This window comes from Coptis chinensis, chromosome 2, assembly GCF_015680905.1.
Source record: "Coptis chinensis isolate HL-2020 chromosome 2, ASM1568090v1, whole genome shotgun sequence".
Taxonomy (NCBI): Eukaryota; Viridiplantae; Streptophyta; class Magnoliopsida; order Ranunculales; family Ranunculaceae; genus Coptis; species Coptis chinensis.
In genome coordinates, this window is record NC_141457.1 from 31,214,436 (window position 1) to 31,285,688 (window position 71,253).

The 71,253-nt window shown below is 38.8% G+C and overlaps 2 protein-coding genes, 6 long non-coding RNA genes and 3 pseudogenes across 14 annotated transcripts; 6 read left to right on the forward strand and 5 right to left on the reverse strand.

Annotated features, from left to right (window-relative positions):
* Window positions 1-7,266: 7,266 nt before the first annotated feature.
* Window positions 7,267-8,007, forward strand: LOC147515767 (uncharacterized). Its single transcript, XR_015213504.1, has 3 exons — window positions 7,267-7,697; window positions 7,787-7,857; window positions 7,941-8,007. It is a non-coding gene; the product is annotated as an uncharacterized LOC147515767 (long non-coding RNA).
* Window positions 8,008-8,112: 105 nt separating this feature from the next.
* LOC147515768 (uncharacterized) lies at window positions 8,113-9,682 on the forward strand. Its single transcript, XR_015213505.1, has 4 exons — window positions 8,113-8,184; window positions 8,312-8,371; window positions 8,454-8,525; window positions 9,288-9,682. It is a non-coding gene; the product is annotated as an uncharacterized LOC147515768 (long non-coding RNA).
* A 7,464-nt stretch (window positions 9,683-17,146) lies between these two features.
* LOC147515769 (uncharacterized) lies at window positions 17,147-21,305 on the forward strand. The gene is made up of 3 exons (XR_015210803.1): window positions 17,147-17,610; window positions 17,844-17,908; window positions 20,853-21,305. It is a non-coding gene; the product is annotated as an uncharacterized LOC147515769 (long non-coding RNA).
* A 1,495-nt stretch (window positions 21,306-22,800) lies between these two features.
* On the forward strand, window positions 22,801-27,893 carry LOC147515770 (uncharacterized; annotated as a pseudogene). Its single transcript, XR_015210802.1, has 9 exons — window positions 22,801-22,941; window positions 23,122-23,203; window positions 23,306-23,405; window positions 23,783-23,923; window positions 24,372-24,430; window positions 25,176-25,243; window positions 25,341-25,392; window positions 26,549-27,109; window positions 27,547-27,893. The product of XR_015210802.1 is annotated as an uncharacterized LOC147515770 (transcript).
* A 5,357-nt stretch (window positions 27,894-33,250) lies between these two features.
* On the reverse strand, window positions 33,251-47,470 carry LOC147515771 (uncharacterized). The gene is made up of 3 exons (XR_015210804.1): window positions 47,283-47,470; window positions 46,900-46,952; window positions 33,251-33,483 (listed from the first exon to the last, which is right to left on the reverse strand). It is a non-coding gene; the product is annotated as an uncharacterized LOC147515771 (long non-coding RNA).
* A 1,172-nt stretch (window positions 47,471-48,642) lies between these two features.
* LOC147515772 (uncharacterized) lies at window positions 48,643-51,012 on the reverse strand. 2 transcript variants are annotated; one of them, XR_015213507.1, is made up of 4 exons: window positions 50,945-51,012; window positions 49,293-49,402; window positions 48,890-48,979; window positions 48,643-48,770 (listed from the first exon to the last, which is right to left on the reverse strand). It is a non-coding gene; the product is annotated as an uncharacterized LOC147515772 (long non-coding RNA). The 2 variants fall into 2 exon arrangements; XR_015213506.1 differs by having other exon boundaries at window positions 50,748-51,006.
* Window positions 51,013-52,829: 1,817 nt separating this feature from the next.
* On the reverse strand, window positions 52,830-53,970 carry LOC147515773 (T-complex protein 1 subunit epsilon pseudogene; annotated as a pseudogene). The gene is made up of 3 exons (XR_015212986.1): window positions 53,657-53,970; window positions 53,264-53,582; window positions 52,830-53,174 (listed from the first exon to the last, which is right to left on the reverse strand). The product of XR_015212986.1 is annotated as a T-complex protein 1 subunit epsilon pseudogene (transcript).
* A 16-nt stretch (window positions 53,971-53,986) lies between these two features.
* Window positions 53,987-57,444, forward strand: LOC147515774 (uncharacterized). Its single transcript, XM_086593045.1, has 7 exons — window positions 53,987-54,037; window positions 54,184-54,312; window positions 54,408-54,532; window positions 54,618-54,698; window positions 56,380-56,522; window positions 57,193-57,265; window positions 57,426-57,444. The coding sequence occupies exons 1-7, from the start codon at window positions 53,987-53,989 to the stop codon at window positions 57,442-57,444; spliced, it is 621 nt and encodes a 206-aa protein (XP_086449171.1).
* Window positions 57,445-64,065: 6,621 nt separating this feature from the next.
* Window positions 64,066-64,683, reverse strand: LOC147515775 (uncharacterized). The gene has a single exon (XM_086593046.1). It carries the CDS (start codon window positions 64,681-64,683, stop codon window positions 64,066-64,068), a length of 618 nt encoding a protein of 205 aa, XP_086449172.1.
* A 1,481-nt stretch (window positions 64,684-66,164) lies between these two features.
* On the forward strand, window positions 66,165-67,364 carry LOC147515776 (uncharacterized; annotated as a pseudogene). 2 transcript variants are annotated; one of them, XR_015210806.1, is made up of 3 exons: window positions 66,166-66,305; window positions 66,394-66,453; window positions 66,787-67,364. The product of XR_015210806.1 is annotated as an uncharacterized LOC147515776, transcript variant X2 (transcript). The 2 variants fall into 2 exon arrangements; XR_015210805.1 differs by lacking the exon at window positions 66,394-66,453 and having other exon boundaries at window positions 66,165-66,305.
* Window positions 67,365-68,000: 636 nt separating this feature from the next.
* Window positions 68,001-69,557, reverse strand: LOC147515777 (uncharacterized). 2 transcript variants are annotated; one of them, XR_015213509.1, is made up of 6 exons: window positions 69,446-69,540; window positions 69,137-69,361; window positions 68,957-69,012; window positions 68,729-68,815; window positions 68,559-68,628; window positions 68,001-68,461 (listed from the first exon to the last, which is right to left on the reverse strand). It is a non-coding gene; the product is annotated as an uncharacterized LOC147515777 (long non-coding RNA). The 2 variants fall into 2 exon arrangements; XR_015213508.1 differs by having other exon boundaries at window positions 69,137-69,557.
* Window positions 69,558-71,253: the final 1,696 nt, after the last annotated feature.

Here is a 71,253-nt window from a genome sequence, read left to right on the forward strand (position 1 = left end):
CGGAGTGGTTCATTATGTAAGGGGAGGCATGTGGATGTACATGTTCGGCGTTGGGTAGCGATTGTGGTAGCCAAGGAAACTAGGTAAGACATAGATACGACGTGATTTTAGGGACACACAAATAAAGCTTTAATTAATATAATTATGGTAATATGTTGGTAAATGATATATCTCTAGATAGATGATATAATATGCTTTGTTGGTTTTGTTTAGTTAGAACCTAAAACCTCGATGGAACTACTACCCTTTTATTTATTATCGCGTATAGGTTGTTGTGTGGTTAGTGGGAAGTTAAAGGCCTCGATTGGAGGAACTACCTGCCTAGATTATTGTACTTAAGGATCTTGTATTAGTTGTTGAAAGTTACGGCCTTCGGTGGAGGAACTAACTGCCGATGGATTATGTATATATTTGTATAAGTATATGCTGTTTTAGAGCTACTCACACACATTTTATAATAATGTCAACCCGATTTGCATGTTTGCTTATCGGTGTGTTCATTCAATGAACATAGTTGATAAGTTTTGACAGGTTTAGTGTTGAAGAAGGTTGGTCACGCTTGTGGTTTTGCGCGTTATCGTTGCATCTCGTGATTTGTTTTGTTTTCCCTTGAGGTGATATAGAATTTCGGTCCTAGACAATGTTTTGTATTTTCATTTGTAAATTTTATTAAAGAGTTATTGAAAGGAGAGTTGTAACCTAATCTTATTTGTGAATCTTTGTCATGAAGAAGACTTTTGTTTAAGTTAAAATTTTTATTGGTTTTTATTATCCGCATATTTAAACTGTTTATGGGTTTTTGGGAGTTGAGAGTGCGTCACGCCTCGAAGATCGAAGAGTCGGGAACAAAAAAATGTTTTTCCGAATTCTGTCGAAATTCGGGGTGTGACATATATCTCCTTTTGCCGCTAGCCATGGGCAGTGGTCCTACGATATCCATCACCCACATAGAAAAAGCCCACGGACTTGAGACATTATGCAGAGGTTCTGCGGGAACGAATATCAGCTGTGAAAATCTCTGGCACTTGTCACACTTCTTAGCGAATTCCACTGCATTCATTTTCATGTGGGGCCAAAAGTAACCCTGTGTCAATAGTCGGTGTGCCGTAGTTCTCCCGGCGGAATGGCTCCCACAGTCTCCTTCATGCAATTCTGCTAGCACCTCTAAGGCTAACCTCGGCCCTAGACATTTCAACAATGGCCCATTAAAGTTCTTTCGGTACAGTTCACCTTCCAACAAAACATATCTCTGAGAAGCCTGTTCCAACCTTCTTCTTTCTTTCTTATCGGTCACCTCCTTTCCCTCCACGAAATGCTTAATGGGATCCATCCATCCCCTTTCTTCTTCTGCAATCTGACACACCTCTATCACCTCCTCTGTGCATGGCTTCTCCAGTCTTCCTACCTGTATCGTTCTTTCCTCGGACCCAGGTATGGATGCAGCCACGTATGTCAGGGCGTCCACATGCCTATTTTCACCGTGTCCCAAGTGTACAAATCTGAGCTTCACAAACTTGCTGGACCTTTCGTGCACCACCTTTAAATGCTTAGCCATTCGTGGACATCGAGCAGCGAACCCACCATTAGCCTGACGCACCACTAGATTTGAGTCGGAATACACGGTCAGTTCCTTTACTCCCAAGTCCTCAACCATTCTTAACCCCGCTATCATTGCCTCATACTCTGCTTCGTTACTTGATGTCGCGAACCCTAGTTTCATGGTATGTTCTATTTTATTATTATCAGGCGTGACCAACACAACTCCTATGCCACTGCATGTGTCAGTGGCAGATCCATCTGCAAATACTCTCCACCCATTCCTCTTATCCTAAGGGTCTAGTAGGTCGGGCTCCCCATCCCTCTCCGGTTCTATGACCATCTATTCTCCCCAAGTGGGATATTCTACGGGGAACTCATCCAGAAACTCCACTACCACCTGCGCCTTCTCCACGGTTCTAATATGATATTGTATCTCGTACGAACTAAGCATCACTGCCCATTTCAACATTCTGCCTGACTTCTCTGTCCTTAATGCTTGTTTGAGAGGCAGGTTAGTCACCACCACCACCAAGTGTGACTCGAAGTATGGTTTCAGCTTTAGAGTTTAGAAGATTAACGCCAGGGCATACCTCTCAATTCTACTATACCACGTCTCTGCATCCAACAATGTTTTGCTTTGAAAATACGCCGTCTTCTCCATTCTGTCGACTAGACAGACAAGAACTGAACTAACTGCATACTCGGTAGCCCCCAAATACAAGTATAACTTCTCCCCCTGCTATGGCCGAGATAGCAAGGGAGCCTTACCCAAATACCTCATCAGCTCTTAAAACGCCTCCTCACATTCTGATGTCCACAAGAAATCTGGGAAACCGATACAGTGATCTACATTTGTCAGATGACTTGGAAATGAACCTATTCAAAGTCGCAACCCTACCTGCCAACCGCTGCACTTCCTTAACATTCTACGATGATGGCATCTCCACCAAAACTCTTATCTGTTCAGGATTAGCCTCTATTCCCCGCTGAGTAACAATGTAGCCCAAGAACTTTCCTGTGGTCACTCCGAATGTACATTTCTCTGGATTCAGCTTCAAATTGTACTTCCGCCGTATCCCGAATGTCTCCCTTAATCCCTCTAAATGCTCCTCCTTAGACATACTTTTCTCCACCATGTCATCTATGTATATTTCAATCCCCTTCTGAATCTTACTTTCTAACATTTTCTCACCCAACCGCTGGAAAGTGGCTCCAGCATTCTTCAATCCAAATGGCATCCTGGTATAGCAATACATGCCGCCTTCTACGATAAATGTTGTCTACTCCTGATCCGGTCTGTACATCGGGACCTGGTTATATCCCATAGATGCTTCTATGAATGAAAATATTTTGAATCCTGTTGTCCTATCCACTAATTCATCCACCCGCGACATGGGATAGCTATCTTTCGAACACTCTACATTTACATCTGTAAAATTGACGCACATACGAACCTTGGTATTCTTTTTTGGTACCGCGACCACATTGGACAACCAATCTGTGAATTCCACTTCTTGTATTATTCCAGCTCTTTTTAATCGCGCAACCTCTTCGCGAATGCCCTCTTCATACTTTGGTCTGATGCTCCGCATCCTTTGCCTCACTGGCTTGGCACCCTTTTTCATGTGTAGCTGATGACAAGTGAATTCCGGGTCTAACCCCGTAACATCCTCAATTACCCATACAAACACGTCCTTGTTTTCTGACAAGAATTGTATTAACTTACTTTTCCACTCCTCAGGCAAACTGGACCCTACCGCGGTGAACCTCTCTTCCTCCCCATCCCCAATATTCACTACTTCAATCTCGTCGAGTGTCTTCAGATCCACCGTTGAGTCCTCTTCCCCCTCCACAGAGGCACACTGTAATTGTTATGCCTGGCTCTTCCTAGGGTTTGAGTTCTCTTCTTCTGGTCCGCGAATCAACCATTTCACTGTACCTCTGTGGCTGTTCTTGGCCGTCACCTAATCTCCACGCACTTCATACATGCCCGTCGGGGTGGGAAACTGTATCACTTAATAGTAGGTTGACGGGACAGCCTTCATCTCGTGAATCCACCGCCTCCCTAAGATCGCGTTGTATTGAGAAGCGAAATCTACCACCATAAACCGTGCGAAGACTGTCACTGGACCTGTGGTTACAAGCAATAAAAGTTCTTCCATAGGCTTCGTCATACTCCCATTGAACTCGTATAAATTAGTCTGTGGAGGCCTCAATTGCCTAGGATCAATCCCCATTTCATCCAAAACTCCTTTAAACAACAAATCCACTGCACTACCACAATCGATCAACACCCTCTTCAACATGTAATTGCTCATTGCTACTGTGATGACCAACGTATCTTCATGGGGAGAATCCACTGCTCGTAGATCCACACTGCTAAAGATGATCCTGTCTCTGTCCTCCGCTGTCCCTACTCTTGGTCGCGGTCTGTCTGTCTCATCATTAATCTGCTAGATGTTCGTGGTTCTCCTCACCCAATCTCTATGAGTATTATGACTTAGTACCTCTCCACTAAAAATCACATTAATAGTTCCTAGTATCCGGTCCTGGCGTGGCATGCGCTCCTCATTCTGTGCTCCCCTTACAAACTCCCACATCCTCCTTTTTTCCACCAATCGTTGAACCAACCACTTTAGTGCATAACAGTCGTCGGTCTCATGATTTCGTATCTGTTGATAGGTACAGAAAGGTTTATCAGGTAGTTCTATTGGGGTGTTCCGCGACCCTTCATATCCCTACAGGTTCTTAATCAACGGCAACATTTCGCTCAGGGGTCTATTCAGCGGCGTCACTTCTATCTCGCGATATGGCCTCCTTTCTCTGTTTTCCCTTCGAATCCCCTCCCGACTTCTTTCTGCCCTTGGCGGGTACCCGCAATACCCACCGCTTTCCTTCTTGGACGTCGTCGCCCTTCGGTGTTCCCTGTCTTTCTCCAACGATAGCACTGCTTTCCCTGATCTCTTAGACTCTTTCTGTATAGTGTCCTCATACCTGATTTATTTTCCCACTCGTGGATATAGCTCATACAAGGTTGCAATCTCGTTCTTCGCCACAAACTGGTGTACTCCTATTCCTAGCCGCAACCCTCTTTCAAATGTGATCACTGCGGTTCTCTCATCCAGATTTTCGACCTTCAATGTCTCTGCCTTGAATTGATACAGATACTCCTTCACTGACTCCGCGGATCTTTGTCGAACATTGAATAATGCTGCGATATCCACCACTTGCTTTTTATGGTGTATGAAGTGATCTATAAACGCCTGTTCCAACTCTTGAAAGTTCTTTATGCTTCCCGCTGGCAACCGGTAATACCAGTCTGACGCCCCTCCTTTCAGACTAGCTGGGAACATTATACACCGTAGTCCATCATACTGAGCCTCTTGCCAGAGAGGCATCTGTTGTCGGAAATGATGGATGTGGTCAGCCGGGTCTCCTTTGCCATTGTATCTTTCGAACCTAGGTTGGTTGAATTGCTTCGGCACCTTTGATGCCCAGATGTCATCCGCTAATGGGTTGTGATTCAGTCTGGCTACCATTTGGCTTGCTGCTCCCCCACAGCCCTTTACCTGCTGCCGATTCACCTCCCTGTCGTTATCTATCATCTCCTAAACTTATTCCATGGTCAAGCCCACCACCGGGTTTTCGACGAGTTCCGGCCCGCCCTCGTCATCGTCAGACTCCTCACCCGCTTCTTCCCCTTCTTCCTCCTCCGCTCTTTCTTTTTCTCTCCTCAGTTTGTCGTTCTCTTCTCTCAATCTCCCGATCTCCTCTCCTATAAGATGGGTCTCTTCTGTTTCATGCTCCACTTCTTGACCTCCCTCCTCATCAATCACCGCCTCCGGTGTTGGATCTTGCACCACTGCGGCACCTTTGAGGCCCAGATGTCATCCGCTAATGGGTTGCGATTCAGTCTGGCTACCATTTGGCTTGCTGCTCCCCCCGACCCTTTTTACCGGCGATTCGATTAAGCCTCTCTCAATCGTTTTTCTATCATCTCCTAAACTTATTCCATGGTCAAGCCCACCATCAGGTTTTCGACGAGTTCCGGCCCGCCCTCGTCATCGTCAGACTCCTCACCTGCTTCGTCCTCCGCTCTTTCTTTTTTTCTCCTCAGTTCGTCGTTCTCTTCTCTCAGTCTCCTGATCTCCTCTCGCATAAGCCGGGTCTCTTCTGTTTCATGCTCCACTTCTTGACCTCCCTCCTCATCAATCACCGCCTCCGGTGTTGGATCTTGCACCACTGCCCTCTTTGGTCTGCTTACCCCTTTCTTCACTTTCGGTGCCATTTCTACCTTCTACAATCTGTTTGATCCCCACAGATGGCGCCAAATGTATGAACCAAGAAACTACAAGCAAATGTATGAACCTCCAACCTACAAATAAGCACCAAAGAGCTCAAAAACTCAACCTAGACCTAGTCTCCTCACTTTCTCTTTTTCTTTCTCTCCCATCTTCTCACTGTGCGGCCTCCCTTTCTTCTCCCCCTTTTCTTCTTTTTATACCCCTTCTCCACTTCATTTGGTTCGTCCACCTATCTTTCCATCTCTCAATCCCTCTTTCCGCCGTACCTATGCCACGTCTGCGGTTTAAGGTTCCGCGGTCACGATTCCATACTCCTCGACTTCCCCTATTATATTACATCTCATTCCTTATCTTGTTGACCTAGTCCACCTCTCATTATTGGGCCACTACATATGGTTCATTCCATTTACCGAAAAAAAATAAACTAGGTTCATTCCATTTACCGAAAAAAAATAAACTTATGGTCCATGCCATCTGCAAAAACCAGAACCAGCCACATATCGACTGCAACTTACAAAAAGCTAGCTATGTGTCAAACATTATTAAGTCCACCTACATGCTGTACCAGATTGGAGCGGAATAATGAACGTCACAGAACTGAATCGAGAAATGGAATTAGGGATCCCATGGAATTATTATATGAGGGAGGGCGTGCATGCAATTTAAGGTGATAAGGTCCCTAATTTTCATATCTCATTATCCAAAGAAGACCTTTTTTTGAAAAGGCTCACCTGCTACTTATGATTGTGCGAGGGATCTATCATTGCCTCATTGGTTCCATGATCATTGCAGATGGTGCTTAATGCACTCACCAAAAGTCTAAAGCTGAATCCAGATACTTTTATATGATTGGGGGACCTTTGATTTGGAATTTGGATGCAATATATTATATATCAGTATATCACAGCATGCATGCAAAAGCTAGTGTCTAGCAGAAATTGATTATCAACAACAAAAAAAGTGTCAGAATTTGAACTTAATTTATGTGTTAGCCTGTTAGGATAATAAAACTACAATAAGCGGAAACCATGATTTTATCAATTGGTAAGGGCATGCATATTAATTTCGCATGCCATGGTCAGAATGTCAGAAGTATCAACTTCCGTGATGGTCCCATGATGGTCCTAATCAATCAGTATGATTGAAATAATATGAAAACATTTCTTTGATCATGAAAATTAACATATTAATACTCATTTCCATCTGTTATCTTTTAGATTAATGAAACGAAGAATTTATCCAAAACACCCCACTGAACAGCATTGTTCAAAAACTAAAAAATCGGTATAATTCGAAATTTCATTGAGTCGAGTTGGACCAAAAACTCGAGAGTTCACTCGGTGAGTTAGATTATCCATATATATATATATATGGGGTGGGATAGAGGCACAGTCACTGTAGCCACATTCTAGACATAGTGACTGCAATCCACCGATCTTTTCCAATCCTACGGATATGGGTAGTCTCAATTAGCCAAATATAAAATACAAAATTTCAAAACAAAAAAACGAAAAATCTCCAAAACAAAAAAAAACAAAAGATCAATCTATTTCTCTATTTCTCTTTTAAACCTTCTTCTCCAAAATTAGATCAATCTTCTCTAGTAAAACACTCTTCTCTTCTTCGCTCCAAACTTTGAAGGTAAGTTTGAATCCACCTGTTTGTGTTATTTTTATACATTGCATTCAATTTAGCTAATATATGGTTTTAATTGTTTGCAGTGCAAGGTTTGGTGAACATAAAAGAATCTCTGGTAGATCCTAGAAATGTTCTTGGAAAATGGGATAGAGACTCAGTTGATCCATGTAGTTGGGCTATGGTTACTTGTTCACCTGAGAATCTAGTAATTGGATTGTAAGTTCGAAGTGCATAAGAATAGCTATTCTTCTAATGGTTTCTTTCAAACTCTCAGATTGAAATTGCTTTAATGTTCTACTTTGTAGAACAACTCCAAGCCAGAACTTCTCTGGAACTCTTTCTCCAGCATTGGCAACTTGACAAATCTCCAAATTTTGTAAGCATTAAAAATTAGCTGACCATGAGTTTTTAAGTATATGGTTACTTTCCTTACTTGGTTTTGATGATTTTTTTTTCCAGGTTATTACAGAACAATAACATTATAGGACCAATTCCAAAAGAGATCGGAAGGCTTGCAAGTATGAATGCATAGAAAAACTAATGTTATCTTATCTGAAGTTTTAATGTTCTGGTTTTTAGTTTGGATTATTACTTAACGTACTGTTTTTCATGTTTTTTTAATTGGAAACAGGAGGCTTAACAATAATAGTATGTCCGGGCCAGTCCATTTGTCCTTAGTAAACATGTCACAGCTTGCTTTTTTGTAAGTGTTATGACCAATTGACCTCCACTGTGGTTTCAGGACCAGTTGCTTTTCTGTAATTGTTATTTCTCTTATAGAAATTTGAATATATGTGAGGTTTGATTTGGTTATGTTATTTTTGTTTCAGGGACTTCTCTTACAATAATTTAAGTAGCCCTATACCAAGATTTTCTGCCATAACATTTAAGTGAGTTACACTTGAGAACGATTTTTCTGTTTTTTAAGCAAAATGCATTGAACATTTATCATTTTGTTTCTCTGTTGTTTAGCTACTGGGAAGGAGCAAGAGTGCTCTGGAACAACACCACTGCCACTTTCCTTCAACTTGAGTAGTTCACAAAGTATGGAATTTAATATTTTTATTTACTTATGTTTATTTTTTTTTCTCTAGAACTGTTTTCTATATGAATTGTGTGATCATAGTCCCTTGCCTTTGAAAACGTTATATAAGATTCGATGGTTTAGATTTTAGACCAAGTTGTAAGCTTAAAACTTGATATTAGTTGCCTTAGTGTTTGGAATGACATTTATGAGTAAGCATTGTACCACTCAAAGTGTTTGCTTGGTCAGTATGCCTAGTGAGGCATCTGATTCTTTTGGAAGGTTGCGAGATGAATCCTGTTGAAGGTACCTCCAAATGATAGATGTAAAAAACGACCAGCAATGGTGGTTTGTCGGACTGATTTGATTCTAGGAATTTTAAAGAGCCATGAGTTGGACATCTCAACTCTTGCCTCTGTCATCGTTGGAGGTTATGAGTGAGAATGATACAAGGCTAGCTGGATGTGTCAACGAAGTTGCGAGTTACAGAAAAATTGAGAAGAAGATGACTTCAGATGAAGACATTTCTACTTATCTTCACCTCACGGAGAGAGATGAAGAAAATTAAAATTGTTCGTATTGTTCATTCACAAGCTTGAAGAGGGATTGAGAGTTAGTAAATGCCAACTTCTGGGAATTTTTTTCTAAAAAATGTGGCATGTACTCTGACATTTTGATTCTATTTTTGGTGTTTATCTATGCATGTACTCTGACATTTTGATGTTGTTTTTGGTGTTTATCTGTGCATGTACTCTGACATTTTCCCCTCTGCCCTGTTTCAGGAACTTGACTATCTTGTTGGAGCTGTGTCCAATCCGAAAAGGCTGTTTGCTGCTATTGTAGGAGGCTCAAAAGTCTCATCCAAGATTGGTGTGATAGAATCATTGTTAGAGAAAGTTGATATTCTGCTGTTGGGTGGAGGAATGATCTTCACATTTTACAAGGCACAAGGAAACAAAGTTGGATCCTCCCTTAAAGGATTGGTTGGAAAGTGAAAGTTCGGTTTTAGTTTTCTTCCATGCCTTGTAACTAAATCTTCTTTAGAATGAAGAGTTATTTGTTTATGTTTCTTGAAGTTGTAGTTGTTGAACTGTACCATCTATTAATTTTTTTGAAGTTGGAGCAAAACTTGTTGGAACTATTGTAGGAAATTGAAGAAATGCTGAGCCTTTCTCAATGTTTGTTTTTATTTAGCTTAGTTCTCTGCCAAGTTTTATTTAGCTTAGCTCTCCTGACAGCTTTTATTTAGCTTAGTTCTCTACAAAAGTGGAAACTTTTGGACTGGTAGATAAATCATATCCTTAACAATCCTAAACTTGAACACAACTCTTATAAAAGAGTACCACACCTACATTCAGAACAATTAGTCCATACTCCATAATGCACCAATCAAAAGCTTGACCAAGAGCCAAAAAAAATCGACCATGTCATTCCTAGTAAGTTCCACACCTAAACTAGGCAATTAATGATGTTTCGAGCTTCAATGAGTTCCCCGCCCTTCTACATAAATGCTTCCTCTCTAATTCATCCGATGTTACTTTCATATCAGCTAACGAGCCCTTAGACATTTGCAAAGAATCCTCGTGACTCGTCGAAAACAATCTCCTACTACTTCCGATCAAAAGGGTCCCTCCTTTGTCTTTCAAAAGCAAATTGTCCATTTTCCCTCTCCACCTCTTACAAAAGAATGAAGCACGATTACAGTACTACTCTTCCAAGTACCTGTCTCTACTACCAGACTTCTGAATGTAGCCATCCTGGCGTATAAAATAAATCAGGATCACCTACAAATTATTAGATTCACTTCACCATGAAAAAAAATGCTACCTCCTTGAAATTTATGTCTTTCTAAAAGGTTGGTAGGATAAGGAAAAAGTTTAATTTCAGTTTTCACCCAAATGTTTAAACTCAACTGTTTAAGGTTAACCTAAATCCTCATAATTGGTTCCAACTGGATAGACAACTCTTGTTAACTCTAAGGTCGTCTGATGCTGCAGCAACAAGGTCATAAACCATTTGTCTTCCCTTGGTACACATTGAAAAGCTCAGGAACTTTGCCTTCAAATTTGGTGACATACTTCCTCAAAAAGTTCTTCTCAGAAATACCTAACAAAGTAGCCAATTTGTAATCTTCCACAACAATAGCATTTGAGATTAAAACTCGTACTACTGATAACCTCGGAATAGTCCTCTTCTCCAAACATATAATAGAACCACAAGGGTCTTAGAAACTGTATAACTGGAGAAGAAGGTTTAAGAGAGAAATAGAGAAATCTTTTGTTTTTTTGTTTTAGAGATTTTTCCTTTTTTTTGTTTCGAAATTTTGTTTTTCCCGAAATTTTGTATTTCATATTTGGCTAATTGAGACTACCCAATATCCGTAGGATTGGAAAACATCGGTGGATTGGAGTCACTGTGCCTAGAATGTGGCTACAGTGACTGTGCCTCTATCCCACCCCTATATATATATATATATTAATTTTATGTTATATTTTCTCAACAAAAATTAATTTTAAGTTATGGTTTTAAAGGTTTATTGATAAATCTATAAAATTTCAAATCAACAATTGATACTGGTGTCAGTGTCTCAACCACTTCCATTTTTTTTTTTTTGGGTAAAATATTTGGTTCTGACTAGCGAGTGACGTGGGTTTTCTCACTAACATGGTGAGTCATACTAAACGAGTGTGTGTAGTCTCATCAAAATTCAATCGAGTCGAGTTGACCCAGGCGAGTTCCGAGTCAACTCGATGAGTTTTCAAACACGGCTAAGTAGTCATCCCATACACTACAACAAATATGGCCTTTTGTAATATGTTTTTTGCAACATTTTGTGCGGAACTTTACGGAGAACAAAATCTTTTCCACAAAATGTTACTAATTATAAGATATCGGTCATATTGTTTTGTATCATTTTATTAGTTAATATTATAAATTTTAGCTGATTTGCAACATTTGTCCGTAAAATGTTACCAAATTTTGTTGGGTTGTATTGTTGTAACACTTTTAAGTGAAATATTACGAAAATTTTGTTAGCTTTGCAACATTTCCATTTTAGAAGCTACAAATCACACCAAGGCACATTGTTTGTGACACATTTTCAAGAAATGTTGCAAAGGCGAAAATTTGAAAATGCCCAAATACTCACCAAGTACGATACGGGTTTAAAACGGTGTACTTGAAAAAAATTTAGTTCGTGTTTTAAACAGAACGTCTCGAGAAAAAAACGGAAAAAAAAAAAAAAAAGTAAAAAAACGTGGGGCATAAAAAACGGGTTTAAAACGTATAATACGTAAAAGAAACGGTAAAAATCGATTATAAAGAATATAATAGATAATGAATTTGATTTTTTATAAGAGTGGAAAAAAGAATAGACATATAAAATAAAAATAATAATAATACAAATTAAAGAAAATTCAAATACATGAAAGTATCAAATTATCATTACTCATCCAAATACTATAAGTTTTAGATTCAGTACCAAAACACGACTCTAAATAAGATACTATTAATTACCAACCATAATGACATAATCAAGTATTACAAATAAGTTAATAACTTTAAAATTTCCAATTATTAATAGTCAAAAGCAAAATAAAATTGTCTTAATAAGTTAATCTAACGCGTTTTCTTTTAGATTATTATTTAAAAAAAACAAAAAAAAATGTTTTAATAAAGTTTTAAACGGGAGATTTTCAAAATCTCAGGTTTTAAACTTTTTTTAAGTTTAAAACGCGTTTAAAACGCGTTTTTTTTAAAAACCCGGGTTTTAAACTAGAACAAGACGCCTTGCCAATATCTCGGGTTTTAAACGCGTCTTTTTAAAAAATAACGCTGAATTTGGTGACAATGATACAAAGTGGTGTGCCCAGGTGTTCTTTATGAAAAATACTGCTTTTTTGAAATATTTCATCATTTATCGAAAATATGAAACATTTCATCCAAAAAGTACGAGAAGAAAATTAAAGCCCTAAATATGTTCCCCAAAAAATCATAAAAACCCTAGCACCTCAATTCATTTCTGAATCAATCCTCAAACTATTTTACTTGTTGATATAACTCAATTTCGGGAACAAATTATTTTGTATTTGATTTTTGTATTCGAGGTTTTTAGCTACTTAGTCAACAATTTATGAACATTGTACATGTGAACAGTGTCTAATTTGTTTCTAGAGACAAGTTATTTGTTACTGGTTCAGCAGACAAGGTAACTCATACTTGTATTTGTAAATTTCTATTGCTTAACGTTAATCTATTGCTGGTACCTCTTGCGACTATTTCTTTCATAAGTTTCTTGTTTTACGTATTCACAGTGTCTTAAAAAGCACATCGGCCCTTTGAGGCTCTCTAAATTTAGAAAAATGAGAAATAGAATGCCATACTTGGACATGTTTTGCTTATTTCTTAATCAAAGTTTGTACGTAGCGTCGTTGACGAACCCTTTTTCTTTTTCCTAATCAATCTTTGCAACAACTTCTTTGGAATTTATTTAATTATATAAGAATTTTTTGTTTGTATGTTTGTTGTGAAGGTTAGTTTGATAGGATCTAGATCCTATATAGAACAATTGATCGCTTGATTGGTCGATCCACCACCTTTGATCTTTTGATTAGAAGATCTAACTACCAAACCTTAAGGCTTAAAAGAGATATATTTATTATCCTTCGTATTACAACCTAAAGCAACCTTATATAATGGTTGAGATATGCTAAATAAGGAATCCTACTATATTAGGAATCTAATAATAAGAAACTACTAAAATAAATATATGCCTATAGAACACGGTTTGCATGCATAGACCTAGTGGTCATGGTGCGTGTCGCACTGGCTGAGTTAGGGTTCCCAACATAGTTTTACAATTACCGATGATGGGAAGCATGAATTGCGTGAAGTATATAAAGGGTTATACTTGCATTAATGGTGTCATGAAGGCCGGATGATGAAGACGAGCATGTTCAAAGTCCTTGTTCTTATTGTAGAGTCAAACATAACTTGTGTTTTCCTTGTTACAATTGAATGACTTGGTTTTTCCCCTTAAATAAGAAGTTTTTTCTTTCTTTCTTTTGCCTTTTATTTTGTTATGTTTACTTTGTATTTGTACTTGGAATTCTATCTTTTGATAATTGTACAATGAAGAATTTGTTGAAAGTTTTATAGATGATTGGTACGTGGTTGTGCAATTAGAAAGAATGTGTAGATTTTTGTTGATGGCAGGTGAAATGACCCAAGAATTAAAATATCAATATTTTATTTTAAAGGAAAAATAACTCTGCCACGGTCTATAACTGTAGCAAAAAGAGTTATAAGCAAAAACATCTCCCATGGCCCTAACTGTAGGAAAATTTGACCTTTGCCCATGGACCAAAACCGTAGGGAAAACTGGTCTTTTGCCACATTATCCAACGGTTTTTGCCATAGCAATACCGACGGCAACAACTGACGCAAAGATCGTCGCTATTGGTAGGCTTTACCAACAATCATGACTGTGGGCAGACCATTTCTGACACACAAAAAGCCCACGGTCCTATGACGGTCCAAAACCGTGGGAAAACCGATGGCATAAAACCAATTCTTTGGGAACATATTGTACACTGAAGTGTATGCAAACTCAGTGGAAACTCAACGATGGTTAATGATTAGTTCAATTTTTTTCTTTTAACGTTTCTATAATTTTATTATTATGGAAATGTTGCAAGTCTTTGTAACAGGGGCTCACTACTAAAAAAAGACATTATGATGCTTGTTTTTTATTTATCGTGACGGCCGTCAAACTAGGTGTCTTATTGATATTTTTATGATGGTGTCTTGTATGATGATTGTTGCACCTACTCAACATTGGAGATGCTCTAAATAAGAAAAAAACAATAAGGTCTGAAACCTAAGTTGGAGTTTGGATCTCATTTTTTCAAAAAATTAGTTTTTCTCAAAAAATATTTTTCTGGAAAAATATTTATTCTAAAATCAATTTTTAAATAAACATGTTTGGTTGAGATTTTTTCTTAAAGACTATTTTATCAAACTAGTAAATTTCATGATATTTATTGAAATATCTTAACATATCTCGGCATTTTTCAGTAATGGGCAATCGATATGCCTTTGGAGCTAAATAAGAAAGTGAGATGAAAAAATTGTTTATTAACTTGAAAAACAAGTTTTTGCTATTTATCATAAAACATGTTTTTTTTACCAATAAATATTTTTTTTTTGGTGAAAAACTCCTTTTAATAAAAATAGAGACCAAACATAATTCTTTGGATTAATGAGGTCACTTCCAATAGGTTTACACTACTGAAAAAAAGACATATTATGACATTTGTTTTTTATCTATTTTGACAGCTTTGTTGAAAACCATCAAGATAGGTGTCTTAGTGATATTTTTATGACGGCTATTGTAGCATTAATTATGTCTTGTATGCCACAAGCGTCAAGAAAATACAATGATTTTATGACGGTTGTTGCAACATTATGTTGTGTATGACTTAGGCATCAAGAAAATATGATAATTTTAAGGGTCTTTTAGGTTTTGGTCCTATTAAATGATGGGTATTTGAGGTTTGGTCCTCACTAATTGACTAATTGACAAAATCTTGAACAGGGCTCACATAAAGAACGAAGTTACTAAAGGCGCTAAAGCCTCGGGCATGATAGTTTCAAGGTACATGTTTAACTATGTAGAAGACTTAGAAAGTGCTTCACTCACTCAACATCAGGGGTACAACACGAAATAAAAGCATACAAGAAGTCAGATGGATCCCACTTGAAGCTGGTGTAGTAAAAGCCAATACTGATGGTTCTTCCGTAGAAAATCCAGGGATTGGAGGTGTTGGGGTCATCATATCTTTAGGACCACTTGGCCTAGGTTATTGGTGCCAAGGCCTATGGACTTGGGATCACCACAAACTTTGAAGCATAATGCTACGCCATCGTTTTGGCAGTGGAACTAGCTGTGTTAAATGGATGGTATCATCTATGGATTGAAAGTGACTTACTAGCTGCTACCATATATAGCTCTAAGTAGGGACAATGCTCCTTGGGTGCTCAAAGAAAGATGGCTTCGAGCAACACAAAAACTCACCAGCTGGAGCCTGTCACATCCTACCGAGAAGCAAATTTTGGTGCTAATGGACTTGCCAAGATGGGATCAATTCTAAACCAAGGTGAGGGGCGGTGGAGCTCTACCAAACCAAGTTATGTCACTAGCTTAGAAAGGGACTTACTACCGGTTTAACTAAACTTGGAAGTATTATTTTCTCCTTATTTTGGATGTAAGCTCTATACTCTCGATATAACATTCTTTATTAGATTATTAATAAAATATACCTACTTGCGTGCAAAAAAAAAAAAAAAAAAATATTAGGGGTTATTCTTCCTAAATTAACTTGACTAACAGTGGTTGACTGTTTGTAGATTGTTAGTCAAAATGATTTAGGAGGACCAAAACCTAATAAGTCGATTAGTGTGGACGAAACCCCAAATACCCATTATTTAGGATGACCAAAACCTAAAAAATGATGAATTATATTTGAAAGTTGTTTTTTTTCTTAACTTATTTTCGACTAGATTACAAGAGAAGGGGTGCATATAAGAAAACGTCTCTTACTCAGTGCAGCAGTGAGTTCATACATTACTTACCTTAGTGATCATGGTGAATGTTGAACGCCTATCACTTTTAAGATGGCATGCAACTAAAAGCCAGCCTCATCCTGATTCCACTTGCTTGTGAGTAACTCCATATCTGTTCCATAACTTATTTGTCATATTTATGTCCCTCAATTGATTTTTTCAGTTGTAGCAGTTATATATGTAAATTGTATTAGGGAGAGTTTATTGATATGATTGGCTAGTCTACCTACTTAAATATTTATTGAAGGCATTACATGTCTACTTGTAGTGGGATGATTATCTGATGATTAATGATTCAATCCAAAGATATTAATGAAAAAAGGATTTTTCCAGAATTACTGAAACAACTTTACTAATAAGATCAGGGTTTGTACTTTGTACTAGCTACAATAGATAACACACATTCAGTTCTTATAAATGATAAACAATTTCACCGTGAATCGTGGTTATTAACTTACTTATAATTCACAGTACAAAATATCACGAAATATCGCAATAAATATTGATATTTCAGCAAAAGATATATAAATATTGCAATAAGTTTAGAGATATATACAACTGCAAATATCAGTAATATTTCGATGATATTTTTGATATTTTAGGATATATTACGATATATTACGATATTTGATGATATTTTGTTTAGATAACAATTTTATTTAATATTTACTATTATATTTCAAACAAATATAAATGATATATCAATAAATATCAAGAAATATCTACAATATCCACAATATTTGTTGATATTTTAGATATATCAACAATATTTGCATATCTCTACACTATATGATAGCTGGGTTTTCAGAAACCCGCTCTCCACTATCGAGTAGGCAAATTGAAATCTCTCTATTTGCTCAATTTATAAACACCTCCCTCATAAAAATTAGAACCCCCCCTTTATTAATAATTTAGAAAACCCACCCCCTAATATCACTTAAATTATTTAATTATTCTCCATTTCCCTCCCTGAATTAGAACAAGTCCTCTTTAATTAAGAATTTAGAAAAAAACTTCTAATATCATTTGGGAAAAAAAAAAACCTCGGTGTGTAACACGGTTTGCATACTTGTATCCACAAAGAGGAGCGAGGGATATCCACGATACATATCAAATCAAGAAAGAAATTGAGTATCGATAACACCCGTATCCTATATTGATATTTTGTTGATATTTTAAATAGCTTTGTTGTTTGTTGACTGTTACTTAACATCGGAGATGCTGTAAATCAGAAAAACAAGAACGTATGAAACCTAAACTTTCAACTGAAAATGCAAACCGGCCCCTTCTCTCCCCGTGGCCCCTCCAACCCCCGACTCCAGCAACAACAAAACCACTAAGATTGATTTCCTTCATATGCCTCTTGAAATCGTCTCTCTCTCTCTCTCTCTCTCTATAAACCACACTTGCCTTGAAACGATTGAGAAGAAGGGGGATTTTGAGAGAAGAACGACTCGGTTTTTTCCTAATTTTCGCAAAGTAGTGAGTATTTTTTTTTTTCTATTGTCCCCGTTTATTAGCGTTTTGATGTAAAATGTGGTTATCCCTAATTTGAAAGTTTAATTTTGATTGAATTGTTGGTTTTGTTGAAATTTAGTTTCACAAAAGTAGGTTGTTGCGTTAATGCTTATTTAAAATGGTTATATCACTCTCAAGTTGTTGATTCTATGTAGTTGATTGAAATTATTTTGATACGTGGGGGTTCTGTTTTGTAGGAAGTAGACGTTTGATAAAATGCTTAGCTGGGGCTTTCAATTTATATCAGTTACTAGGTGACTAGGTGAGTCAGTCTGTTGCACAGTTATCACTCCTACAATTTTGTTAAACCTTTTAGTTTGATGTGCGTTCCTCCTTTAGTCATGGCTTACTGTTGAAGTATTTATTTCTAGGATGCCTTACTAAGTTGTTAGTTCGATTCTTCCCAAAGTTGAGACTATTGACAATTTTTGTGGCAATTTTTTTAACATGGGTGTTCGCATTACCTGATAGCGTCAGTGTAAACACGAGTCGTGGACTTTCTTGGCAGACCATTTAGAAGTACGTCTGGATTCAAAATATTGTCGTAGTTACTTTGTTTTTTGGTTACCATTTCTGGTCTTACGCTTTGAATTGCTATACTGAAGTGCTTTAAGTTGTCTCCATTATAATCTGTTGAAGTACTTTTTGGTTATATGACATTGGTATTTATGCTTGACTAATTGCAGTGCCTATACAAATAGCAGGTCTGATTTTGATTTTATTTAATTCTTGGGTTACTGTTGAAGTATTTATTTCTAGGAGGCCTTACTAATTTGCTAGTCCGATTCTTCCGAAATTTGAGACTATTGACAACAATTTTTGTGGTAATTTTTTTAACATGGGTGTTCGCATTACCTGATCGCGTCAGTGTAAACAAGAGTCGTGGACTTTCTTGGCAGACCATTTAGAAGTACGTCTGGATTCAAAATATTGTCGTAGTTACTTTGTTTTTTGGTTACCATTTCTGGTCTTACGCTTTGAATTGCTATGCTGAAGTGCTTTAAGTTGTCTCCATTATAATCTGTTAAAATACTTTTTGGTTATATGACATTGGTATTTATGCTTGACTAATTGCAGTGCCTATATAAATAGCAGGTCTGATTTTGATTTTATTTAATTCTTGGGTTACTGTTGAAGTATTTATTTCTAGGAGGCCTTACTAAGTTGCTAGTCCGAGTCTTCCTAAATTTGAGACTATTGACAGTTTTTGTGGCAATTTTTTTAACATGGGTGTTCGCATTACCTGATCGCGTCAGTGTAAACAAGAGTCGTGGACTTTCTTAGCAGACCATTTAGAAGTACGTCTGGATTCAAAATATTGTTGCAGTTACTTTGTTTTTTGGTTACCATTTCTGGTCTTACGCTTTGAATTGCTATGCTGAAGTGCTTTAAGTTGTCTCCATTCTAATCTGTTGAAGTACTTTTTGGTTCTATGACATTGGTATTTATGCTTGACTAATTGCAGTGCCTATACAAATAGCAGGTATGATTTTGATTTTATTTAATTTTTGGGTTACTGTTGAAGTATTTATTTATAGGATGCCTTACTAAGTTGCTAGTCCGATTCTTCCCAAATTTGAGACTATTGACAATTTTTGTGGCAATTTTTTTAACATGGGTGTTCGCATTACCTGATCGCGTTAGTGTAAACAAGAGTTGTGGACTTTCTTGGCAGACCATTTAGAAGTACGTCTGGATTCAAAATATTGTTGCAGTTACTTTGTTTTTTGGTTACCATTTATGGTGTTACGTTTTGAATTGCTATGCTGAAGTGCTTTAAGTTGTCTCCATTATAATCTGTTGAAGTACTTTTTGGTTCTATGACATTGGTATTTATGCTTGACTAATTGCAGGGCCTATACAAATAGCTGGTCTGATTTTGATTTTATTTAATTCTCGGGTTGTAATTCTTTGGTGTTTATGCAGTGAACATAAGTGGTGAAGATGTTTGCTCAGGATATGATATCTAAGAGAGCGACTTGCTAGTTAGCATGCAATCCACAAGAGCACCTTTGTGACATTTTTAAAATGTTGTGCTTGCTTGATTTCGTAACACTTTTAAAATGCTCACATTTTGTGACATTTTCAAGATGTTATATAGCATATGTTCATAACATTTCATAAATGTTACAACTTTTGTAACAGGGGCTCACTACTAAAAAAAGGACTTTCTATGACGCTTATATTTTGTTTTTCTTGGCGGTTCCTGTAGAAGCCGTAAAGAATTGTAACTGGACATTCTTTTTATGACGCTTGATGTCCAATGTTGACGGTTATAACTTATAAGGGACCCGTCACATATTTTCTCGGCGGCTCTGGTGTAGTTGTCAAGATTTCTAACTTAACATTCTTTTTATGACACACAGGGGAGCCGTCATGCATTTTCTTGACTTCTTTTTTTAAAGGCGTCAAGTTGTTTGTCTATTTTTCCAAGCGCAAGTTTGTTTACCACTTTTTTTACCACTCTCGTAGAAGTGTGTTTCTGATTTGTGAGTGAACCGTCATTAGGAGTTCAGGACCCGACATCTATTATTTTGGGTCCAGTCGACCAACACCCAAAAGGCTTAAACCCCATAAGCAAGGTTCAGCCCATAAATTTATAAGACCTAATACATATGAAGAAGAAAATTAAGAATGGAACTCGCCCTCACTTCTAAATTTTGGTATTTTAGGGATGATCTTTAGTCGTACATTGAACTGAAATCGAAGATTGATTGCCACGTGCAAACGAGTTTGATATTAATCGATTACAACATTGAAATGTTTTTGGATTGAACGAGAAAAGTTTTTCAATTTTAAACTTTGTTTTCTGCTTGAATTGTGAATACCAATACCATGCTATTGTTGCATCTTCATGGGGTATTTGTTTGTTTATTAAAATTTGATGTTTGCAAGGTGTTACGCTCAATTTTCCATTAAATTGAACTTCCACTTGGTGTTTTTGGTTTTTTTTTTATCTATTTGTTCTTTGTGTTAAGAGTTTGTTTGGTTGTTTTCTGAATTGGGTTTGTTGTAGATTTTAAGGTTTTAAAGGATTTAACTCTGTTATGATGTTTGGGAATTGGGAGTTCTGAAATATTGCTCGAGATACCGCGCATGGTGTGATAATCAACACCAATTTTAATTAGTTGCCAGCTTGTTGTCAATTTTTTGCTTTGCTTGTTAATCACTAATTATTGATAGTTGTGGTGTTTTGATCAGTGTAGCCAAGGCGCAAAAAGGCGCGCGACTAAGGCGCGAGGCGCGGAAAGGCGCACGTTATTGCCTTGCCTCAACCAATGTGCGGGTGCACACATAAGGCGCGTGCTTTTTGTTAAAGTGCAAGGCGCGCGCCTTATCATCATTTGCAGTTTTTCTTGTTCTTTGTACACTTTTGGCTATATGTGACACATCTACACTTAATCCAATAGTTGTATGGTACAAGAAATCAAACAATTTTTATAAGTTTTTTATTAGGGTACACTATAAACCTGTATTTTTACAAGTTTTTGTTAATATGAATGGATTGAGAGAGAGACAGAAAGATGAATTAAATAAAGTTTTATGAGTTTCCAAAATTTGAATCATGTGTTCTATTTTGTGAAGTCCCTTTGACTCAGTTCAATTTGTTTGCTCCTTTAGTTTATTGAAGTTGAGCTAGATTGTTTTGAGAGATAAAATTTTCATTTTGCTATTTAATTGTTGTTTACATTTTTTTTTCTTTAAGTGATCGATTACTACCTAAATGATTGGTGAATTTTACGGGTGTTGCTCAATAGTTGACAAGTTTACAATCCTATAGAATGGACTTTATTGTTTAGCCATGCAAATCAATGATAATTCATGTCATATTTTATTTTATTTATTTCTGTTTTCATTTATTTATTTTTTTTAATTACTGTGCGCCTCACTTCAATAAGGCGCGCGCCGCGCCTTGCGCTTAAGGCACAGAGAGAGTGATGTGCCTTACCTTAATGCCTTGATCACTACACTGGTTCCGATAAATGACAGTTAGTTGTTATTTGGTAAATATGAAAAAAAAAACATCAACAACCTTGGTTTTTAGTTCACCATGTATGATTGAATATCATGTACGTTTTGAGTCCTTTTTATACCTGGTTTTCTTCATCTGGTTTCCTTTGGGGTTTTTTTTTTGGTTTTTTTCTTTTTGTTTATGTTTTTATGTTTTTTTTTTGCCGCTAATCGTCTGGGTTTTCTTTATTTGTGGATTAAGTGGTTGGTAACTAAATTTTTGTTCTAATAGTCTAATAAAATATACGTAAAACATATATTATACTGAATTCTTGGTTTTTGTAGCCAACCAAGGGAGTTAGCTGGCCAAGGTAGGACCTATTCAACCGCTAAGCTTCCAGAATCGTTTGGAATTTATCAAATTCATTGAGAAATTTATCTTGCCATAGCTAGGTATGTGCATTACAGACAATTGAAATTTAATTTAGGTTGCTATGTTGTATCTTTCTTATGATACAAGAGAGATAAATTTTGAATGCTATTATTATATGTATTTGGGCTGGTGTTTGTGTCCTCTCTTTCCTTTGTTACTGGATATCATTTGCTTGATTGAGGTTCTTTTGGGAGTGCTCAAAAGTATATATGGGAGGGATGCCTTGAGTTTAGATTTCTGCTATGATCCCGACATTTGTACAACCACTCTTACTATTCTGTAATGAGTTGACAAAGTCTCAATCTCCACTTACATAAACTTTTAGTAGACTGATAGGTTTGCACTTTGCTGCTACTTTCTATTAAACTTGGATAAAAAATTTGGTTATGAATTACTGGTCAGCCATATCCTTCTTTTTTCGTATCTACGATAGAGTTGAAGTAGCTAATGAGAATGAGCTCTTTCTTTAGGCCTTGGTGTTAATCAAGTGAGCGGAGCGAACAATCAAGAAGCGAAAGGGGTTATCTTGGACAAAAACTAAGTTGGTTGGTTTCGCCCATGCATCCCTCACCTATCCCCCTCTCTCTCCTTCCTTCCCTCTCCCTCTCCCTCTCAATCAAACTCTACTCTCTCTCTCTCCCCACCCACAAACCCATCTCTCCCTCTCTCTTCTCCACCCTCCGCTCATTCCCCCACTGCTTAGCAGTTATCTAGGAATAAATCAAATTATTAACTTGTCATATGTATCAATTCAAAACTTATCGACGGTGAACAAGGCGCGGGGCACTATCGTCCTTTTGTACATTTGGGTTTCTATTCTACGCTAGTCTAATAAGAAAGCCTGCACTCGATTCACAAACATAGCACCAGCTCAGATTCTTAGATTCTTGACCAACGCCCAAAATGAACAGGTACGATTTTATGTACAAGAAATTAGAATCTCCGAAATGCATTAAAATGAGAACCATTTTATGTCATTATTACTACTCAAAATCTCATTCCCAACCAAAATCTCGTCATAGGATTGTATTTGTTTTTTTGAGTTGTGAATGCATAGTTTTATGGCCATTACATTGTTCTTTATTTGACAGGATTGTCGCGAGAAGAGTTATTGCCACGATACACGCTTTCAAGGTTCCAACAAGGGGTTTAACTAGTGCACAACAGAATTCTGTAATCAATTTACATTTGTTTGTCTTTTTTACTTTCTTTCAGTTAGCAAGAATGATTTTTTTTTATTGCATAAACTAATTGGTTTTTCAATGAACATCGTAGGAGAACAAGGAGAAGCTTGGCTCAATAAATGGTAATGACCAATATGACATTGCAATTGTTGGAGGCGGCATGGTTGGCATGGCCCTTGCTTGTGCCCTGTGTAAGTTTCTTACCCCTTTGGTTCTTACTCCCTGATGTAATATATAAAAATGGTGTTCTGACATATATTACTTAATGGTTTACATAGATTTAAGTAATTTAATGGTTATAAGTTTTATACATGTGTATAGAGTTAGTATTACATTGTATTTATTTCCATGTGTAGTATAACACTTTCAAACTTTTGGGACTCACATATACCTAGGCCAATGTGTATTATATCTTAACCAGTTGGTTTTGAGTTGGATGTCTAGATTTAATAATATTATCATTGCTTATTGAACTTAAAAGAAAAAGAGAAAAAGAAGAAAAGCAATATTGTTGAATCTTTCATTCCGTTTATACTTTGTACTTACTTTTTGTTTACTATGTGTGCAGCAAGCTCTCCATTGAAGAAATTGAGTGTTGCTATTATTGATAGTAACCCGGCATTAGGAAAGGAAGTTAACATCAAGAAAGATGACCTCCCTGACCCAAGGGTCAGTACTGTCACTCCTGCTTCTATTTCCTTTTTCAAAGGTATAATTGTGATATCTTCTATATACCCTAATTGTTGTGTGCATATACTATCTCCAAGTATTTGTTATTTTCTTCTCGTAATTCATTCTCTTAATTGAGCATCACATCATTTATTTCTTTAACGAACAATTTGGAACCTTGTAGCTTATATTTGATAAGAAAGATGAGAAAATTGCGTACATAATGATGTTACTATACATAGATACTGTAATTTGCTTGCATCATATTCTCTTTTGCATAGCTTGTCATTTTCTCCTTTTCACATGTTCTTTTTTTCAAAATTTAGGTTTATCCCATATTCCTCAGTATCCATATAAATGAATATGGAGGAATAAAGGATATCTTAGGAGCAACTATCACAGACTAAACTATTATTGCTTCATTTCACTAGTAGCCTAGTTAATCCTCTTTAGTTGTTATGTCAATGTACAAGTTGTTATGCTTGCATATATTGGTGCTTGACAATATGTAATGCAGCATCGACATGCATATTTTGATGCAATGCAGGTAATTGTTCACTTCCATTGTACAATTATGATATTTCAGATTCACATTCAAATTTTAATTTGTAGAAGATAGTAAGAACTAAGAAGCCTCCTTTGGTTAGCATCTAAACACATGGATTTAAATATAATGTGGCACTGTCCATTCGGCTGTTTGTCATAATAATGCCTAGGGCGACCATTTCAAAATTCAAATTGCACAACCAATCTAAAAATCTTGTCATTTATACATTTGTGACATTTAACTCTCTAGAAATGGTTATTAAAGATACGATCTTAAGGTTTACCACACACACATCTAATTATTAGTTACACAACTAAATGCTATGATTTTAATGTGTATGGTCATCAATTGGATACCCGCACATTATATGTTCACTCTTCTAAAATGTGTGCCATGTGCATTAAAAGCCAGGGTGGCAAAGGGGAGGGGGGGGGGGGGATTCTGAGTGCTTTGTTGTCATATCTTTGAATTCACCTTAGTTATCACTCAGTATATGTTTACTCTTTTTTGCAACATCATCACCCTGTAAATCTGAGGATATTGTTGCCTAGTTGCAGATGTTTTACGTGGTCGTTGTTGATACCTTAATGTCAACTATAATAATCAGATACATGTAATAGCATGTTTTTTGTTTCCCTCCTTATTTTGTACATATATTGAAAATTTGAAACAGTTATAATACATTACATCTTCAAGAAACCTTATAGTATATATCTCTTGTATCTTTTCATATTTCTCCTTGCAGGTTTGGGATTACACTGGCTTGGGATACGCTAGGTACACCGCAAACGATGTAGATGCAGATGTACTAGGGTAGGATTTGCATATCAAGAAATTAGAATTATTTTGCTGCTTTAAAGGTATTGAAGTAGCCAAGACGGTAACTATGGTGCATCTGGTTGTGATACAGGTGTGTAGTAGAGAACAAGGGGCTTCATAGCTCTCTCTTGTCATGTTTGCAGGTATTCTCTACATTTTCGTTTATTTATTTTTTCATTACAAATCTATATTGTTCCTTCCAAATGGTGATGAATATTGTGTTTTCAATAGAAATTGCGAGTAGTTTGTAATATAGTTGTCATGTAAAGTGTGATTATTGAGCTTTACCTCTGAAATCATTCAATATTAGTAGTTTGGTTTGTTTGAAGTGTGATATTAAGCTTTGTCTCGATTGCTATTCTTGTTGTTTTGGTTCTTCAGTCTGTTCAGCTACTGAGTATTGATCTTCGTTCATTCAAAGTCATGTAAAAACTTATTTTTCATTTCTTTGACACTTCTGAAACTTAATGTATTAGAAATAGCAGAACACATATTTCCAGAAGACAATCTATCCTTCCAGATTGATGACAATGGTTGTACAGCCAAATACACCAACTAAAGGGATAGATTCATCATGTTCACGAATGGCAAAGCTGGAACTTAGGCTGCGTTTGGTTCACGGAAAATGGGAGAAAAGAAAATGTTTTCCTGGATTCTAAATTCTATTAGGTGTTTGGTAGACCACGGAAAATGATAAACAGAGAAAACATTTTCCATTCAGGGCCACTATTGGGGAAAACAACATCCTTTTTAAAACGAGAGAAGTTGCTTTCCTTTTGTCTGTCGGCCGAGATTTGCTGAAGTTATTCCATCTTCGTCGCTCGAGAGGAACTAGAAAATCACTCGTGTATAGAGTTATCAGGTTATCAGGTTTTAGGTGGGGTTTGATCCAGTGGACCAGTTTTTAAAATTGTGAACCAAACAACTAGAAAACACATTCCTCAAAAATGGATTCTGGCAAATTAGTTTCTGGATTTTCTCTTTCTTTGAGAATCAAAATTCGTTGAACCAAACACAGCCTTAGTGATGGACAAAGCTTATTTGCAAAGCTGGTGGTAATGTTTTTTTCTTTTTCTTTTTGGTTTTGTAAGAGTTTTGATGTCACATGCTATTATTGTACGCACTGGTCAGGCATGTGCCAACAATTTATTTTAGTAATTTTCTACTTGCAAGTTTCATAGGATTGGTGTTCAACAAATGTTGTCTTTTCCAGATGTTGGCATTGACCACATTTGTGTCATTGTCAATGTCAAATAGGTTATGCTTTGTCCTACTCATTTGTCATTGATCTTTTTGCAGGTTGGAGCTGATGAGGGAAAATCACATGTTAGGGAATTGGCGAGAATCAAAACAACTGGATGGAATTATTCACAGAATGCAATCATCTGTACTGTTAAGCATACTGTTGAAAATCATTGTGCTTGGCAGAGATTTCTGCCTTCTGGTCCAATTGCACTTTTACCCATAGGGGACGAGTTTAGTAATATTGTTTGGACTATGATTCCAAAGGAAGCAACAAAGTGTAAATCGATGAGTGGGGATGATTTTGTTAAACCAGTAAACCATGCTCTTCATGATGGATATGGTCCCAATCCTTAGTCGAACTCCCTGGGGTACTCTGGAGATTATTCCTGGGAAGTGCCTCCCAAAGTAGTCAAATTGGCCTCAGAGAGAATGGTGTTTCCTTTGTCACTAAAGCACACCAATGAATACGCAATCAATCGTGTGGTTCTTATTGGTGATGCAACACACACTGTTCATCCTTTGGCTGGCCAAGGTGTTAATTTGGGATTCGGAGATGCCTGTGCTCTTTCAAAGATCATAGCTGATGGCATTGGAGTAGGTGCTGACCTTGGGGAGGTATTAGTTTCTTATTTCACAAACATGTCAGTTTGATCTTTGAACATCAACAAGTAACATCAGATAATTCACGTGTGCACTTGAGAAGAAGAAGACCTATTTTTTAAAGAATGCTAGCTCTGTTGACATTGAAATTTGTCGTATGAATGTCAAATTGAAGTGAAACAGTATGTCGTTCCTAGACCAAAGGAATTATTTGCTATTTAATTTGGCTTGTTAGGTCGTAAGGCAAACGTCTTAGGAGCAAGGACAAAATCAACAGTTCATTTCCTCTTATGGTAGTAGAAATCGCAATGACTCCTAGGGGCAGCACGTTATTATAAAAACTAACAAATGCAAATTTTGATATATAGTCTTTGGTAAAAGCTCATCTAAATATGATATGTTATTATTGTTCGTGTTTAGTTTGTCTTTGATGGTCTGTTTTTTTAATGCAGCTCTCATTATTAAAGAAATATGAAGCAGAAAGGAAGCCAACAAATATTATGATGACCGCAATTTCAGATGGCTTTCAGAAGGCATACTCTGTTGATCTGGGTCCTTTCAATGTTTTACGAGCAGCAACATTTCAAGCAGTGCAATATATCTCTCCGCTAAAAAGGAATATAATCTTATATGCAACAGAGTCAACAAAAATGACCACTTTTCTTTTAAGATCATTCAGAATAACCCTGAATCCGAAATGTCAGACATGTTGTTCATTACTTTGTAAATATGAAATAGTGCAGTAACGTCCCTTCACCATTATACGTAGAAGTGAGAAATAAAAAATATTAATCCGCCCCGTCTTTTATTATTGGAGCCTGTGTTGGACCAGTTTGGTTATATTGATTGATTACCCTAAATATCTATAGTGGGCATGCCAGTGCTCGTAATATAGATTCTGTGACACCCTTTTTGAACCATTTAGAAGATTTCACGAAAGGCCATTGTTGAATTTCTATTTTCAGGTTGCAGTTTGCTTATACAAATTGTGAAGCCTGACTAAGGAACTTTAAATGTCTCTCACTTGGTCCTTTGACAAACTTGTGGAACATGGTTCCTTCAAGAGAAGTACTTCACATGGCAGGTTAACTACTGGTGGGTCATCTACTTTGGAATTCAAGCCGGTAGAGCTTCAGTATGCCCAGGTTGGGCCTGTGCTCTAGATCAGCTTTAAAATCAGCCCAGGCTCTGGCTGATATTGTGAGAAGAGCATGCTTGTGTATTAAGAATCACTTTTTTAGTTTTTAGTGGTATAATTGTTTCACATTTCTAGAGAAGTAGTGAAGTGCCAACTCTCTATAAGTACTCAAACAAAAGGGAAGAAATCTAACGTCAAAGAGTCGCTCTAGCTATACAATTTGCAAGGACAATTTCGAAGTGCCCAAAGAAGCAAAATTATGAAAATAGAAAAAAAAATCCTGAAAGACACTTGATATATGGCAATGCACAATTGCACACTACATCTAAGGACTAAACCCGTCACTGGATAAAATTGTTAAAGTTCCCATGTTCGTTATTGAATACGTACTTTTCATCAAAAGAGTGATACTCCAGCTCCCTGTCCATATTCATGTCTGCTTTGGTATTAGTCCATCATGATTTACATTGGAGAGTATTTAAGTTATTTGGCCTTCAAACTCGATCAGAAGAGTTGGAAAAAGTTCTGCTGATTGGAAAATTTATATGATATATAATCATCCGAAAGTTTTGTGATATATCAGCAATACACCCGCTACGGAATCCCGTAGGTCCGATATATCTAAAATATATTTTAATAATGGCGCCCCTCATCGATCTACAGTCGGGCAATATTATTTTAATGTTTTTTTTATGTATCTCTCCTATCTCTGTCACTTTTTTATAACGTTTTTGTCCATATTAAAAATGTTAAATTTCAACCAGCACATGTTAATCAAGTGAGCGGAGCGAACGTTTTTGGGAGGGGTGGGGGTACGTGGGACAAAAGATAGTTTGGTAGGTTTCTGTCTGTCTGTCCTCACCTATCCCTCTCTCTCTCCCTCCTTCTTTCCCTCTCCCTCTCCCTCTCAACCAAACCCTAACTCGCTCTCTCTCCCCACCCACAAACCCATCTCTCCCTCTCTCTTCTCCACCCTCCGCTCACGCCCCCACTGCTTAGCAGTTATCCAGTGAAAAATCACTGATTTCCTGCTGCCACCACCAGTGTGTATGCTATACTGCCACATTCCTCTTAGGCTTGCCTGCTATGGTCTCCCTAGCTATTTTCTTCGTTTGAAGTCTATAGGATGTGTTCAGTTTGTACATCCATTGTGAGAGTGTTGTCCATCCCTTGTAAGGGTGGTTGTCCAAATTATATATGTAGTTTGGTTACTTTAGTATAGCACAGGAATTCCAATGCTACTTGTGTGGTACTTCCCAGATGAAGAATCTAGCATCTATATATAGAACTTGTAGCCGCACATGCATTAAGCTTCATTTAATTTCATCCAAGATGTTATTTCTTTCGTTCGCATGGGACTTATTCAAGTACTTTAGTTTGGTCCTTACTTTTGCTTTGGCTCAAGCTTGTCTTGCCATTCTCTTTGTTCCAGTTCTTGATTTGATGTGCACACTGTATGAACCTAAAATCTCTCCCCTAAACAATCTCCTCTTTTTCTCCACTTCCTCACTGTTCACTCCTCTTTTTCTCTAAAGCGGCCTCCCCTTTCTCTCTCCATCCTCTTCTTTTTATATCTCTCCCCCCCCCACCCCCCTATCTGGACCGTCCATCTGTCTTGTCATCCCATGGCTCTCCTTCTTACTGTACGTATGCCACATCCGTGGTCTAGGGTTCCACGGTCACGATTCCATACTCCTCCCTTTCCTTCGTTATGTTGCATCCTATCCTCTATACCGCTGACTTAGTCCAACTTCCAACATCATGCTACTACAAATGCCCCTTCTCGACTCTGCGGTCCTGTTAATGGATCCGGGGTCGAGAACTCTCATTGTTATTCTCTTTCCACCGCCTACGCTCTCTTTCTTCGGTTTGCGTGTGAGGTGGACTGCACTCATCACGCGCGTTTTCAGCCGCCCCTCGTACCTCGCGCTTCCACGTGTCTCACTCTGGTTGGATTGTTTGCCCGACTCCTCGAGTTCCTCAACTCCCTGTAATTACCTTTTTAACCTTCCCCTATTTAAACTCCTCTCCTTCTCCCTCTTTATCATTTTATTTTCCCCCTCTCCCTTTGCTCTCCACTGCTTTACCATTTTTCCCCTTTCCGATAAGTTTCCGGTTTGCATGCGCTTCCTCAGTCTTCCGGCGGTTCCTTCATCTTTCTGGTACTCTACTCAGGCATAACCACTTTCTCTTTGCTTTAGTCGGTACGTTTTCTAGGCTTTACTTATTTTTGTTTGAGCTGAATATTTGGGTCTATTCATATCTCGTGTCTGTTCCTCTACTTTTCCGATGTCGGGCTCTGAATCCGGCGACTCCTACTCTTCTCAGTCCCATAGAATAGCGTCTCCGTCTCCTATTGCCCCTACTGCGGTCCCATCAACCTCAGGGCGCCAAGTCCCTTTGCTGCCACCACCTTCTTGGTGCCGCCACCCTAATTTGGACGCAATTAGGGCTGCTTATGGCATTCCATCCAATATAGCCTTAGAACACGTGCCGGGGTACCTTGTAATCATTGTGGGTCAAATTGCCATCGGTCTACGGCTGCCCCTTACTCTCCTTGACATCGAGGTGTGTAATCATTTCAACATTCCCCCCTGTCAAGGCATAGGGGAATTTTTGGAGAATCATGTATGCCGCGAACTCGTACAATAAGACCGGCGAACCTAAGATTACGAGCCACGATATCTTCTCTCACTATTTCATTAAGAAAAGTACCAAAGATGTCGGTGTCGGGTACATGTCTTTTTGCGTACGCCCTCAGAAGCCATCACTCTTGCTCCGTGTCACAACCTCAGATAAAGTGTGGCATCATTATCCTTTATATGTATCAGGGCAATTTCTGTCTACGGACATCCCTTCAGATTTAACTCTTAGCCATCTCGCCTTCATAACCCGTGGCAAGTATCTTTGTTCTTCCCTTCTCTCTAGATGTGCTATTTCCGTTATACTCTAACCCGCTGTTCTTCTCTGTTTTGCAGGTTGGCGGCCGGACTCCAAGTCCCAACTCTACTCCGGCATCACTTGTCCTATTTTCCAAAGGCTCTGCGAACTCGACCCTGCTCAAGCTGACTGCCTGGGCATCAACCCCACTACCGCTACTCCACTGTTGCAAATCCCTGATCTACACAATTTCAGTGGCTTCTCAGCTCCCTTTTATCGTCTTCCCCCTCCCAAGGAGCGGAAACCCAGAGCATCTCCACCTACAAGAAAAAGGCCTTGCACCCCTACCTCCCGCTGCCGTCATCCCCGAACCTCCTTTCATTCCCTCGAATCTCGCGATCTTCCCACCTCCTCTGCTCCCGAAGACATCCCTTCTTACCGCTCCATCTCTAATTGGGACGATCAGTACACATATCCCCACTCCCCATCCGACGATATGGATGTCCGCAAACAAAAACTATTCGACAGCGATATGATTGATGATGACGATGTGAGGGAGGTTCCCTCCACAGAAGTGAGGGCGCCTGCTGAAACGCCCCCAACCAAGAGGCAGCAGACCTCAGCATCTGAAGAATCTGTCCCTATCACTCAGCGGACCTCCACTTCTAAAGAACCTGCCCCCGTCACCTCACCACTTCAACCCGCAGTCTCTTCCCCCCACACGCCGGCTTGGCAAAGAACCAATTCCACCTGTAGCTCCGGTCTCTGAGTCGACCCGTGTAGAGGACTTCTGTCTTATTTTCAATGTGCGCAACCGCAGGGTGAACACTGCGGACTCCGCTCTGGATAATGCTGCTGTAGCTACATCTTTATTCTACAACACACTACACCATTTGGGCTATTTTGCAACCATTGGGATTTTTCATTACCAACACATATACATCCGTTAGTTAATGGACCAACATTTATTAACCGTTAGCAATACAAGTATCTGTTGGTAAATACTATGTAACGTTTCTTGTATATTTTCAAACGCTTCTATATACGTTACAGAGGATAAACAAAAAGGGAAAATGATTAAATTGTCAAAAACAAAAATCACTTTGTCTTAAAAATATAACGAAAACTTAAGCGGGATTTTTTTTTTCTCTAGCCGCTCATCTAAATCCCGATGCCCTAAAAGGGATAAATCAATAACAAGTGAATGAAAAGGAAAACAACAGGAAAAAAAGAGAAAACAGTGGAGTGGTGTTGCCACGCCGGCCAAGGTTTCGATTCCTTACTAGGTAAGTCATCCTCTCTTCCTCTCTCTTCTATCCTCCCCTTTCAATAATTGATTTGGGGTTCTAATTAAAAATTTATCTATGTTCTCAGTGTATCTCATAGATTAAACAAGTTGTCGTTGCTTTTGTCATTCGATCTTCTCAAGGTAACTAATTTACTCATCAATTGTTTTTAAAAAAGTGGGGTTCTTGCTTATGTGTTTTCTCCAACTTTTGATTATGAGATAAAAGACACATCTCATGTGTTGTGACTTGATTTACTTAGTGTTAGATCGATGTTTTGATATTTTGTCTTGTTTTACAATTTGGTTTGTTCATTTGAAGTTATACCAATTAGTTTCACTTAATGTTTAAAATGTTTAAAATTTTAACTGTTAAGTATTACAGGAAAAAAAGATGAGTGTACATAGTATGGTAGTTGACATCACATATGCACTACTAAAAAAAGGGATTAATATCTCGGCTAAAAGACGAGATAATAGAGTTTTTATATCATTTTTTTTTGTTGCACAAAAACCGAGATAACATCCACTGAGATAATAGAGTTCCCATAACTGAGATAATAGGTTGACAAATTATCTCAGTTCAAAAAGAACTCTGATATAATATGTAAGTTAGTTATCTCAGTTTTGCAAATGAAAGTCGAAATAAAGAATGAAAACGAAGATAATTTGTGATTGAAACCGAGATAATATTAAACAAAACCGTGGTGAAATGTTTTCAAAACTGTGATCATATGTACCAATCTTTAATCTCTGTTTTGCAATTTCGTTTTTCTTTGCGAGTCTCATTAACCCTATAGTTTAGATTTAACTATGACAGCCTGCAAATGAATATCTCTCCCAATAAATCACATTCACCATCATATTCATAAGAACTCATACCAATTAACAAAACTTACCAAAGTGGTTCAACATAATTTCTTAATATAAAAAGTGATAATTACATCAAGTAAAAACTAGCTTAAATGTTGTTTAATTATCCTTTAAAAAACTATTACAATCTCCAAATCCTTAGAAAGCTAATAGATTCTCCAGAATATTCATCTTGATCTTGGGTCCATTGAAGTAAGCTTCCACAGTTGAATCCTAAAATGACTAAGGAGAGGAAAAATAGAATTTTATGATGAGCTTCTCAAATTTGGAAAGAAACCATTCCAAATTCCACAATGTACTGGAATAAAAGAAACGAGAAAGAACATGAAATCTGTAAATTAAATGTGGTTGCGTCAGCCTTTCAAAATTATACTCATAACAAAAAGCATACCTAGGTCACACCAGAACTCATAAACTAAAAGACCTTGCCTTCCCTGTTTGGTCTTAAAAAATGGTCATGTGGTGTTTCCCAAGTGTTTGCCAACACTTGAGAATCAAAGAAAGGACCATAAACAAACAAACGCCATAAGCAGCTAGGTTGCTCCATATCAACATACCAAGGCATTCTTAATATACTAATTAATTTAGTGCACATGAGCTCCATATTGATACACCTCAAATGCACGCAGATTCACATAAGAAAATAGTATATAGCAGTATCAATCTACATTACTTGAGACTCTAGAAAGTAGTGGTAACATATGAAGCATTAAGAATGGTATATGCATATATAAGAAAATGCTTTAGCGCAAGATGTGCTTCAGACACACCTTTCTCTGTCAATAAGAAATCAACATCCTAGCTTACACTCATAAACAAGTACTAAAGAGAAATGGAAAAATCCCTCATCACAACCAATATTGTGTATACTAATGCTTTGCAAGGCCCAGGTGGGATGGAGGGAGGAATAAACAACCAAGTGGTGCCCCCCGGGTGATCCAATCCATTGATTGAGAGCTCTGAACAACCTTAATCTCCCAGGCCCAGAGAAAAGAAGAATGAGTGAACCTATTGCTTCCAATGCTTCGAACCCTCTTTCCTCTTATCCCTCTCTAACTTGTGAGCTAACAGCTGTTAATGAGCCGCCTCCAGGTATCGAACCTCGAAGGGCGAGGTAAGCGCCAACTTATTCTCTTTCCTGTTCCCTGATCCAATGAATGAGGGAAATGACCACATAGCACCGGCACTAGAACCGTCGTTCGAACTCCATAAGGTAAGGTGCATTTCAACCCTCTCCTCGTTCCGTTGTTCCAGTTGCCTTTCACCCGCCGGAGGAGCGGAACCAAATGATCTCATTCCAACTGCTAGCTTTCTTTTTCAAGTGCCTCTGCTGGCCGACTCGCCTCTCCTCGCTCTCCATTTGTTGATCAATTCAAAAGCTCTCTCTTTCTCCCCGTCTCCAGGTCTCGATGCCTTGGCAGCTCAAGCTAGCCCGCATTCCTTTTATATTCCCCATTTTCAGGACCAAAGCCATCTGTTCCCTGGTGGCACCCCAAAACCAGCCGGTCCCCAAGCAGCCAAACCAAGGAGCTGATAAAAGGATCCACCGGTATCAACGCCTGCAGCTCATAAGCGGCATAAGAACCGCAGAACTATTCACTTTTGTCTCCCTACCTCTTCTTCTCAATTGAGTGGATCTAGGCCCCTCCATCCTCTGACAATTCATATTTTGTATGCATCCGAAGAAGGCGAATCCAAGTGATCTCAATCAAGTCCTTGTTCCCCACCTGTCCCTGCTAAGCTACCAAACGACCTTAGCTATCCTGCTTCTGATCCCTATTCCTCTCAATCGAGTGACTCGACTAACAGAAATCAAGCAAATGAACATCCTCTTCTAACCACAGATTCCTCGTTCCTAAAAGAAAGATGGTATACAATAGTAGTAGGTAGCTGAGATTGTGATGGGAAGAACAGAAAGGTAGCTCCATTACAAAAGTTGAATCAGAAGTAGCCTAATTCTCAGGACAAGACAGCTGCGAGCAATTCATAATAAGATAATGGGTTTCAGGGATCTCTCCCAGCAGCCATCAACCGATCTTTAAGACTTTACCGGCTAACCAAGAGTGGGACATGCATGCATCACCTGGTTCTTCGAAGCTAGATCTACAGCTGGCGCGGAAACATCTTGGGCAAGGGAAGCAGAATAAAAAAAGGTGTTTTAGGAAAGGATTTGGTGGAATTAACGAAAATGACTAGACCGAGTGGGTGCCTTTAGGTGATAGTAATCAGAAGAACTTGACTATGTCTGTTCCAATGCCTCCTCCATAAAATGCTTGGCAACTGTGTCCGTGAAATCAATAGAATCACTTATCGTCAGGTGCCAATCCGTGTTATTTAGTGGTCAAAGGTTGTTTAGTCATTACCAACCACTTCCAGTTCAGAGAAGGAATCCCTTGGATCTGAAACAACCAGGCTCGCACTGGTTAAAAAAGAAATAAGATCACCGAGCAGCAACAACGCGATTCGAGCTCTCTTCTCTATTTGCTAGCACTTCTCGGTCTGGTGGAGATCCTTCCACCGGTATCGATGCAGAAGATGCCTAAGCAAGGTGTAGAGAAAATTTCTGTTTCTCCGCGATCGAGCCTCGCCCAGAGCTCCAGAGGCGCGACTTCAGCTCATGACTCCGATGATTTAAGCGACCCCCCGCTGCTCAAAGAAGCGCGACCAGCTCATGGCTTTAACACATAATACGCCCGCCACCGGGCTTTCTCCGTGGGCTTCGCTTATAGTAACCGCTGAACTTTTGGTTTTGGTATAAAAACAAAATCGATCTTTTGGAAAACTTAACTTTTCCAAAACCAAGAAAAGTGATTCTGAAGAAACAATTCTTTTGTGAGTTGAGTGTTCATTCTTTGTGAGTGAATTGAGAGAGACTTGTAATCGCCACTCTCGGACATCTAGTAAAGCTTGGAACTTCGCGGTGTGGGCGTAGGCAAATTGCCGACCAACCATATATATCTCGTCTTGTGGTTTGTTCTTCTTTTACATTGATTGTTTTATTTCATATGCTTGTTATTTGATATTGAAAGTGTTGGGATATTGCTTGGAGGGTGTTGAAGTCTTGTCTATTGAGAAAGATCAATCTTTGTGTAGGATTGATCCGTTTGAGTCAATGGGTAAGCGTTGTTTCCGCAGCTTAATTATTCACAACAATTGGTTGGAGAATGCAAAGTCGGTTTCTACACCTTTAGCTGGGCATTTTAGGCTTTCAGCTAAGTTCTCTCCTAGTTCGGTGGAGGAACAAAAGCATATGGCTAATGTTCCTTATGCAAGTGCCGTGGGTAGTTTGATGTATGCTATGGTGTGCTGCGCCCGGACATTTCCACAGTGCGCTTAGTGTTGTAAGCGGTATATGGCAAAACCACGGGAAGCGAAGATTGGGAGGCGATGAAATGGGTACTAAGGTACTTGAAGGGGTACCTTGGATGTGGGATTAGCTTATGGTGGAGGCACTTGTTATGTCGATGGGTTTGTGGATTCCGATTATCGCGGTGATCTAGATAGACGACGATCGACTCCGGTTATGTGTTTATGATGCATGGTGCATCGGTTAGTTGGAGGTCTATGCTACAGTTCTGATTGCTCTATCTACTACCGGTGCGAGTATATGGCGATGGCGAGGCAAAGAAAGAGGCACTATGGCTTCGGCGTGGTCTTCTAGGTGATTTGGGTATTGAAGCGAACGGTGTTGCTATGTATTGTGATAGTCGTCTTTATTCATTTGGCGAAGAACCAAGTTCATCATGGTCGGGACCAAGCATATTGATGTCCGTTATCATTTTATCACGGGATGTCGTTGAGGATGGTGATGTTGCACTTGAGAAAGTAGACACCCATGACAATCCTATATATCTTGACGAAAGTTGTCACCGGAGTTAAGTTCCAACACCTTTGTTTGGACTTGCTCCAAATCCTACATGTTTGAAAGAGCCACAGTGTGGGCATAGCCTTTTCGGGCGGTTGATTTGCGAGTCTTCTTTCTTTGGAGGTGTTCTTCTTGGATGTGATCTTCTTTGGATGTGTTCGGCTTGGTTTTATGTGTTAAAACCTCACCGAGGTGGAGAATGTAGAAAAATTTCGGTTTCTCTCCGCGATCGAGCCCGCCAGAGAGTGAAGCGACTTCGCTCATGACTCCGATGATTTAAGCGACCAGCTCATGGCTTTAACACATGGCGCCACTTTACTTCGCCAGAGGAGATACGCCGTGCTCGAACTTTTCTCCGTGGGCTTCGCTTTCGATGAGAATCAAAATTTGGTTTTGGTATAAAAACAAAATCGATCTTTTGGAAAACTTAACTTTTCCAAAACCAAGAAAGAGAGTGATTACAAGAGAACAATTCTTTGTGAGTTGAGTGTTCATTCTTTGTGAGTGAATTGAGAGAGAGACTTGTAATCGCCACTCGGACATCTAGTAAAGCTTGGAACTTCGCGATTGTGGGCGTAGGCAAATTGCGAACCACGATATATCTCGCCTTGTGGTTTGTTCTTCTTTTACATTGATTGTTTTATTTCATATGCTTGTTATTTGATATTGAGAAGTGTTGGGATATTGCTTGGAGGGTGTTGAAGTCTTGTCTATTGAGAAAGATCAATCTTTGTGTAGGATTGATCCGTTTGGTGTGGGTAACGTTGTTTCCGCAGTTAATTATTCACAACACAAGGGATTTAGTCGGTTACTAGTATATCAATTCTATGACCACTTGTTCTTGCAGGAAGCATTTTTTTCTGTCTCTGATGTGTACACCGAATAGGTTTTGGGTGGGCCTTCTAAAGGCCATAAGTGACTTCCTTGTTCATCTACCTTTTTGGTTGTTGGAGGGACTAGCACATAGAGACTTGGGCGGGAATGATACTTCCAGATTCCAGAGAACCACAATCCATCTATTCATTCCCCGAAAGCCTCAACCAATGCTTGTAGTCATCTCTTTCTTCAGTATTGACTACAGGGCGTTCCTCTGAATAATTGTAATGTAGGATTTTATCGATATCTCATGCATGATTCCTACGATATATACAATTACGTTATACCACATGCATAAAATAAGCGTGAAAACGAGAAGATCGTTACCTTGGTCACAACTTTCAATTTGAAGTTCCAAGCTTTGATCTACGGAGAAGATGTTCTTGACACACTCAAGATCTTCTTCTTCTTAACTTTGCCGAGTCAAGTTCCAACCACGAGCGGAAGCAACCTTTTTCACGAACCAAGAACCAAGAACCATTAGCTAGGGAGGATACCACCTATGGAATCTCCACAAATTACTTGACCTCTACTTTAGAAAATGTAGGAGGTCGCCATTAAAGGAGAGAGAGCTTTTCTTGTTGTTGTTAGGATGATCAATATGTGAGAGGTGGGGGTCTATTTATAGAGGTTCCCACCTCCTCAATATTGGATAGGATAGAGTCCTATACTCATCTAATATCGGATAGGATAGAGTCATATACTCATCTAATATCCGATAGGATAGAGTCCTATACTCATCTAATATCGGATAGGATAGAGTCATATACTCATCTAATATCCGATAGGATAGAATCCTATACTCATCTAATATCCGATAGGATAGAGTCCTATGCTCATCTAATATCGATAGGATAGAGTCCTATATACTCGATGGTTTATCCTTATCTTGGTGGGCGCCTATCCAACCTTATTTCCAACATCTCCCACACTCGCCCTAACGGCGAAGAAGGTTTCTAAGAGAAGCATTTAAGTAGAATGCTTAGCCATTTGTGTGTCTCACACGGCAAATGGTTCGTGTGACCCTAGCACACGTATCATGATATCTCGTGAAGTAGCAAGTTGCAATGAAAAGCACGACCGCGCTGAACTACCATGAAAGTGATCTTAAAGAAGATGAATCCAAAACCTAATATCCGGAGAGTGTGTATACCCCAAGATCTGTTTGTTTCATCACTTTGACAAATAGCACTCATCCCTATGAGTCCACACCATAAAGTCAAAAACGTTATCACATGATTCACAATTATCATCAATTGTCACGGCGGGTAGAATCCCAAAAGATTGTGTGATAAACCTTCGGTTCTTTTACCGCTTTGCACGCAAGTCATTGTCGTCGAGTTCTACCAACTTCCCAAGATGCATCCAAATCGGCCTTTTAGTAAAGAGCTTGTGGGGGAGCAAACCAAAGTTACGAGTAGTCCTCTTATTTTTTCTTGACAAGGTCAAAAGTTCAAAGAGGGTACCATTCGATATGTTTTAAACAAAAAATATATCAATAGAGCTCACATAGCAAGAATTTTAGGGATATTTCTTTTCTTGCTCTCAGGTGGTCAATTATACACATGTTGTGTGAAAACATGTCATGGCAAGAGTATCTAATTTGTTTACTCAACAATAGATATCTGTATGTCCACTCATACCATGCAAGTGTTGTCATCCCTAATGACAATTCCAAGGATACTATGCTCCCACTTGGCAACAACCGTTTGTAGGTTTAGACAGAATCTTCCCTATGAAGCTTGTTTCTTCTTATCCAATTATAAGAAGGGGCATGACTCGGCACTAGGTCCACCCTTCCTATAAGGTTTAGTGACTTGTCAAGCTAAACTCCCATCGTTTAAAATGGAAGTGATTTGTTCATGTGAGTGAACCCGGTCGACCCTACCGACATACATATGAGATGATAAACGATTATAATGAGAATGCAATCGATCCGGAAAGAATGCACTTATATTCATTAAACCATCAAAGTGTTCTTAACATAATCACATCCTCTTTAACCCAAGCATTTTTACATGTGCAAGGAAGAGTTCCTTTGGAATAGGTTTGGTCGATGGATCCAACCATCGATCGGTGGATATATGTTGTAGAACCACTTTCTTCTTCAATATCATTTGTCGTGCGTGAGTGGTATTTTAACTCTATATGCTTGGTTCTTCCATGGTACTTTGGATCTTTAGCATATGCAAGAGCGACCATCTTTGTCGATCGGATGTGAACCGGTTCGTGACTCTTGAGAACAACGACAAGTGTTTGATGAATCGTCGAGCCACACGGCCTCCTCGTGGTGGCGGAGCAATATCTGCAATATACTTTCGGCTTCCATAGTTGAAAGTGCTATGGAAGTTTGCTTCTTCTTTGCTCGGGATATAGCACCTCCATTCATTATGTAGGTATATCCTGAAGTTGACTTCCTCTCATCAAGGTCTCCAGCCCAGTCGGCATCGGAGTACCCAATTAGCTTAAGATCTTTCCCTTGGTAGACAAGTGAGTAGTCCACGGTGCCTTTTAGATACCTCATTATCTTCTTGGCGACCTTCCAATTAATGCGACCCCGGATTTGTTTGGAACCTTGATACTAACCCAACTGCATAGCGGATGTCCGGCCTTGTACCTGACATTGCATACATAAAGGCTCCATTTGCGCTTGAGTATGGTACATTTTTCATAGCCCGAAGTTTCAAGTTAGGATTCTTGGGAGACATTTTAGAACTCAAAGACTCTCCTAGACTTCTTGGGAGATCCACTTGCTTACAATCAATCATGTTGAATCTTTCCAAAACCTTCTTGATATATGTCTCCCGAGACAAAGATAACAACAAAGCGTTTGGGCGATCCGAGTTATTTTAACTCCTAAGACATAACTAGCTTCACCCATGTCCTTCATTTTGAAGTTTAATGACAACCACTCCTTAGTGGAATTTATCAATGCCTTATTGTTACCCGCTAACAAAATGTCATCCACATATAGAGATAGAATCACAAAACCATTTTTAGATGTCTTGACATATCTGCAATGGTCCTCATTTACCATTTCGAATTTGTCTTGAAGCATTGCTTCATGGAATCTCGATTCCAATTTGTCTAGAGGCTGTTTTTTAAACCATATATGGATCTTTTCAGTTTACACACTTTGTGTTCCCGACCCTTGATTGAAAAACCAAATGGGTTGATCCATATAGATTTCCTCTTGTAATTCTCCATTGAGAAAAGCGGTTTGACATCCATCCGGTAAAGCTCTAAATCTAAATGGGCAATCATTGACAAGAGGAGGCGTATGGAGGCAAATCTCACTCTTGGTGAGAAGGTGTCCTCATAGTCTATTCCTTCTTTTTGGGTGTAACCTTTTGCAACAAGCCTAGCTTTGAATTTGTCTATGTTCCTTCCGCATTTTTCTTGATCTTGAGAACCCACTTGTTCCCAATAGATCTCTGTTTGGAGGTAGATCAACTAAGTCCCATACTTTGTTTTTCTTCATCGACTCCAATTCTTCCTTCATAGCTTCCATCCACTTACTTGTATTGGACCCGAAAATAGCCTCCTTGAACGTTTTAGGTTCATCGATATTTACGTAAGTGCATTGGTCAAATTTATCTCCCCTTCAATCTCAAACCGGCGTTTGGGGATATGGCCTCTAACACTCTTACGAGGTTGGGATTGATCAATCATTTGACCAATGCCATTGTTACTAGAATCGGGGTTGATGAAAGTTTCATCTTCGCCTTTGTTCATCGGCCAGTTATAAGGTTATCAACTTCAAAGTTGTATATCCTTATCAACCTCACCCCTCATTAGGTATTGATCCTCTAAGAATCGGCGTTACGTGCTTCTATTTACGTGACATGCCCTTGAATATCCTCCCCTAGGAAGACATACCCCTTAGAAGTCTCACTGTATCTTATAAAGATACACTTCTTTCCAGGAGCACTCAACTTTCCAAATTCTCGATTTTGAGAAGTGACAAAGGCCGCACACCCCCATGGTCTAAGGTAGTTCAAAACGGGTTGTCTACCAGTCCATAGTTCATAGGGTGTTTTGTCAACAATTTTTGAAGGAACTAGGTTAAGTATGTGCGCAGCCGTTAACAATGCATCACCCCAAAATGAGATAGGCAAGTTAGCCTGAGCCATCATAGATCTAACCATGTCCAGCAGGGTTCTATTCCTTCTCTCAGAGACACCATTCTGCTGAGGGGTATAAGGAATAGTTAGCTGTCTAGCTATACCCTTATTTTCACAGAGTTCCTTAAACTCATCAGAAAGATATTCACGTCCGCGGTCAGTTCTTAAGGCCTTTATTGTCCTATCAAGTTGATTCTCAACTAGGTTCTTGTACTTTTTAAAACAGTCCAAGGCGTCTGATTTGTGAGACATCAAGTACACGGTCCCATAACGTGTATTGTCATCTGTGAAGGTAATGAAATACAAAGCCCCATGCCTTGCTGTTACATTCATTGGTCCACAGATGTCTGAGTGAATAAGTTGTAAAGGATAAGTTGCCCTTTGGGCTTTCCCAAAAGGTTTCTTGGTGGCTTTTCCAAAGAAGACAACTTTCACAGGTTTCCATTTTAACAGAGGTTAAGTTACCTAACAACCCTCCCTTGCTAAGCGGTCTATCCCATCGTGTCCAATATGTCCTAGTCTAGCATGCCACAATTGGCAACCAACCATTTTAGACATAAAACTTAAGTTTGTGCTAAGTGTAATGTCATAAAAGAATTCATTAAATAAGCATGACCTATCAAACTGTTATTTAAAGATATCTCAAGCGAAGTTAAAAAAAAAAAATTAAACACATAGGATTCTTGAAGTAATTTCAAAACTGATAAAAGATTTCTCCTAATTGAGGGTACAAAGAGTACTTCTTCAATAAGGATGGATCTCCCACTCGCAAAATCCAACCTACAAGTGCCATTGCCCAAAAACATCAGCTACACTTTGGTTTCCCATGTGGACTCTCCGAAGTTCCTTGTGGAAGTTTCGAAAATCTTCAAACAGGGACCTATCCCTACCGATGTGGTGCCGTCAGCTGAAATCTACAATCCAATATTGTGATGAATCGACAACATGACAAGTACTTATCATCATTGACAAGATTTAAAGTAAAACTCACCTCGGAGAAGGACATGCCCTAGCATAGTGTCCCATCCGATGACAACGGAAGCATTCAACACTAGTCATGTCTATCGACTTCCTAGGTTTTTTTTTTGGGTTAGGCTTGGCCTTTTCCTTGCCTTTCCTTTTCCACTTTTCTTGTTCCAAGGAGCCTTCCTCTTTTGGAGTTGACAACATTTGCTTCGGTTTGAACAACAGGCTTTTCATTGAGAAGCCTTTGTTCCTCAAGCTCACATTTCCTTTGCACTGTGCAAAGTTTGTGATAATCGTCGTCATCGTCAAGATAAGACGAAATTGTTCCCAAGTTTTAGGTAAAGACCTAATGACAGCTTGAATTTGTTGTTCATTTGACAGGACTGTCCCCGCTTGGGCTAACTTCAAAGAACCATGTTTCTCATCACCGTGCAATGTTGTGGTCATAGAGGTATGGGGCAGCTTGATAAATTTGTCAAAGCTCATTTGTAGCCTCCTCGGTGTCGAATGAGTCGTTACCCCCCAAGGTCCGCCTTTTTACTGCTTCCCATAGCTCTTTAGCCGATCCAAGGCTATCATACCGCATCATGAAGTCATTCCTCATGGTGCCAAGTATGGCAATTCGGCAACATTATCTTTGCTTGTATACTCATTGTACTTTTTTAGTACAGCGAGATAAGCGACTTGTGTTAATCCTTCAAATGTAGGTTCGCTCTTGTCTTAGTTATTACATCAATGACCTTCCTATCTGCGAGTGCCTAGCCTAACTTTCCTAGACCAAAGTTCGTAATTCTTATCGTTTAACAAGTCCTTTTCGGGTAGCATCGTAGCGGGGATTTTCCATCGGGTGCCATTCTATCAAGTTTGAATTCCAAAAATAAGATACTACTTAATAAGAATCATCTCTTAAATTAAATCTAAGTAATCCACATTTTCACATATGAGATGATCATGATAATCTACTAGCATGATTCTAGCCATTAAATAAAATCAATGCATTTGACTATCAATAACATAGAATATGCAAAAAATCTACTACTTAAATTTCCATTTCATAAAATTGTTTCTACAAAAAAGAGTTTCCTATCTTTCAAAAAACAATGTAGAACTAAACAGAGCTAGTCAACCATGAACATAGAAGTGTCCTGGGTGCCTAGGGGAGTCATCCTCATCCTCACAGTCACTATCAGCCATTTGAAAATTACTAGCCACTTCCTCTGTTTCCCCGTGAGGTGGGAAAATAAACCCTGATGACACATCATATGGATTTGGTTCCTTAGCATCGTCCCATAATCGATGTAGGAGAGATTTAAGTGGTCGAGCCTCATTCCTATCCTGAATAGGACTGGGGCTCTTTGGTGTATATTCTGGTGATGGTGGCTCTGTCTCTATCTTATCAGATTTCAAGACAGTACTCTTGAAAGTTCTCCTATATTGCTTAGCAGTCATGCGTTTCTTGGAAGCCCGTCTCCCAAGATCTGGTTCAGTTTTCCTACAAGTTTCGGGTCTATGTGACTTAGGCATTGTGCCTTAGTTTTCATATGACCGTTGATAGAAAACAAACAATTTTATATACATGCAATAGTAAAAATCCAGATTCAAATAATTACTGCATGGTAAAAATAAACATCCTAATGTCAATTTTTAATTGTGGAAAAATACATGTGGAAAAAAAATCCTAAAATTTATAGAGAAATAATCTCAGAAATAAATTTCCATGTAAAAATTTCTAAGAAAAAAAATTTCCTAGAAAAAAATTTCCACTAATTATTTCCCATAAATAATTTATTTTGCAAAAAAAAATAAGCAATCTCTAATTAATTTTAAACAACCTAATTATTTAAAAGATTTTGAAAAAACCGCAGTTTTTCAAAAATTGTAGATCACAAGATCAAAACCCATGAAAAAAAAGCATGCAAACCATGGAAAAACTCAAGCCGATGCCAATGTAGGATTTTATCGATATCTCATGCATGATTCCTACGATATATACAATTACGTTATACCACATGCAAAAAATAGCCTTGCCGAAAATAGAAGATCATACCTTGGTCACGCGATTTTCAATTTGAAGTTCCAAGCTTTGATCTACAGGAGAAGATGTTCTTGGCACACTCAAGATCTTCTTCTTCTTAACTTTGCCGGAGTCAAGTTCCAACCACGAACGGAAGCAACCTTTTTCACTGAACCAAGAACCAAGAACTGACAATGGCTAGGGAGGATACCACCTATGGAATCTCCACAAATTCTCGGCTTCTACTATAGAAAATGTTGGAGGCTGCCATTAAAGGAGAGAGAGCTTTTCTTGTTGTTCGGATGATCAATATGTGAGAGGTGGGGGGTCTATTTATAGAGGTTCCCACCTCTTCAATATTGGATAGGATAGAGTCCTATACTCATCTAATATCAGATAGGATAGAGTCATATACTCATCTAATATCTGATAGGATAGAGTCCTATACTCATCTAATATCTGATAGGATAGAATCCTATACTCATCTAATATCTGATAGGATAGAGTCCTATACTCATCTAATATCAGATAGGATAGAGTCCTATACTCAGTGGTTTATCCTTATCTTGGTGGGCGTCTATCCAACCTTATTTCCAACATGTACTTTGAAGTCGCGGCAAAGCCAGATTCAAACAGTATCTCCTACAATTTCTTATGTTCGGGCAGCTCAATTAAGAAATCTCTCGATAAGTTTAGTACGATTCTTAAAGCAATACGTTTCCTAAGAAATATGGCCCTAAGCAGATGAATAGCATAGATCGATAAAAGTCGGTATACAGGTATATACCCAAATACTCATTGGAAACTTTAATCATATACTATCTAGATCAGTGAAAGAAAGGGTGAGGGTACCACATTTTTTTATGGTTTTAGCCCATGAAAAATTCAAAGCTTCATTGTATCAAAACGTTGAAAGAAGTGAAAAGGCTATTAGGGGGGGGGGGGGGGAGAGGAATTCCATATAGCACACAAAATTGCCCGGCCCATTTCACGCATGGCCAACAGTAGTGTTATTAAGATCCTATTATGGCCATCCTTGCCGGGTCCCATGCATTGCCTAGGCGCTGATCTCGCTGTCCATCTGGAACCAGAAGGAGAGGAGCGATTATAAGAAGTGATAATTGCCCGTCCTCTCCAACTCGATATCCATTTCAGATATAGGAACGTCAGTGTTGGTCGCATAGGCAGTGGGAGAAGCTAGATTGGGTCCAGGGCCAGGTTGTGTGGCCCTATTGTTTATTATATTACGATTATTGTTTCCTGATTCAATGCCCTATCAATGAAACTTTGATTAATAAATCTGCCGGCCAGAGAGGAATCAAATGCTTCTATAAGGATGGGTGCTCAAAATGGTCAAAATGCAGCAGGGAAGGATATGTATATAAATTTCAAAACAGTCAGCAAAAATTTTACTTAAGGAATGACAAATAATTACCTTGACACATTCAGTAATTACTTCTAAACAGTTTAAAGGAACTTAATATGGGGAATTGAAGCTACATGATGAGAAACAAATAAAAGAAAGTGAGTCTTACGATAACAATATAATAAGTATCACCATTTTTGTTGTTAATTTCCAGTAATACAGTTGGACTCAAACTCTTGGTAGGAAAAAAGAAAGAGCACAAATGTACTTAACCACCATAAATAAGTTAGACCAAGCCATTGTGTACTAAAACCACTATAAAGCAAGACAATATAGGAAAGTAAACATCAAGAAAAACAAACTTGATTGTGAAAGCAAGAGTCACACACAAACACGTAATTTCAAATATGGAGAATACCTTTCAGGTCATTTACTCAAACTGCCAAACAATAGTGCAAGCACGAGCAACACCTACACAGACAAAATGGACCATGGACACAAAAGGAGTTTAACGATAGATGCTTAGTAGACTTTGTTATCACCAATTTCCGTTAATATCACCAGTGTAAGCTGGCTACATAGCTATACATAAAACAATACTATTCGTCATCAGTTCATACTTGTATTGTTGATTGAGGTGCACACAATATTCAGCTATAAAGAAGACAACTAAACTGGCTGGTTGGAATAGATAGGTCTAGGCTAGTAGTGTGCATCCTAGAACCTCAGGTACTACATGGAAGATATTGCAGAAGGCGGTGGTTACTAATGACAAAGTTAAGAAAAAATTTGTATGCTTACCTTCAAGATGTAGATTGTAAGGCCATAGAACGAAACTACCCCACACTTGTTTTGAGAATGCCCAGTTACTAAAGCTCTTTCGGATTGCTTGTAAAATGTGTATCATGCCAGGCATTAGAATACAACTTTAACAACATGATAAATGCATGTATGGCGAGAAATTTATACTATTTTGAAGAGAAGATGTGCAGACTCAAGAAAAAAAAAACTTAATGGAAGTCTCTTTCTGTACAAAGGTAGACGTGTATACAATATGTTGGGCTAGTGATCCATTTCAAGAAAGCTTTCGGTGTTGGTCACTTTGCAAAGGTAAACATGCCTTGTCTGATTTTATTGGTTTTTATTCAGCATATAGGCTTTTAATTGACTACTAAAAGAAGGGCTTTTTGTGTCACTTTTTAAGTGACATAAGAAGTCATTTATGTCACTTTTGAAACTAATTCTGAAGTGACTTATAAGCCCCCGACACATAAAGTTCTACCAAAAGTGACACAAAAGCCTTACTAAATATGTCACTTTTTGTTAATTAATGTGACACTTAAGAATAGCCTCTTGTGTCACTTTTAAGAAAGAGTGTCACAGTGCTTGTCAAAAGTGACACTAGTTGTATCTGTTTTGGACCAGAGTGGGACATAATTTCGTCAAAAAATGACACATTAAGTATACTAGTTGTGTCACTTTTAGACCAGAGTGAGACATAAGTACGTCAAAAGTGACACATTAAGTATACTAGTTGTGTCACTTTTTGACCAGAGTGAGACATAAATAAGTCCAAAAGTGACACATTAAGTATACTAGTTGTGTCACTTTTGGACCAGAGTGAGACATAAGTACATCAAAAGTGACACATTAAGTATATTAGTTGTGTCACTTTTGGACCAGAGTGAGACACAAGTACGTCAAAAGCGAGTCAAAAGCCCCTTACTTCTTGTGTCACTCTTGGGAATCAACTCTATGTAACTCGTATGAAAAAGAAAGCGACACATAAGAGTGGTCAGTTGTGTCACTTTTAATAGATATTATGTCACTTTTTCCAAAAGCGAGACAAATGAAAATAATTTTTTTTTTTTTTTTAATTTTTTCTCATTTTTGTATTCGATCGTATTCATTTCTCAACCTGCATCTTATATGTCATAACCAAAATTTCATTAACCTGCTTTATGACAGAAACAACATCCACATACATTTATCAAACATCACAACCAAAATCACTTTAACATGCTTTATGATACGGAAACAACATCCACTCGAGAAGAAAGAAACAACATTCAAAATAATTAACTTCCATTAATTTCATCGATCAAACCAAGTATTTATCATCTAGTTTGACTCCCAACAAAAGAAGTCATTCCAATACCAAAAGAATCACAATTAAAAAAAAACTACATAGCACCAATACTATCCTAACAATATCTTAGCTTGTTGTGAGCACTTCCAACACCAAAAAACCTAGTTGCCATCTATTCATCTGTTAATCGATCCATGTACCTGCATCATATCATGAAGTCATAATTCCACTACGACTAGTATAGAAAATTAAAAAGCAAGTGAATCAAGAAAACATTATAGTAAAATGAGAAAATGGAGGGCGGGGTTTAAATTTTTACCTTGACAAAAAGCTTGAGGTGAGTATGATTCATCAAATTGGGGAGCAATTTTTTTGGTTTTCTTGCTTTTCCTTCCATAAAATTGATACCCTACACAACACACCGAACGACAACAAAATGATCTATCAAGTTAAGAAAGAATTTGCCCAACGTGAAAAGATTAATTAATTGAGTTATTCTCGAAGACTTTAGAAACAAAAGCACCACTTCTACAATCAAGACATGTGTCTTATGCCTTATAATGAATACTATATATCCACATAATCGTATGACATTGACATGACATGCATTCTCATGGATAGAAAGCAGTATACAAGATGAGATTATTGCCTACAGCAATGGAAACAAACAAACTTCTTCATATCAGTAACACACACGCAAGGGTACGTAATGTAGAAATTACCTTGCCTTCAAACATATCTCTACCAACAAGCCACATATATGAAGAATTCTTCCAACCACACACCTTGGAAAACCATCAGCCAATTGGGTCTTTCTACTCATTTCTTCAACCTACAATAATTAGCAATAGCTCAACAATGAAAGCTCATAGAAAAATCTATATCATTCCACAAGACCTTAACAAGATGAATAAAAATCTTTATTAACCTTGTTTTTAAACAGTAAAAACATTCATAAATTGTGAACATATTATATGGTAATATGACTAAGGCTTAGCATCCTAGCTAGTTACCAAAATTTATGTTCTAGGATGTTATAGGTCATCCCCAAGCCACTACAGGACATTGACATCATACTCACACATGTCCTTAATAGAAAAAATCAAGTACCTAAGATGACACTCACCAAGCCTACACCTATGGCTCGTAAATCAAGCAAGTGCTTGAACACATGCTCTCGCATGTAATGGTCTAAGTTCACGCACGTTATACGGTAAATGTGAAACTATCGTCAAACGACTCAATCAAAATCAAGACAAAATGAATTGAAAGCCACGAAACTACACACACACAATCAGAATCAATGAATAATTTTAATCTAAGTAATTGGCCATTCCCATAACCCAATTCAAACTCTAAGTATGTTAAAACTGAGTTCTAACACATCATTGGTGTTGCCCGACCTGAGAATTTAACAAGCATACAACAAGCAACTATGCTAGGAATATGTATTAGAAATAAAGACTTACCTGAACTTAAGCTTCCATGAAGTAGTTACCATACTAGGTAAGGTGACAAATTGAGGGATTTATTCTCTTCTATCTCCTTTCTAAGTAGGGTGTGTGAACTTAAGGTTCAAAGATATAAATAGAAGCTTGAAGTGGCACAAGCACCTTCAATTCCAGCAACCAATTAATTTTATAAGAGAATAAGGCATTAAGTTTCGCATATTAGAAATAATCTCTACAACACCGTCTTTAATCACAAGTGCATAGTCTATCATAATTAAATGGTCTCCATGATAATATATTTGAGAAACATAAACTTCTGTCGTAACCCACAAACGACTTACTCATATAAGCCAAGGTGACCTCTTTCGCCTAAACAAAAGTGTAAAACTAGTCGATTTACTCTTGAGCTGGGGGACTAGATCAGTGTTGTACCAAGAACTTAGGCCATTCATATTGGTCTTCATGGATGTAAGCAGATATGTAAGAAAAAGGTCATTATAGCAAATTAAAAGTTTATTGAATGGTTTACAGATGTGATGGTCTCCATCGGACCAGAGCAATATAACACCGAAGTACACTTAAATGACTACTAAGCAACATAATTAAGCTAAGTAGCTAAGCAGCATAATTACTTTTAGAAAAAAAAATGGGAAAAAGTGTGAAAATAAACTAATCTTACTTAAATATCACAACAGGAAACCAAAGTGTGAAAATAAACCACCATACCCAAAGAACCGAAATCTCTAGAGGAAATACCAAGCCTTTCCTTCTATGTAGATCTTATATATGTATAAAATTTTCAGGAAAAAAATCCAAAAACCTCATAATTTCAATGAGAGAATATGTCAAAACAATCTCTAAACGAAAAAAAGGAGTTATAATCTAAACTGAAGCTCAACGCAAGTAAAAGCTTACACACTTACCTGTGGTTGCATTGGTCTACTAAGTTGGATTTCCTGTAACCTCTTACTCTTTCAGCACCCCAATCCTGGAAATCTATGAGTTAACTTGTGTATTTAAGCTACTATGACATATAATAAGAAGAGCATTTTTTATCATTCCACTATCTTCATATTAAAATTTTGTATGCAACAAATGGAGATTAAGAATAATATCTGATCATCACCACTCATCATATATATATTTTAATTGCAGTAGCAACTGATTTTTGCTATAGTTTTGGCATATGCAACAATGCACTTCACAACAATGAGTACGTAACTTAGAGTGCTTATTTAATTCTTACGTGAGAATAGAGACATGCATTCCAATCCACCTTGTCCATGGTCTTACATTTGAGTAGGTCCTGCCTTGTCTTCAAAACTCCAGGGTTTTCTTTCCAAGTTTATGGTTCCTGTTACGTCCCACTTAACCTTGTCATTCCCTTCTTTGAGTTCCTCCAACAAGAACTCCCAGGGCTTTATATTAATCTCAAGCCTGGTTAATATATGCAAATCATAACAATGCATTTGGAAAAAGAATTTGAACGAGAAATTTTTTCTTTCAGGATTTGTAGGAGCGTCTATATGGTATATAGTAGTATTTAATTTTCTTAACACATACTATTTTCTTTTGTGGAGAGGAGAGAAAATTTGCAAAAGAATAAAATGTATGATAAATAGAACTTGTATCACATAAACAAAACATTATCCTTTAAATGGTAACACACTGCAGGGTGTGTAGGGTGAAAAGAAAAAAGGAAAAAGAAAAAGTGTAGAAGACTTACCAACTCGAGAATGACCAATCAGGAAACACAAGCGGCGGAACTGTGACATTGGATCATGTGTAAGAATCTTTCATGATAACTGGATTGTCATCACAATTAAACATAAGATCTAAATCTGGTAATTTTTTTGGGTACAATTTAAGTAGTTGTAATATGCCCCATAGGGTGAACACATGTCTTGTTTGGTATGCTCTGTGATATATTTCCAAAAAAGTTTTACCATTTTAGATGAATATAATATAATATAATGATATATTTCCTTTTGTTCTAGTTTCAAAAGGACTCTTAATTTCAAATAAAATAAAGCAATACCAAGTAAATTCAAGAAAGTAAGCAAATAAAAATTGCACCTTTGAAGAAAGGGAGATCGAATTTGTATAAACCCTAGTTTAGCAATGGAATCCCTACGGAAAACAGACAATTCGAAAGTGAGAGATGAGTGATACTTGAAGAACTAAAACCCTAGAAAAGGAAGAAGATGGTGAATGGGTACTTACTAAATCGGCAGTGAGAGAGAAGATTGAGCAGTGGCAGCAAGAGAGAGCATTGAGCAACGACAGACGAGAAGTATTTTCCGGTTTAGGACTTGAATTTATTTCGATCTCTTTTTTATTTTCTTCTCTTTTCGTTTGAAACAAATGGCGCACAAATCATGAGTTTGAGACTTCGAGTATAATTTTGTATTTTTACTTGTGTCATTTTTTTTTCTTTTATTAGTAGTTGTTTTTTATTTGTTTTCTCCTTACTGAAAAGTGACACAAGAACCCAAAACACTAGTGTCACTTTCAAATAGAGTGACCCAAAAAATTAAAATACTTGTGCCACTTTTCTTAGAAGCAACACGTCAACCCTCGTTTTATATAAAAGTGACACATCAAATTTTTGTGTATCACTTTTTGGTAGTGAATGACATGAGACCTAAAAAAAAGTGACACAAAAAACCCTTATTTTAGTAGTGATTGCTATATCTAAGATGTATTTGATGAACTTGAGTGTAGGCATTGAAGGTGGTTGTGTTACTGTCTCTCTTTTTTTTTTTTTTTTTGACATTGTAAAACTTTTACAGGTGTAGACATATGGTTTTAGGCATAAAGTTTGAAACTTTTAATTGCATGACATTCCTTCTCTTGTAGACGTAAAGTTTGAAACTTTTCAACACTGTCAATGTCAACCTTATGCTTAGTTTTAGGCTTTGGGGGGTTCAAAGGGGCATGTCAGGATAGCAATCTTAGCGTTTCGAATTTGTTTTGGCATATGGGGATGGCTCATATCTTTGTCAACGATAATGCCATTAATCAGCTTGGTATCTTTCAACTTTCCCTTCCACTTTGATCAAATCTAAGTTGACATCCCTCCTTTCTAAGTCTACAACAGCCATAACTGCTTTAACAGCAATCTCGGCCAAAGTGCGCTTGCATTGATTGATACTGCAAGAAAAAAAAAACTTGTCATTAGTCTGAATCGTAATCTCTTATGACTGATTACTATATGATGCAGCTATAATAGTTGACTTTACATCCTTGAAGATAAAGTCGTCGTGCAAGTCTGAACCAAAGGCTCAATATCTGTGGCATCAAAAACAAACTTCTGTGCAATGTTCTCTAAATGTTCAACAGATATCCTAGAAGCCATTGCATAGCCTTCTGCTACCCGAATAGGATGCACACCACGTTCTAATAGTCTCTCAGCCTGCTCTAGAAGTGGACCAGCCATGACAACAACTCCAGTAGTCCCATCACCAATTTCATAATCTTGACTCTTAGACAACTCAACCATTAGTTTTGCTATATGATTATCAACATCCATCTGCTCCAAGATTGTCGCACCATCATTGGCTGGAAATAAAAAACACTTAATAAAAGAATAATTTTTTTTTAAAATATATTAAAAAAGAGACATGTGTACATACTGATAGTGACATCGCCGTCAGGACTTTGAAGCATTTTTTATCCATGCCTTTAGGGCCAAGAGAAGTACGTAGAATCCTAGCAACAACTTTACCAGCAGAGATGTGTGATTTCTGAGCATCGATTCCTCGTAATCTAGTCTTCTGTTCTTGATCTCTTACTATATTAAACGGACGACCGTACTCATCGAATGCCAACGCCATTTTTTAGATCGATCTAGAGAGATGTGATGACTGCGAATGATGATTAATGAGAATATATTTTTCAGGAAACTACTCTCTCTCTCTTTTTCGCTAGTGTTTTGTGTGTTTCGACAAAGGGCTTCTTACATAATGTATGATCTTGTTCAAATTGCTCAGGACTTGTTTTTATTAGTATGGCATGTAAATTTTGTCTCTGTCTAAATGAGCTCATGCACCTTAGACATTATTGAGTGCAAATACATTTTTTTTTGTTCACCTTGTATGTTCTTCACAGCTACTCAATTTTTTAAGTGTATAGATACTTATGAGTGCTTCTTGCCCTGCAGCTTGTTCTGGACTTAGACGAGACTCTAGTATGTGCTTACGAGACATCTAGCTTGCCCGTCATTCTTCGCAGTCAAGCTACAGAGGTAGGACTTAGTTGGTTTGAGTTGGAATGCGTATCTTCAGACAAGGTTTGCCTTTTTGTACTTTCTGATCTGGTTTACTTGTTAATAACTTGTTTTCAGAATGAAATCCCACTTAAAAGATTAGTTATATATAATTGAAGGAGTATGACGGAAAGCCTAAGGTGAATCATGTCACAGTGTTTGAACGTCCAGGTTTGAGAAATTTTTTAAAAGAGACAAGTGAATTTGCAGATCTTGTGCTCTTCACTGCTGGTCTTGAAGGTTTGCATTTTTGTTCAGTATTCTTATGAACTTTTCTCTATAGCATTTTCTTTAATTCATTTTATTTATTGTCTTTAGGTGTCTTACAGGTTTGCTAGACCACTAGTTGACATAATAGATGATGGGAATCGATTTAGCCTTCGTCTTTATAGGCATTCAACTACCAGCACGTAAGAGTTCTTTCTCCTCTTCCCCCTTCCCACTGTAACCTGCTTGAATGACAGATTTCATTCTAGCTGTCATTTTAAAATATGCATTTGTTGACAGTACGCGTTTATTTTCTTTTTTCTTGTTGCTGTTGTTCATAGATAATCAGGTGACTTGGTGCACATTCTTGCTTGTGATTTGATTGATCATTGATTTTTAAACTCAGTTGTGCTCCTTTTTTCTTCTCAAGAAACTGATGTAACTTTCAAATCGACTTAATATTCCCTTAAAGAGGACAGAGAATGCAACAGACCAGATGCTTTGTGTAGACAGTAAACCACTCATGAAGTAACCACTGGAGATCCATTTAAACCTTCCACCTGTTTTATGGATCACACTTTTGGTTTGAGATATTGATCATTTTAAAAAGGGCCAAGCCAATGGACTCAACACATGTGTGTTTTGGATAGTCATTTCGATACAGAATGTAGATTCCTGAAAATGGGTGACTATGTGGGGTCGTCTCCAATGAAATGGAGGTAATAGTAATACTTAAAAGGAATTTAAGTTTATGGATATGAGCTAATTAATGTAATTGTCTTAGTTGATTTCTCTGGGACGACAAAGTCAGAACTGCTAAATTACTACTTCCTAGCAAATCATTATCAACTTTTTCTATTGCTGAATCTTTTCTAATTTCCTGATAGTTGATAGCAAAACTGTATTTTTAAACATTGATGAAATGAATACCAGTTTACATGCTTTGCATTCCATGTCACGATTATGAAAATATGATTCATGTTTGTCAAGTAATTTACTCTGTAAGCGCATATCAAGTGCTGAGAGAGAAAGGTTCTAATGTTTCAGTTGTGCAATTTTACTTATGCTTGAGTGACCACTTTTTCTTACATCTTGGTTCTTTGCAGGCAATATTTAGTAGCCTAAAATCTCCAATCACTAAGGATATGAGACCCATTCTACCACCACAGGTGCATTCTTTTTTCTCAGAATGTTGATCTGGTTTGTTCTTGTGTTTTTGCTCGCTCTTCTAAAGCTCCACATTACAAAACTGCAGACAATTAAGGAAAAAGTATGTTCTTGAGACTTTATTGAATTTGAAGTATGGTGCGAGTCTCTTTACTAGCTTGCTTCACAACCTGAATTACAGGAACGTCCGGACAATGTCAACTTTTAGAATGGGAAACATACCGTGACAGTTGAAAGGAAGGTAGGAGTCTTGTTTGCAAAATATTCAATCCTTCTTTATCTCTCATATATGGAAGGAAGGCAACATTGTTGCATATAAGGCAGCCAAGCTTGCAGCTAGTTTGGGAGTTAATCATAGCTTTGTTTATAGTGACAAACCTCCATGGCAGCAGAAGCTGCCTACTGTTGAGGCAGGTCAGTCATTTATTTTGCCGAGTTGTTTCTGCTTTATTTTGATTTCTGCGCATTGCATTTCTGGTCGAACATGCCCAACCCAACTAAGATCGAAGAACCGAACCTGACAGACCGTGGCTCTCTTTTTATTTCTGATATCAATTATAATGGTTACTTCCTAATCAGGTTGCCCAAAACATCACCTCTTTTACAGTCGTTCAACAAACTTCTTATGCGTAAGCTTTTCAAACTGTCCAAACATTATGTAGGATTTCAAAGTTCTTGATTATCTTATGTAACTAGAGACATACTGCAACACTGTAGGTATATCAGAGATTCTGGTGGAAATATATCAATTCTGAAGCTTGATCTTGCTAAATATCATTTAGTACAGATGAATTACAGAATTCCTCTTTCAGCATCTCACGGTGAGAAACACACTCGTTTGAGACCTTGTTCGTTTTCCTGTTAGTTCTATTTCAATGAACAATGATATATACCTTTTCACATGCAGAATTCTTATTCTTAAATTCTTTTATCCGAGGTTCATCAAAATGCATTGAAAAATTACAAACAAAGAATGATTCTTAGAAGCCCCACATAAGTGTGTACCATCTTCCATTGTTCATAGCAACTACTGGTATGTTAAGGAGAATGTGTGTTAGAATTTAGAAAATTGAAAAGACAAATATCCAATTTCAACTATATCAGTAATAATTCAAAATGAACTTCCACGCGCTTTATTTTATAACCGGTTTGTCTAGCCATTTGTAACTGTAAGTTTCAATATTAAGACCATAAATGTGATCAGTCCTCGATCTCTCCTTTGATCAGTGAGACAGAACTCTCTTAGATATAAATTTGGAAGCAATACAGTGTTTTTATAGAGTAAGGCTCTATGGCGGACAACAACTTAGCACTTCGCTTATAATAGAAGCTTAGTGTGAAACAATTTTTTTTTTCTTTTCTTCTAGTTCTATTTCTGTTCATTATAAAAGCATTCTACTGTTGTGGCATCTATTTTTGGACTGAGTACTGGATGATATCTATGAATCTAGTGTGACACTTGATTTTAGTTTAACTTAAGGAGTTTTCTTTCTTATGTGGAAATAAATTAAATTTATTGTGTTTCTCTAGGGAATGCAACTGAAGTCGCTTGTGACAATGTAGTCTTGTCCATAATGCCACAACCAATGGCTGAGAGTCAGAGGTAATTTCTAGGATTTACATAAACAGTTAGAAGATAGACTTCTTTATTTGAGATGCGTAAGGTTTTCTCCCATAAGCACTAGTTAGTTAGTAGTCAACGTCCAAAGTTTGGTTAAATCTATGATCTCCTATATTGTTTTGTGACTCTTGTTTCTGTGTAGGGTACTTATAATTTTCTGAGATGGTCTTATTGTATTATGGGGACTTGAAGAAAGTAAGGGATTCTTCTTATGGGTGGAAACATGTTGTCATTATCGAATGAAACAATGAAAGTTACTTCTTCATGTTGGGCATGCCCCTTTGGAAGTAAAGTCGTTGTTGGATATAGTAATGGAGAAGTATGCCTTTGGAGTGTGCCACCACTTTCAAATCCAGGTGCAATAATATCAGCAAATAGGGAACTAACTTCGCTGCAAAACGTCCCTTTGTGTAAACTTTGCGATTTTACTTGGTTGGCGGGGCGTTTAGAACATCTATGTTGTTATTCATTATTTTTCGTTGTGGATGAATAGAAAGAATTTAATTGTTAGATCAAGTTATTGATGAATGGAAGAATTTAATTGATACATTGTAGACTAAAAAGGGTGCAGGTGCAAGTGGCCCCCACATATAAAAGGGCCAGAAAAACCATTTTTTTTAATAAATGAGAAATAATTAGTAACGGATAGGAAACCATTAGTAATGTAAATAATTAGTAACATTTACATAACCGTTAGTAATGGAAAATTAGTAACGGTTAGTAAATGTCAGAAAGGGAAAATACCAACACTTTATCAGTTGCAAACAAATGTTGGGCAAAATTAATAAATGTTGGAAATGAATTGTAACGGTTTTTATATGCCACTGAAATTAATTTCAGTAACGTATAATATCCGTGACTAAATTTAGTAACGGAAAACAAACGTGACTAATATCCGTTACTGTCGATTGTCACACTTTTGTGTCAACGCAAGATAACCGTTACTAATATTTTTAGTGACGGATGCATATCCGTTACAAATCAGTCAATATGGTGTAGTGACACTCACTTGCCCAAGGACATAGCATATGCAGACGGGGGGTCGTTTGATCAGCACCGTACCTCTCTGTATACCAATTGGGAGAGGGTACACTCTCTTTTTTTTTTTTTTTTTTTTTTTTTTTTTTTATTTTTTATTTTTTATTTTTTATTTTTAACATCTCTCTTTCTGATCCTAGGTAAGCTTGGACATCTCCTTCATGATCCGCAGCCTTTTCAGCGCCAAGACCAAGGTGGCCTCCCTGGAGAAAGAACTTAACGGCCCTTCTGGCATAAAAGCTGCCTATGCCAGACTCCAATTAGATCTAGCCGCTGCTAACTTGGCTAAACTCAAGGCCCAGGATGAGCTCAAGTCCGCGGAGTCATCTCACCAAAAATACATGGATTCGGTCAACAACCGCCTGAGTCGTCAAAGGGAAATGCTCCTCCAACAACACCAGCTCAATCTGGATGCCCTTACTCAACAACACCAGGAAGCTGTTTGACGCCCTCAATAAAAAACATAAGGATGCTGCCGCCGACCTACTACAGCAACAACAAGCAGACATGACTACCCTTCGCGACCGCTTCAAGCTCCTAACCGACAAGAGGGTGGCCAAGAAAATCCAAGAGGAGCATGCATGACTCATACAGGAAGGGTGGCTTCTCCCCGAAAGGCCTACCACCCCAGTGATCGACTCCCCTGAGATCGCAAGAGAAGAAGTGGCGGCCACTGACCCTCCTTGCCCCCCCCTGTGCTAGAAGAAACTTCCACCCATGTGACGACCACTGAGGAGACCGCCACTGCAACCATGGAGGACGTCACCGAAGAGAACGCCACTACACCCACCGAGGAAGTCACTGATGTAGCGCCCGCTAATGACTCCCCCTCTGAGATGCACTAAAGATCTTTTTTCTGTAATAATCCACTTTTACCCAATCTTGACTAGTTGTTTGCTACATTACTCGTGTTGTTAATACTTTGACATTATTCCCTTTAATGTGATGTTTGATTTTACCCGATATGTTTGCTGCCTCTTTATCTCTTGATTCTGCTACTTGTTTAAATTGTGATGTATCTCTATCTTCAGGTTTTCCATGACTCTACCTCTCTTCTGAGATCTTGTTTCTTTGACTTAATTAGATATTGCCCTTGCCCGGTCGTCTTCTCTTTGTTTGGCTATTTAGCCAGATGGAGGCCACTCTCCATGCCCCACGTGTAAATTGCATCTCTTGTCTGCAAAGGGCCCACCCTACTCCCCGGGTTCCCTTATCTCTGGAGGCCCATTGGGGGCCTCAATTTCCCCCCTGCTCAACTCGTGCATTGTATTATCGAAAGGCTCATTCCTTCTGCTGTCCCTCGCGATGATTGGGTCCCATGCCCTGTATGTAGTTTGTATATCTTGTTTGTGAAGGGCTCATCCCATTCCGCAGGCTCCCTAGCCTCGGGAAGCTAGTTGGGGCAACTCATCTTGCCCCAAACTCAATTCTGGCATTGAATCAGCGAAAGGCTCATCCCCTCCACTGTCTTTCTTTACGCTCGGATTCCATGCCCCATGTATAGTTTGTATCTCTAATCCGCGAAGGGCTTATTACACTCCGCTGTCTCTGTAGTCTCAGGAAGCTAGTTAGGGCAACTCATATTGCCCTAGGCTCAACTCTGGCCTTGTATCAGCGAAGGGCTCATCCCCTCCGCTGTCTCTCTCCACGCTTGGATTCCATGCCCCATGTGTAGTTTGTATCTCTCATCCGCGAAGGGCTCATCCCACTCCGCGGGCTCTGTAGCCTCAGGAAGTTAGTCGGGGCAACTTATCTTACCCCAGGCTCAACTCTGGTTGTGTATCAGCGAAGGGCTCATCCCCTCCGCTGTCTCCCTCTATGATTGGATTCCATGCCCCATGTGTGCAGTTTGTATCTCTCATCCGCGAAGGGCTCAACCCACTCCGCAGGCTCTATAGCCTCAGGAAGTTAGTTGAGGCAACTCCTCTTACCCTAATCCCAACTCTGACCTTTTATCAGCGAAAGACTCATCCCCTCCACTGTCTCACTTGTATTCCATGCCCCATGTTCATTTTGGACTCCTGCCCTTACAAATGATATTCTCTTCTCAAAAGTGTCGTCGTATTATATATTTACATACAGCTACAGACTCTTGCTCTAGATTTTCATTACATTCAAGTGATTTTTTTTTAACATTCTCATGTTCCATGGCTTCTCTACCAATTTGCCTTCCTGTGTTCGCAATTTGTAGGTGCCAGCCCCTCCTATATCCACCACGATGTAAGGTCCCTCCCAATTTGGACCCAGCTTTCCATCTTTCTCCTTCCCCGGTACTAGGCGTCCACTCGGAGCACCGATCACCCACCTATTTGAATTGCGCGCTTGACCCCTCTTGTTGTCTTGTCTTTTGCAATCTCCGGTGGTACTCCTCCATTTTATCTGAGGCGTAATCTCTTCTCTCCTCTACCAGATTCAGATCCGCTGCTAATATTCTCCAGTTTGAGCCCTCCTCCATGGCCTTTGTTCGTGTTGTAGCTACCACCATCTCAGAAGGGATCACGGCCTCCACACCGTAAGCCAATGAGAATGGGGTCTCTTGGGTGGACGACTGAGGTGTGGTCCGATAGGCCCAGAGTACATGATTCAGCTCGTCTGCCCACGCCCCCTTCTTATCTTCCAACTTCCTCTTAAGGTTGTTCATAATAGTTTTGTTGGATAACTCCGCCTGTCCGTTGCCCTCGGGATTGTAAGGGGCCGAGAACCCCTGCTTCACCTTATAGGCTTGCAAGAAACTGGCCACCTTCGCTCCTGTGAATTGAGTCCCATTGTCTCCTATAATGGCATATGGCAGCCCCAACCTACAGATAATGTTCTCCCATAATAACTTGACTATTTGTGTCTCCTTCACCTGCTGCAAGGGTACGACCTCAATCCATTTCGTGAAAATAATAAGTGGTTGCGAGCATGAACCTCCATTTTCCACTGGCCATGGGCAGCGGTCCCATTATATCCATTGCCCACATAGCAAACGGCCATGGGCTTGAGACGTTATGTAATGGTTCTGCGGCGGCGAAGATCAGCTGGGAAAACCTCTGACATTTGTCACATCTTTTAGCAAACTCCACTGCATCCCTTTTCATATGGGGTTAGAAATACCCCTGTGTCAATAATCGATGTGCCGTAGTTCTTCCTACTGAATGGCTCCGGCAATCTCCCTCGTGTAATTCTGCCAGCACCTCATATGATAACCACGGACCTAAGCATTTTAACAGCGGTCCATTGAAGTTTTTTCGGTACAACTCTCCTTCCAACAGAACGTATCTCCGAGAAGTCTGTTCCCATATTCTTCTTTCCTTCTTATCTGTCACTTCCTTTCCCGCCAAAAAACACTTAATCGGATCCATCCAACTCCCACTTTCTTCCGCGACCTGACAAATCTCTATCGCGTCCTCAGTGCTCGAGTTATCCAACCTTCCCACTCGTATCGTTCTTTCTTCTAACCTGGGAATTGTGGCGGCTACGTACACCAGGGCGTCAGCATGTCTGTTCTCTCTGAGCTTTGTGAATTTTGCAGATCGTTTGTGCAGCACATCCAAATATCTTGCCATTCTGGGGCATCGGGCAGTGAACCCTCCATTCGCTTGACACACCACCAAATTTGACTCAGAATATACTGTCAGTTCCTTCACTCCCAAATCCCCGGCCATTCTCAATCCCGATATCACTGCTCCATATTCTGCTTCACTACTGGATGCCGCGAAGCCTAGTTTCATGGTTTGCTATAATCTGTCATTATCGGGTGTAACCAATACGACTCCTATACCGCTGCATGCATCTGTAGCCGATCCATCCGCAAATACCCTCCATCCATTCCTCTTATCTCACGGGTCTAAGAGGTCTGGTTCCCCCTCCCTCTCTAGTTCCATGACCATCTCTTCTCCCCAAGTGGGGTCCTTTGTGGGAAACTCTGCCAGAAATTCAACCATCGCCTGCGCTTTTTTCGCAGTTCTTATCTGATATTGTATCTCATAGGAACTTAGCATCACTGCCCATTTCAACATTCTACCAGATTTTTTTGCCTTCAATGCTTGCTTCAGAGGAAAATTCATCACCACCACTACCACATGCGCCTCAAAGTAGGGTTTCAGCTTCAAGGTTGAGAAAACTAACGCCAAGGCATACCTCTCAATTCTACTATACCGCATTTCTGCATTCAATAATGTCTTGCTCTGAAAATACACTGGTTTCTCCACCTTGTCTACAACTCGGACTAGAACTGAGCTAACTGCATATTCTGTGGCCCCCAAATACAAATACAACTTCTCCCCCGTCTCTGGCCGTGACAACAAAGGCGCTTTGCCCAAATATCTTTTCAATTCCTGAAATGCCTCCTCACACTCCGCGGTCCACACGAAATCCGGTGTACTTCTTAACAACCTATACAGCGGTCTGCATTTATCGGATGACTTGGAAATGAATCTATTTAAAGCCGCGACCCTTCCTACTAGTCGCTGTACTTCTTTAACATTCTGCGGAGATGGCATCTCTACCAAAGACCTTATTTGTTCGGGGTTAGCCTCAATTCCCCTATGAGTAACGATATAACCCAAAAACTTTCCCGTAGTCACCCCGAATGTGCACTTTTTAGGGTTCAACTTCAAGTTGTATCTCCGTAGTATCCCGAAGGTCTCTCTCAAACCCTCTATATGTTCCTCTTTTGACATACTCTTTTCCACCATGTCATCTATATAGATCTCAATCCCTTTCTGAATCTTGCTTTCGAACATTTTCTTGCCCAATTGCTGGAAGGTAGCCCCCGCATTCTTCAAACCAAACGACATCCTCGTATAGCAATATGTACCGCCTTCCACCACAAATGTTGTCTTTTCCTGATCTGGCTCATACATCGCGACCTGGCTGACCCCATCGATGCATCCATGAAGGAAAATATCTTGAATCTCGCCGTCCTATCCACCAACTCATCTACTTGCGGCATGGGATAACTGTCTTTTGGGCACTCGAGATTTACATCAGTAAAATCAATGCACATACGAACCTTGCCGTTCTTTTTCGGTACCGCGACTATGTTAGACAACCAGTCTATGAACTAAACTTCTCAGATTATCCCCGCCCTTTTCAACCTCGCGACTTCTTCCCAGATTCCTTCAACATATTTAGGCCTATTGCCGCGCATCCTTTGCCTCATGGGTTTAGCGTCTTCCTTCATGTGTTAGTGGTGACAAGTGAATTCAGGGTCTAACCCAGTAACATCCTCTATCGCCTAAGCGAAAACATCTTTATTTTCGGACAAGAACTGTATCAACTTACCCTTCCACTCCGCTGACAAACTAGATCCTATCGACGTGAACTTCTCTTCTTCCCCCTTTCCAATATTCACCACCTCAATCTCATCGAGCGTCTTTGGTCCCACCGATGATTCCGCCTCCCCCTCCGCCGAGGTGCACTATAATTGCTATGCCTGCCTCTTCCTAGGATTGGAAGTCTCTCCTTCTGGTCTGCGGATCAACCGCTTCACTGTTCTTGGCAGTTACCTGATCACCGTAGACCTCGTACATGCCGGTAGGAATGGGAAATCGTATCACTTGATACTACATTGATGGGACTGCCTTCATCTCGTGAATCCACCGCCTTCCTAAAATTGCATTATATTATGAAGCAGAGTCTACCACCATGAATCGGGCAAAACCCGTCACTGGTCCTGTTGTCACGGGCAATAAGAGTTCCCCTATGGGCTCTGTCATACTCCCATTATTCCCATACAAATTGGTTCGCGAAGGCTGCAACTACTTAGGATCGACTCCCATTTCCTCCAAAGCACCTCTGAATAACAAATCCACTGCACTTCCACAATCAATCAACACCCTTTTCACCATATAATTTCCAATCGCGACTGTAATGACCAGCGCATCTTCATGTGGTGAGTCCACTGCCCTTAGGTCCGCGCTACTAAATATAATTTTGTCCTTTTCTGCTGCCGACGTCGCTTTTTGTCGCGGTCTATCCATTCTCTCATTGATCTGCTGGATACTCGCGGTCCGCCTTACCTTGTCTCTATGAGCGTTGTGACTCAGAACCTCACCGCTGTAAATCACATTGATGGTTCCCAGTATTCTTCCCTGAGGCGGCATGGGCTCCTCATTCTGAGCGCCTCTCACAAACTCTCTCATCCTCCCTTTCTCCACCATCCTCTGAATCAACCATTTTAGTGCGTAACAGTCATTCGTCTCATGATTCCGTACCTGATGATATGCGTAGAAAGGTTTTTCTGGTATCTCTATTGGTGTGCTTTGCGGTCCCTCATACCCCGGCAGATTCTTGATTAGGGGCAAGATCTCACTCAATGGTTTATTCAGCGGTGTCTGTTCCATCTCGCGGTATGACTTCCTCTCCCTGTGCTCCATTCAGGCGCCTTCCCAACTTCACTTCTGCCCGTGCTTTCGGTATCTGCGATATCCCCCTCTTTCTTTTTCTGATGTCTCTGCCCTCCGGTATTCCCGTTCCTTCTCCAAAAACAACATTGCCTTCCCTAATTTCCTGGAATCTTTCTGCATGGTATCTTCATATCTTATATACTTTTTCACTCGCAGATACAGCTCGTGTAAGGTCGCGATCTCATTCTTTGCCAGGGACTGGTGCACTCCTGTTCCCGGCCGCAAACCTTTCTCAACTGCTATCACCGTTGTCCTTTCATCCAGATTTTCAACTTTCAGTGTCTCTGCCTTGAACCAGCATAGAAAATCCCTAATTGATTCCACGGATCTTTGTCGCACGTTGAATAAAGCCGCGATATCTACCACTCGCCTCTTCTGATGTATGAAGTGATCTATGAACGCATGCTCCAACTCCTGGAAATTTTTGATGCTCCCCGCTGGTAATCTGTAGTACCAATCCGACGCCCCTCCTTTCAGACTAGCCGAACATCGTACACTGCACCATCATACCGAGCCTCCTGCCAAAGAGGCATCTGTTGCCGGAAATGATGGATGTGATTCGCTGGATCTCCTTTGCCATCGTATCTCTCGAACCTCGGCTGAGCGAATCGCTTTGGGACCTCTGAAACCCATATGTCATCTGCTAGTGGGTTGCGATTCAACCCGACCACCACCGATCGCGCCCTCCGTGACCCTCTTCTTTGCCGGTTCACCTCCCTGTCATTGTCTATCATTTCTTGAATTTGCTTCATTGTCAAGCCAACTACCGGGTTTTCAACAAGATTCTGCCTGGGTTCCTCATATTCAGATCCCTCACTTACTTCTTCCTCGGACTCTTCCTCCACCTTCTCTTTCTCTCTTCTCAGCTCGTCGTTCTCCTCTCTCAGCCTCTCAATCTCTTCTTGCATCAGTCGTGTTTCTTCCGCTGCTTGTTCCTCTTCTCGTTCTCCCTCCTCATCAATCACCACCTTCGGCGTCGGCTCCTGAACCACAACCTTCTTTGGTCTACCCACTGCTCTCTTTGGTGCCATTTCTTACTTGCTTTTATCTCTCCCCACAGACGGCGCCAAATGTATGAACCTAAAATCTCTCCCCTAAACAGTCTCCTCTTTTTCTCCACTTCCTCACTGTTCACTCCTCTTTTTCTCTAAAGCGGCCTCCCATTTCTCTCCCTATCCTCTTCTTTTTATATCTCCCCCCCCCCCTATCTGGACCGTCCATCTGTCTTGTCATCCTATGGCTCTCCTTCTTACCGTACGTATGCCACGTCTGCGGTCTAGGGTTATGCGGTCACGATTCCATACTCCTCCTTTTCCTTCGTTATGATGCATCCTATCTTCTGTACCGCTGACTTTGTCCAACTTCCAACATAACGCTACTACACACACTTACACTTATTGTGATTTTTGACCCTGTCCACGAGAGTTAGGGGCAGGACTATAGAACCGGGTCCGGGACTTTTAACTTTTTGTTGGCTTTAATTCTCATTTTGCTCGATATGATTAAACCTTCAATCCTCAAACTTAAATTCTACTGATCTGGAGCTGTACCTCTCTTTCTCTCTTATAGTCTAAACGGTTGAATCCATTCAGGTATGGAACTAAATCGCAACTTTCACATTATTATATTATTATTTCCTTGCCGATTCGCTCCGGTTTTATATTATTTTCAATTTTGTAGGGTTAGGGGATATTGATCTTTCTCTGATAACAAGAATGTCTAATGGAAAGTTATTTTGGGGTATTCTCACCATTTATTGCTGAAACCCTAAGTTATTTACTTATTTTTCTTTAAGTAATATGACTTGAGTTAAATTATCTCCATCATTTGATTTAGAAATTGCTAAATCCTTAAATCTGTTATTATTGTATGCAATTAAATTTACTTCATAACTATTTTTCGCTTATGGGATGGTTGTTTAAGCACTGTCGGAACATTCATTTTGTTAGATTATGTTTCCAACATATTTTGCAGCTGATACTGTGTAACCCCGCCACCTGCATTATTAATTTTTCTGAAAAATATTGATTGGGATTGTCTTGAAATTGAAGTGGTGAAACATCTGTTGTGCAGTAAATGGGTCTGTGGACATTGTTGGAAGGATTCCTGCTTCTTGCAAATGCATTAGCAATATTGAATGAGGAGCGGTTCCTTGCTCCTAGAGGATGGAGCTTTGCAGAAGTGCCTCCAGGCACAGCAAAATCACTCAAGGGGCAGCTCATAGGACTCATTTATGCAACCCAGTACTTGAGACTTCCCCTCATAGTTCTCAATGCCATTACAATTGTTGTGAAGCTGGTGTCAGGGTAAGGTTTCTAGTGAAAGGTTTTGGAAGCATTGACATGTTTCGTGTTGGATATGTTTGTTTTGTGGTTAAGGTAGGCTAGAGCGATAGTGTATTTTCTCTTATTTTCTCGTGTTTCAGCTTTGAGAGTCAAGCTCCATCCCTTGTATCATGGACAAAATCGAGTGAGTAGCGAGTACTCACCGATTACTCGGCGAGTACTCAATGATTTAATAGTCCAGATCATGAGTGGTGTTTTATTGTTTTACACGCTATTGGTTTGAAACAGGATCACTGCACATTTCGTTGCAAAGTTTTACACATTTCAAGTATTGAAAGCATATCTGAAGACAATTGTTTTTCTTTCTATAAAGTTGTCTATAGATCTATTCTTTCCAAGTCTCTGTGTGGGACTTGGTTAATTAAGGTATTCTTAGGACTTTCAGAGCAAGTTGTATTGATATTATTCTTCCATTTGTTCTCAACATAGTAGAGCATTGACAAGTTTCAACTAGTATATTATGCATGATCCAGATGGGAAGATGGTTAAAGACGAACTAGGATCCCAAAGAAAGTTCACATCGTAGGGCTTTGTTCCAAGGCAAATATGCAGATTTAACCCTCGAACTTATCAAATACCATGTACTTGTAAAATGTATCCAGTTTCATTTTTCCAGTTCATTTCCGGCACCGGAAGATTGAAATTAGAAATTCCACGTAAGCACAAATTAATCCACGTAATAGAGAATTTGACACGTGTCAAAATTTGAAATTCCACATAAGAAAAAAATTAATTCACGTCAGTCTTCCGGTGTTGGAAATGAACTGGAAATATGGAAATATGGAGCTGGATATGTGAGGGGTTCGAGGGTTAAATCTGCATATTTGTCTTGTTACAAACGCAGCCTAAAGTGATAGGTGCCTATTATTGAAGTTGAAAGTTTCTCGGGTACTAGATCAGATTATGAATGTGGGTTCTTAGATAACAAGTTATCGGATGATATTGAACACGGAAATCTGATATATTCCTTGCCTATATATGCGTATGAAACCTTGTAACTTTGTAAATAAAAAAAGGTGGCATTTAGGTGTGCTTCCGGTCCACATTCATACGCAATTATGAATGTGGGTTCTTAGATAACAAGTTATCGGATGATATTGAACACGGAAATCTGATATATTCCTTGCCTATATATGCGTATGAAACCTTGTAACTTTGTAAATAAAAAAAGGTGGCATTTAGGTGTGCTTCCAGTCCAATTTGCTGGAATCCTGGTTTTCCCCATGGAAGGTTTCTGTTGAGGTTTGAGCAATGGCCAACCATATGAAGTGCATTTTATCATAAGACATTTCTTTTGCGCGCTTCATTGTTAGGGAACATGAATATGAATACACACTAACTGTTTAAACCTGTAAGATCACTTCTGCCTTTGAGCTTTCTTCTATAGTCATGGTGCCTTGAGACTGGTTAGAGAAAAATAATCAGCATCACTAAACTTCAAACTTACTAAGACATATATACACTCAATATGAAGGCGTATGCAAATGAGGGAGTAATTACATTTGCACAGCCTGCAAAAAGTCCTATCCTAAGCAATTTCACATCGTCTAAACATAGGCATGAGCAACAGCTGCAGAGTGAATAAAGTGTTAGCTTGTTAAACTGCAACGTAAGTTAGCGCAAGTATTACAAAGTTACAGATAACAAAATAAGAAAGTTTGTAAATGTACTTGAGAAATCGCTCCTGCAAGCTCAGCTATCAGCATCAACTCAGCGAATTGGTCCTTGTTAAACTGGAACTGTGCCTTTAAATAGAACTGCACCATGCAAATATAAACCATCAGTAGGACCAGACAGTCTAAGCATCTCTTTGGGAACAATACATATTATACAGGGGTATATGAGTAAGACTGCTAAAAGTTGTGTTCATGTTTGAAGTCCACGGAGAGAGAGGGTACCAACAAAGAAGCTTGAAGACCACTCTTTGCAAGACTGCTAAAAAATGCCACAACGGCTGCTTGCGTAAATGTCAAAGATGCACAAAGTAAGATGCTCATTATCGTGATTGCATCAAAACCCAAATTTCTATAATCCAAAGAAAACAAGTTCACTTAAAAATCTGAAAATTGAGAATTTACCTACTACATAACAGCTGCTGAACTGCACCATATCAGTAACAGATGGAATTTTTTTTACCAATTCGCATCTTCGGACACGAATCACCATCAGCAGAACTAAGTTTAGCATGGTCTTTAGTTTTGGATAGCAATGGTGAAGTAGCATCAATTATTTTTTTGATAAACCGTATCCACTAAGAAAGTTTTCATGTACACTGTTGCTAGCACCGCTACAAATGCAGAAACCTGCAATATAAGATGTTGTAAAAATTTAGAATTGAAGTAGCGAAATTTTAAATAAGAGATTGAGTGGACAAATGGCGGGATAACCGGGAAAGTGGAGAGAAAACGAGCGCTTAAAGTTCCACAAACAAAAGCAGAGGAACCAACAACGGGAAATACACGAATCGGCCCCAAATTAAGCAGACGTACCACTATAGGGCATTGAAATTGTTGACCCATGTTTTGTACCAAAACAGGACATCGACCCATTTGCTGACGTTAGCGAACAAATGTGAACTTCCTACCATGCCTTTCTTCCTCTCTAGTGTTAATACTATTTTACCCTTGTGTTGAATCACGTGTAATTATTTTATTAGTCTCTTCCAAGTTAGGACCTCATCTTCTTCTCTCTCCACCCATCTTCTGCAGTTTGTTTCAGAAGAGGACTTGCCCTAATCTTCTTCTCACTCTTCCACGCACTCCAATGAAGCACATTTCCCTACCTTTCCCGCCCAATGTTCCCTATATTTCCTTCTGTTTGTTTCGAACACCTGCTCTTGGAGCAGGAGAAACTCTTATCCCCACACATCCCGCCCAATTTAGTATCTTATAATTCCAGTATAGTGTCGCATATTCTGTCAAATCACCGTATATTCATTGAATTTTATGATTCTCGTGAAGATAAGAGTTTTGTGAGGGATGCCCCACACACTAGCCCGTTAACCAGCATGTCCATGTAAAAGAGAAAGCCCAGTACATGGCGAAGTACATATACATAAGCAAAATATCTGTGTCCTTGTCACTTTACAGTGTCAGAGAGGTTCTATATAATGTGTTGTTGTGATTTAATTACAGTTGGTATTAATTAGTCGTATTGTTTATTGTTTCTTGTGACAGTCGATGAAACGAAAAAACTCTGACATGGATTCAGAGATGAGCATTTCCAAGGAGATAGAATTTGATTGTTTTTTGCTTAGAAAATGACGAAGAGTAGAAATTGTCCAAGGCGTCTGGTATCCTGGAATGCCAAAGAAGTACTCCATAATTTATTTATACTCTCCCCTGTGGAAAAGTGGATCGGAATTGGAAAACTACTAGTGGTGGATTGAAGTTTTGGTAACGTGGTAGCCCAACTTGCATGTTAGTATGTAGTTTTGTTTGTATCATGGATGCATTCTTTGATGCCCCAGTAGGTCATTGTAAGTGATGTGAATGTGTAGTTTTGTGATGTGTAAAGTGGGGACTGTGTTGATGTAATCCATGTGCCGGTATTTTGATCAGGCTTTCTCTTAAACGGACATGTCCGTTTACAAACAAGTGCGATGGAAAGATTATATAATGTCTTGAATAGCTTATATAGTGTCTTGAACAACTTTTTAATTTACGCTTATTAATTTATTTGTGGGCAGCTTATATATATATGACACTACATAAGCCGTGCAAGACACTATATAACATGTCCGTAAACAGATAGTCAGTTTAAGAGAAACCCTGGTTTTTAAGCCCATATCTTCTGTTGTAGTATATTTGAAGCACAGTTACACAATAGTGCAGTTAGAGGAAGGTGTAAGCAAAATAGCCAAGTACATAAGAGCAACATGCAAATCAACCTAGTACATATACATAAGCAAAATAGCAGTAGGTTATTATTATATATATATATATATATACCACGTCATCAATGTTTTTGGGGGGAAAGTGTTTGGCCCTTTTGGAAATAAACCATATGAAAAAGACCTATGGAAGATCTAATCCAAATACAGTTCGGAGCCCAATACAGTTTTTGTAGTTTTATACCCAAAGTGTCTCAGTCTCTCATCTCTTATCTCTCTTCAAAGCTAATAACAAAATCAAAACTCGAATTTGAAAGAAGAACCGACATTCCCAAATAATTCAGAAGAGTAAGAAGGCATTCG

What these genes read in the sequence shown, in the direction of transcription:
- LOC147515774 (XM_086593045.1), top strand. Translation starts at nt 53,987, where the DNA reads ATGTATGATCTTGTTCAAATTGCTCAGGACTTGTTTTTATTAGTATGG. An exon ending in AATGCGTATCTTCAGACAAG is followed by an intron (nt 54,313 to 54,407) that starts GTTTGCCTTTTT and finishes ATATAATTGAAG; the next exon opens with GAGTATGACGGAAAGCCTAA. An exon ending in ACTGCTGGTCTTGAAGGTTT is followed by an intron (nt 54,533 to 54,617) that starts GCATTTTTGTTC and finishes GGTGTCTTACAG; the next exon opens with GTTTGCTAGACCACTAGTTG.
- LOC147515775 (XM_086593046.1), bottom strand. Translation starts at nt 64,683, where the DNA reads ATGGAGCACAGGGAGAGGAAGTCATACCGCGAGATGGAACAGACACCG.